General features: G+C 47.1%; 1 protein-coding gene across 1 annotated transcript; it reads left to right on the forward strand.

Moving 5' to 3' along the window:
- Positions 1-741: 741 nt before the first annotated feature.
- Positions 742-54787, forward strand: LOC119405269 (glycine dehydrogenase (decarboxylating), mitochondrial). Its single transcript, XM_037672081.2, has 23 exons — positions 742-1319; positions 12233-12311; positions 13910-14210; positions 14635-14712; positions 15443-15590; positions 16952-17148; positions 18953-19155; positions 22762-22901; positions 25905-25985; positions 27182-27282; positions 27947-28031; positions 28567-28608; positions 29252-29394; positions 31853-31928; positions 33020-33145; positions 34992-35071; positions 37364-37546; positions 38305-38564; positions 39916-40011; positions 40903-41010; positions 43271-43335; positions 50203-50283; positions 54171-54787. Exons 1-23 carry the CDS (start codon positions 1110-1112, stop codon positions 54285-54287), a joined length of 3000 nt encoding a protein of 999 aa, XP_037528009.1. The 5' UTR covers positions 742-1109; the 3' UTR covers positions 54288-54787.
- Positions 54788-72089: the final 17302 nt, after the last annotated feature.

Below are 72089 nucleotides of genomic sequence, written 5' to 3' on the forward strand. Positions count from 1 at the left end.
GTGGTGGATTCTGTGTTTGCGTTGCGCGAAGCCGCGTTACGCTTCACAGCCTATAATCGAGTGGTGGTGACTTCATTTCACAAGAGGCCGTTTTGTATCGTTCTTACTTCGGCGGTCGAACTGTTCCGGCGGTAAGTCTAGAATCGAGTGTGCTGTCCACGTTTTCCGCATATGTTTCTGAGGCTCGCTGAAATCGAAGGAAACGGTGGACCGACGTGACGTGCAGTTATCGCAAAGCCGCGCCACTTCAAAGCTCGAAAGCGCCGCGCGGTCTGTTTCGCCGAAGTCCTTCACTTCCTTCGATAAAGTTGGACCGGGCGTCAGTCTTTGGCATAGCGTGGATATTGTTTCCCACCTGTAATTGGGAATTAGTGACATCATTTTGTCGCTTGCGAAAGCGAGCTTGGCTTGAAACATCGGCAGCTCTTTGCAGGCTTTGTGGGTTACGTAGTGTTAAACCATTTATCGCATCTTTGGCGTCCCATTCAACATCTGTGAGGACACTTTTCTGTTGTCGCAGCCGTATAGTGTGCAGATTTTACCGCTTTGAGGCTAGAACTCCCCGCAAAGCCGAGTTATTCGAGTTTGAATCTCCGCCTAATTTTAGCGCTTCCATAGACTTGCAGTTTATATAACATAACTGATTAGCTTTGCCGGACCTTTGACTCTTCTCTATAGTCCTGTTTTGACTTCCTGGAAGGCACTCCCACTACAACACGTTGTATATCGGTACAGCACCTGGTGTTCACGGCTTGGTGTAGGTCCTGATTGCTCGGCCATTTCTCTATTTCGACGACGTTACGCTAGGAACAAGATAATCCGTCGCTAGAGTTTCCGCGTGCTTCGTATATTCCATGTCTTGCGGTCGTTTCGCACACCGTGCCGCCTCCGTCGCTTCCTGCCCGCATCGTCTGATCCCGGGCGTCGTCTGCTGCTCCCCGACTGCAGTCGCGCGCTGATTAGCGGCCGGTCCATCTTATCGCGAGGGCGCGAGCCTCCGGCGTCCTCCCTTGTTGTCGACACCGCCGCGTCCAGCCGTCGAGCGAAAGACGCCGACGACCTCTCCGCCGCGAAGTCCTTTGCCCCGTGACCGCGGCTACTGGTCGAAGATGCAGCGGTTACCACGGATTTCGGCGTCGTGCGCGCTGAGCCTGCTGGCCCGACGACTCGGCGAGACGAACCGCCGTCTGCTGCAGCGGGCCAAGTCGTCGACACCGGCGCTGGATCGCCTACTGACAAGTCACGACGACTTCTGCAGTCGGCACCTGGGACCCAGGACCAAGGACCAGAAGGCCATGCTGGACTACCTGGGACTCAAGGTTAGACACACGATGAGGCGTGCGTTATTAACGCTCATTAATATTTCACTACAGCCTCGGTAAAAGCTTAGGGCGCATGCGCGGCTCAAGGGGCTTGCGCTTAGGTGCATGTCTCTGCTGCCAGGTGAGCGAGATGGGTGAATATACCGCCCATGCGCGGTTCTTCCGGAGTCAACATGACTCACCGTCTTCAGGTCCATTCCCTGACCGAAAGTCCGTTTGCACATGGTGCTCGAAATCAGTCTTACAAGATTTCTGCAGATCATGCATCGCTTGCCTAAAGCTGTCTAGAAACCCTGTAGCGTTTACAGGAAAGTACATGACAGCCACCTCAAAGTACTTTTCTATATCGTTTACGGGCAATGGTCGAATCATCTGCGCGCACGGCAGTAAGAGTTTAGTCTACACAGTATTGCGTGACGGCACCGCTGCTTAGCCAAGACTAAACGCTACATCACTACATTGCCTAATAACAGCAGATAACAGTGGCCAGTAAAGAAACGTCAGCTTAATCTTAGCCTTAAAAAGGGGGTAAAGGTAAAGCTACGCCCCTCCGATATGCACTTCCAAGAAATTCAGCTACGCAGCGTTGATTTCGACACATTGTCATGCCGATGATATAGCGGCGCTGGAAAATGATACGGTTGCAAAAAGAAGAAAGCCATTATGTCGGGAATGCATTGGTGCAATTGTTTCCTGCCGGTTATCCTAAACCGAAGGTATCGAATGAAGTGATGAGCAGAATAAGCTGCCATAGGCAATCGAACTATCCGCGGCTTCCACACTGCCCGAGGCCACTGCTCTTCTAGGAATGCCTTATAGTTCTCTCGATAAGGCTGTCGCCCAAATCGTCTGATGCTGACAAGAACGCCCTTGGCTCTCAGAGTCGGGCGCCAAACCCACTCTTGCCTAGATATACAGTATCTTCCGTGATTAAAATATGATTTTCCGAGCGCATGACTTCCGGCGATTGTAGCGCCGCCTGTGGTCGCTCGAGACACCGAGGCGATGCACTGTGATACGTGACGAAGTGCGAGGGTGTTTTTGATTCGTGGTGACCGTCCCAACCTCCTTCATGGAGTCAGCCTGTTTAATAATAATGTTTGAGGTTTTACGTCCCAAAACCACGACGTGATTATGAAGTACGCCGTTGTGGAGGGCTCCGGAAATTTCGACCACCTAGGATTCTTTAACGTGCACCTAAGTCGTAGTACACGGGCCTCCAGCATTTTCGCCTTCATCGAAAATGCGGCCGGGATTCGATGCCGCGACTTTTGTGTCAGCAGTCGAGCATCATAACCACCAGACCACCACGGTGGGTGGGGAATCCACCTGGCCTCAGTGATAAGCACAGGCGTGCGCAGGGTTCACTCCTTGTGGGGGTTCAAGTTTCACCGCAGAGCCTCCCCCCCCCCTACCTCGCTCAACTGGTTAGTTGATTTCGAAAAAAAAAAAGCTTACAAGATTTACCCTGACACTTATCCCAATAGCTCTTGCAGGCACTGCAATGACGTCGCTAGCCTAGACCATATGCTCTGGTGTTCCCCGTCGTTACGAGGCACGGGCCAAATCAATCAGGACAACTGGCTGTCTGCTATCGCGACCACCGATGCTGGGGCTCAACTATGGGTGGTCCAGAGGGCCCACGATGCGGCGGTCGGGCTTGGCCTGACTGTCCCAACGTGGAACGGCCCGCTGCGCGCTGAGTCGCCCGCCTCAGGGCTTTCAATGAAACTTTGCATACATCCATCCATCCTCTATGGATGCAACCGTGACAATGGCGTGATGACGTGTTTCTCACAACGGCCTGCCTTTGGTTCCCGACTCTCCGGGGGCACAGGTCGGAAGGAAACAGTTCTTTGAATGCTGCATCAGGAAGAGGGCAGGGGGGGAGCACCCCCTTTCTGCCCCCCGCCTTCCGCCCGCTTATGGTGATAACCTGTAGGATGGTGTCTCGCTGCTAAACTAGAGGACGCGGGTTTGATTCCTGGCCACAGTGACCGCACCTTGACGGGGGCCTAAGTGCTGCGAGGACACCGCGGGCACTTTAACATGTAATTGAATGCTAGCAGCCGCCGAGAACAATTGAAGCTAAGAATTGCCACTCGGAGAGTAAAGCAACAGTAAAAAGAAAGCGCGAATATATTCGTCGCAACGCAACGACGAGGTTTAGGCGAATTCTTTCAGGTATGTTGTCGCGGTGTACTCGATTGACGTATGCTGACGATCAGTCAATGTGACCATCGTTAAACATGACCAGCTATTTAACGAACGCAGCGTCTTTGAAACTGTCATTGAATTCAGGCATGAATTCAATTGCAATTTCAAAGACGTAGCGTTCGTTAAATAGCTTTATAGGGACGATATACGTGGCTCTCATGACGCGTTCACACTTGGCCTTGAAGAGGGCGAAAGCGGCGGAAATCACCGGAAGTTCGCTCGCTTCGCCGCCTAAGCGGCCGGAAAACCACGCGGCGAGTCGGACGCGAGAACTGTGACAAGAATCTCAGCCGATTGAACAGCCGATGCTGAAGGACATTCATTCGGTATTGGTACCTTTCATAATGTGAAACGTATATTTTTTGCAGTCGTGTTCCACATAGAAACTATATAGAGTCGTTTCTCAGTCGCGCGCGATCTGTCGCGATGGTACACTCTATTTGCGCGCTAACGGTGTACGAACGCGTCGGCTTGCTTCCCCCATCACGAAGTGATCGTTTTTTAACGTTTTCTCTTTCAAATCTTTGCTGTGCAGGCTTTGCGATAAGCGCGAGTGTTTAAGAGAGTCTTCGTGCAAACGCTGACTATCTCTTCGAAGTTGTCCGCCGCGGTGGTATAGCGGTTACGGTGCTCGGCTGCTGACCCGAAGGTCGCGGGTTCGATCCCGGCCGCGGCGGTCGCATTTCGATGGAGGCGAAATGGTAGAGGCCCGTGTACTTAGATTTAGGTGCACGTTAAAGAACACCAGATGGTCGAAATTTCCGGAGCCCTCCACTACGGCGTCTCTCATAATCATATCTTGGTTTTGGGACGTAAAACTCCAGATATTATTATTATTTATCTCTTCGAAGTTACAGCGCCCTTTGTCGCCACGTGACGAAGATGATTGATGTTGTCGAGGTGTATAAGTGCGTGTCGAACCGCAAAGTTTACGGTTTCGAACTTTTTTTCTCATCTTTGCTGGGCAGACATTGCGATAAGGGACGAGTGTAGAAAAACAAGCCTTTCGCTCAAACACGGGCTATCTCTACGAAGCGATATGGCGTTCTGGCTCAGCACCATGCTTGAAGCCGCGATGTACGTAGAACTCGAACAGCCTACTCGTTGCTGCCGAAACATTTCTCAAGAAAGAGAAAAAAAATGTAGCCGTTCAAGTTGGCACAGATAAGTGCATTAGCTGAGTTTGCAGCGATTGCTTCTGAGAGAGAAAAGGTGTTGGATGCAACGTGTCTCTGATGCCTGTCCCGACTTGCTTTTACGGCGACAGCAGTTAAATGGCTAGTGAAACATATTTCATAAGTTGCGTAGGAACTAATCTCGAGCCCTAAGACTACGACAGTCAGCTACTGCGATGGTTCGAAAACGCTTGTAGGATATTCCTGAAGCACGCCTTGTAGTAGGGCCTGAAAAGAACTACCCGACGCCTTACGTGGAGGCGCCCTAAATACGCGGGAAATACGTTCCATGTGGTTCACCAAAGTTTCGTCCGGACGAGCATCGTAATCGAAAAATTACTGCTGTAAGGGAAAGAAATGGGACTTTTCGAAGATCATGTCATGTCCTTGGTCACGTGACGCCTTGACCTTATAAGACACGTCAAAGAGTTTCGAGATGTCCCCTTCCGTTGCGGAGCCTCTCACGAGGCTGGTTTTATAAGGCAGTAAAGGCGTTTGAGTGTGACCCGTTCCAAATGTGACCTCCTCCACCAAAGTAAGGATATTGCAACGTTGAGCGCGCACACGCACACGCGCACGCGCGCGCACACACACACATACACACACGCACACACACATACACACACCACAATAGATGGTCGTTTGTCGTACGTGCAAGCGACATAACGCCTGTGGGGTAAAGCTCTTCAGAGTGCCTTTATGCTAAGTGGTATGATATACTCCATCTTATTTACGACACGACTGTAAAGATCTCGTCGCTATCGCTTCAGAGTCTCCGTCTACGAAACACGCTCGCGATTACCCAGCGCCTGATAAGATCCACATGACAATCGTCCCGAGAAATAAAAAATAAAACGAAAAACAAAGGGCTTAGAGCTAAAATTAACATGGTGTCCTTTATGCATCCACCTAATAAGACTCTCCCCCCCCAGCCGCCCCCAGCCGCCCCCCCCACCCCCAATCAGACCTACACGTACAGGGCGGATTGAAAGAAACGCGCAATAAAAATATGCTGGAGTGGTCCTTGACTGTATCATGGATGACTGTATATTGGTTCTTTATTACCATCCAGGCTACAACCGCTTCAAAAGACATGCGAAACAGCAGAGAGTGTAGATGCCGCACTGTTCGCGTTTCTTTCAATCGCGACAGTACAACTCAACAACAAAGATACTCGCACATTTGCGGGCATGAAATGTTTAAGCGCTGTGCACGTCTGTCACTTTGCGTACAATTCTTGGCGGTATCTCATTTCTAATGGGATACCATCACACCTGTGCTCAGGTCAGGTGGTATCTGATTTTTTCAATGATACCACCTTACCTGTTCTCGGGTAAGAATGAGGTTATTTCTCATCGACCACACTATAGCCACTCGATCTTAGCAATGCCATACGGAACAACCATACGGAATACCATACGGAACAAGGATTCCATACGGAAGCCTTGTTCACAAGATTGTGAACAAGGTTTTCCGTATGGAAGCCGAAACGTCGTTTTCTTTTAAGCTTTTATTTGGTCGGTGTACTTAGTTTCCTTCAATGTATAGATGTGCGCTTGCGTTACATTACCGTGGGCTCACTGATAACTGTAGCCCTCCGAATTACTTAGTCAAGCTGTCGCAATTTTTCGGCGGAATTCTGGCAACCTTATCAGCGAAGAGAGCACTCGACAGGGCCGATGATGTCTATACGATGATAGCGTGTACGAAATATTGGCGGCCTTCTCCATCCGGACACCGCGTCGGATGACAAGCGATATCGTACCGTTCACTCGATCGATATGATCTTTCGAGTGGCCGACGTGTACGTGGTCTGAGCGTGCTCCACTATACAATCGGAAGAAATCCGAGAGATAAAAAAATGCCGAGATACTGTCGCCGCGAGTGGCGAAGATTGTGATGTTCGCACTTGGCTTCTCGAGCACTGTCTCTCCGGATATGAGGAAGGGGGAGGGGGTCTCGCGTTAGACTTGGCATATTGCCCCTAATTTTTTTTTCTCTGTATGATAGCGCGGAGTCGCAGACTTTGACTTGGTACGAGCAGACGCTCCTTTTATTAAGGCGAAAGTCTTATACGGCACACCTTACGAAAAATCCGACTTCCGGCGTCGTCGTCCGATGGCGTCGTGGTCACGGATGGTATAAAAAATTCTTATGACGTTAAAGACAGTTACTGCGACGTCAAACAATTATGACCACAAGTTAGTGAACTCAAGGTGAATCAACGTACATTAATGCGAATCAAGGATGAATCTATACAATGAAATAAATCAGTCGAATCAAGAGCGATTCAAGTGAATTAAGAGGGACTCGTAGAGCAAAGGCTATTGCTTGCTATCTTAGCGTTAGTTAAATAGACCCGGTGACTTTTATGGGGGAAAGTGCTGAAAGCTAGTGCGCCGCGTCGTTCGAAAGAGTATATAGTTGTTCTTAAACGTTGAAGGAGTATCACACTGGTTGTCTCTAGGCTTAAGTCGTACACCGATTGCCAGCTGGCAAAAAGAGTGTTCCACACCCGCCGCCATGGCTACGAACCATAGCATTGAATGTGCGTGTAAACCTGACTAACACTGCCAGGTTTACACGCACATAAACACCAGTAAAGTGGACGGGAGGATGACCGCCACCGTAGTTCAATCGGTACGACATTGGGCGTGCTATCCGAACGTCGCAGGTTCGGTCCCTACCAGTAACACGTTGTCTTATCGTCCACTTTAATTTCTTCACATTTATATCAAATCACTACACTAAACGTAAATGGTCATCTGAACCTTTCTTGCCTTCATTGTCCGTTGGTTGCATGAAGTTGTGTTTAACAAAGAAAACGAGCCCTTGATCCATTCCCCTTCTTTCGTTCACTGACACAAACAGCACTTTTCCACAGTCGTCACTGGCGACCCGAACAGAAATACACAATGAGCGACGCTTCGTGAGTTTGTGTTTACCAGAGGATGAAACAACGCGACTAGAACAAGGACACCTGTGGAACGAACACCACAGGACAAGTGCTGTGGTATTCGCTCCTTACGTGTCCTTGATCTAGTCGCGCTGTCTCGTCCTCCGTTCTAAATATCAACCAATTAACCTTCGTCAAATAGTTACTAATGGTACCTTCGGGTGGGCGCCACCGTGCTCTCACTCGCATTGCAACAATGCGCAGCCCGCTCTAGATCCGAGCCAGAGAACGCGTGTCCGAGCCGAACGTGCAGCTACTCGTCAGAGCAATAGGAGGCCGGTAGCGGATACACGTCGCCGCATCTTCTGTTGCAGACAGACATGCAAACGGGCGAGGTGCGGCAGTCACGTGATCAGATCTCAGTCGCGTTCCGAGGTCAAAGCGACAGCGCCTCGGGGCGATCCGAGTTCGAGCGTGGTGCTCATAAAGAACTAGCCGAACGTATTCAGAGCGCTCGGTTTCGACCTGCCGAACGTGACGCGCGTCGCCAGAGTGCTCTGGAGTGCTCCTAAACGACCAGTCGAACGTACCATAATTGTGTTGACCATTTCCTCACGTGTCTCCTATTGCGACCGAAGCAGCGTTTAAACGGGCCATGACACCCAATTTTCTATCATAATACGTGTGTGGCTTAAACCTTGTGCGTTCACAAACGAGCTGGCGAAATTTTAGCGCATTTGGTCGAGCACTATGTTTATGATGATGATGATGATGCAAACTTTATTGGGGTCCAGAGAAGACGCAGGGGAGACCCCGCGCCACCCGGCTAGTCCCACGTAGGGACTAGCCGGGTGAATACTTTTGAATTGAATACTTTTGTAAACACGCGAGCGGCCTGAGAATCGGGCAACGCTGGCACACTCGCGAGTCGTGACGTAACAAGCTGATTGCTTTGCGAGCGTCTGCATTCCAGCCAATGATCTTGTCTCGTGGTCAGCTGCGCCTGCAATGGAGTTACTTCATCTTTCTTCAGCTTGCCATTGAAATTGAACGATTTGCAGCAACTAAAACTTTGGCAGAAGACGACGGCTCCGTTCCATACAGCACAGGACGTCACACACGCCATGGCAAAATGGCGGTTGCCGGCGGTTTGCGGGGTTTATAGCCGGTGACTTCTAGGGCTCATTTTTCAAGGAAATATTCATTTTACGGTCAATTTTGTAGCGTTAGCTACACTGGCCGAGGTGGAGCAATTTCGCGTGGCTTATCGAGAGCCATGCTGCGCATGCGCGAGGAGCAGTGACGTCACATGGCGCACAGCTGGCGCACCGGAGCCGCCGCCGCCGCCACAGCGCTCCTCGCCGATCTGCGCATTCCAGAAGAGCGGCGTCATTGCCGCGGCAGACGCACTGGCGCCGGCGCTTGCCCAGCTGCGCGCCTCCGTTGCGCAGTAGCCAAGTCTCACGCTGCGCCGTGCGTTGGGGCCATAGAGACGGCAGCACGTTACTACATTGACCACCGAGCCGTCTTTTTGGCAATAGAGAAATGACGTTGAGCAAGTAATAAATATACGTGTGTCACATAATGCGTATACCGTGTGTGTGTCATTGAAGCAGCAGTAAGCATGATAATCAAGCTAAGACTAGACAACCAGGAGAGCTAAGAATAATCAGCTGAACCTTAGCTCACGCTAGGCATATCCTGGCATAGCCGAGCTAAGCCACTACAATTTTTTTTTCATATGTGCACAGGTATGATAGACCCTCTACTTCTATTTTTCACTGAAAACAGCAATATGTTGGGTGACCTTGTCATGGCCCCTTTAACAAAGCTCACCGCCAATTGCCCGAGAACTCCTATCTGGACTGAATCCTATCTGAAGTCCTGTCTGGACCTATCTTCGCAAGCCCTTCGAAGCACGTGGATACTCCATGTTACGAAGCTCACCTCTTCGGTTCTGAAGGTGATATAGCCTACCAACACGCCCATTAAACCAGTTTGATGTAACGTGGCTCGCACGCAGTGGGCGTGCCTTTTACCATATCTTCGCTCGCCGTGGGTTACATGCCGCATACGTATCCGAGTACATAGTGAAATTTACAGCGCGAAAAACGAGAGACAAAAGAAGAAATACTACACAGGACAAGCGCTATGAACGCTTACCAACTTGCCCGGCTTAGCACTCTTTGGGTATCCGAGTACCTATCGTGTTCCACGCAGTGGGTCATAGCGCAGCATACTGGCAACCACCCTGAGCGTTCGTTTTCTTTTGCAGTAAAGAAAAATGATGTTTGACGTGCCGAAACTACGATATGCTTAGAGGCACGCTGCACCGAGGGACGCCGAAATAATTTTGACCTCTTGGGGTTCTTTGAACGTGTGCCCAAATATAAGTAACACCGGCGTTTTTGCATTTCGACTCGACCGAAATGCGGCTTCCGGGACTGGATTTTGAGCCTGCAGCCTGTCCAATAAGCTACTACAACGAGCATTCCTTTTGGAAAGACGCGGAAAAGACCATACAAACGTGTGCATTAACTTTGCGTCCTTGTACCGTCATTGCAGTGGCGTATGCGTCTTCGACCGCGCGTGATCTTTAAAGATATATCCCTGTAAACCACCGGCATAGTGTATTTGCTATAGTCGTACAAATAGCTGCGTAGGAACAATAACCGACTGTAAGAACGAGACAGTGAGACCGCTCGCATATTCTGGGCAGTCCGCTAGTACAGTAGGGTCCACTGTTAAAGGGAACACTCCAATGAGCACCTTTCATTTTGCTGGCCCTCTAACAGCAAGTGGACAGGAAAACATTGTTCATGCACTGCACGAGTCTGTTAAAAAGAGGCAGAACTGTCTATCACCAATAGTTTTATGCAAATCTAAGTCACCCAGCGAAAGGTGTAACAGTTAGCTTTAAGACCGACCACCCAACAACATCAACGGCTGCTGAACTGACAGCTCTTCGCGCTGCACTTTGTGTTATCAATCGCGAACAACCGCAGCGATGGTCAATTTTTAGTGACTCCAAAGCAGCCCTACAATCTCTCTTGTCAGCCCTGCGGCGTGGACCATATGAACAACTGGTATTCGAGATAAGGCACCTCATTCATACGTCATTCGAGAAGGGACACCAAGTGACATTTCAATGGTTTCCAAGTCACTGCGGTGTGCTTGGCAACGAACATGCCGATAATGCTGCTCGGTCAGCTTTGCAAGGAGACAAGGAAGAGGCTATACCGCTTTCAAGGTCTGATGCTGCTGCCATGCTTCAAAGGATGGCAAAGAATATTTCGCACTCAATACTGAATGCCTCAAGAAGCCAAAACTATCGGCAACACCACCTCAACGAGTTGTGGCGACTTCAACTACCATCTGGACTCCGCCGAAGAGAGGCCACTCTGCTATGCCGCTTGTGGCTAAGAGTGGCTTTCACGAAGTCATATTCGTTTCGAATAGGGATGGCCGACAACGCTCTTTGCGACGCCTGCGGCACCGAGGAGACCTTGCAGCATATCTTCTGCGACTGCCCTCGCTACGATGCGCAGAGACGATCCCTCATATTCGCTCTCGCTCGTCTTCACAGCAGACCGTTGACACTAGAAACAGTTCTACAATGTCATCCTGATAAGTCATCGACAATTCAAGCAACCAAGGCATTGCTCAAATTCCTAAGGACAACAGGCTTACACGAGCGGCTGTAGACTTTTTAATGATGCCGCATGCCGCACAAGACTGCCGCTCTGCGCTGTGAAGTTATGTGTGTGCGTGTGTGTTCCCCTCTCTTTCTCTCTTTCTTTACTCTTCTTTCAATCTCCCCCATCCCTTCCCCTTGTACAGGGTAGCATACCGGTTATGCCAAACTGGTTAACATCCCTGTCTTTCCTCTCTCTCGTTTTCCTTCCTTCCTAAGTCACTGGCACTCTGGACGGCCAGGGTTTGGTCACCAAGCTCGGCTTGGCGGTCCCTACGTGGGACTAGCCGGGTGGCGCGGGGTCTCCCCTGCGTCTTCTCTGGACCCCAATAAAGTTTGCATCATCATCATCATCATCATCTAAGTCACTATGTTTTTGCAAGAGAGCGAAATCCAAACGTGCCCTGCACGCAAGTGTTCCCTTTAACAGTGGACCCGTCTTACACGACGATTTGTGGAAGCCCTCACGAGGACGGAATGTTCATGAAAGGAAAAAAAAAATTGTCACGCACCTGTTTCGTACAACAAAGCTACGAGTTTCGCAGAAGTGAAAGCTTGACAGTTGAAGAAAAGCTCGCCTTGTCTTGGGCTTCGAACCAGGAACCAACGTCTTTCTGGGATGTTGTACCCACGTGGTACACAGCGAGGCACCACATAGCACAAAAGCGATTTGGATTTCAAGGGCAGGTGCTTCTGCGTTTCACTCAAGCTTACGACCATTCGCAAAGCCATTAGCACTGGACGTCGCGTCTGACCTTTAAAGTGACCTTTCCTAACATTGTGGAAAGGACATACCTAAACATATGGGCCGACACCATTTTATTTGGACGGCTATTTTTATTTTAATCCCGTGTTTTCATCTCTATTAAAGCACCACGGCCATCATAACTACGATATGCCTGTAACCTCGCCCTTGTAATTTTCGCAGAACATCGGAGAGCTGGTCGACAAGACGGTGCCTTCCGGCATCCGACTTAACAGGGACATGAAAATGGATCCACCACTAAGTAAGTACCGAGCTTACTTTTTTTGTTTACGCTTGGGTTTTTCAGCAGCGTAATATATAAAAAAACTCAAGTGCACCATTAGTTCCCCTTCCGTGAGTGGCCTCTCTTTACATGGGCTGACCCAGAAGCCAGTCGTTCCTTGTTCCGACTTGCATTTGGAGCGCATACAAGATTTGCCGAGACTCAAGGCGTCAGGACGCCCTTACAGGTGCGTCCCCCGCGGCTCGCGTTATCGCTCGTCCCACCGCGGAGGCGGTTGACCCCCTTCTAGCCGAGTCGTGGGCCAGATAACATTCGTATAACAGCTCCCAGGGGGACGTCTTGCTATCGGAGCTCCGAGCTGACTAGGCGCAAGGGCGCGACGATGCGTCTTGTCACGCGGAAGCCACGAGGCCTTCCCCTGCCCCCTTTCAAGCCAGGCTGAAGTCGAGCTGCGCGATAAGCGGCTTTACAAACGCATCGCCCGAAGCTGTGCACTGTACGATGGCTGTTTAGAGAGAGAGATTATCGTCGTCGTGTTGCTCAACACGTTGTAGACGTACTGTCGTGCCTGAAAGGCTATAATGGGGACACTGATACGCCCGCACGCGCTTCCAAATATGGACACCAACCAACCGCACAAGCGAAGGTTCTCTCGCAAATGCGGTCGAGGGTGTCTAATCGAGGCTGACTGCTGCGGGCTCGAACCTTATCGGCATATAAGCGAAGTGGTGTGTTCGGTCGTTCTCTGCGAGCACGTGTTTGCCTCTGCTGGCTGAAAACCTGCTCAAAATGGGAGCGTTAGTAGTGCTTGCATAGCACTGGCCTAGCCATGGGAAAAGGGTTCAACCCCCCCCTCCTCCCGCTCTCTTCAAAACTTTTCAATTTTCCATGTTATATGTCCAAACACACATACAAACACACGCACGAACATACATAAAGTTCAGTAGACCCCCCCCTCCCCGAAAAGAATTTTCTGGCTACGCCGCTGTTGCATAGCGTACTACGTTCAGAGGCTTCATTTCCGGGGAAACGGGAGAAAGTGACATGGCTGTCCTCATCCTCCTCGCCCCGAGCTTGTTCACGATCCCTTCCTTTGTTTATTACACGCTTGCAGAACTTTGTTGCAGAACGTGTAAATATCATGAGACTGGGAATAAATTGCAGATGTTCTCTGCCACATGGCACGGTGATACACAAACTACTGGAAAACATCGCGAGCACGGCAACCGTCTGAAGACCTCTGAAGACCTAGCTGTAGCAATGCACAGTGATGATTTCTTTGTGTATATTACTGACACCTGTAGCGCTACCAGACGCGTGTTAGGTCCTGGCCGAAACGGTCGCATTTTGATGTAAGCGAAATGCTAGAAGCCCGTGTACTGTGCCATCTTAGTGCACGTTAAAGAACTCCAGGCAGTAGAAATGACCCGGAGCCCTCTACTACGGCGTCTCTCATAGCTCGAGTCGCTTTGGGACGTTAAACCCCACAAACCAGCTAGCACTACGCTTCGTAATGCCTACAGACTTTAACAATTTATGAAACATTGTCACAGTTGCCTCCGTTTCAGTTGTGTAGTGAGTATTTGAGCACTGCTTCATCCGCTTTCTCTGTTTAGGCGAGGAGGAACTCTTGGAAAGGGCACGCGAGCTGGCCTCCGAGAATGCCCTGTGGCGTTCGTACATCGGCATGGGCTACTACGGTTGCCTGCCGCCGGCCACCATCGTGCGCAACGTGTTCGAGAACCCCGGCTGGACGACGCAGTACACCCCGTACCAGGCCGAGATCGCGCAGGGTCGCCTCGAGAACCTGCTCAACTACCAGACCATGGTGGCCGACCTCACCGGCCTGGACCTGGCCAACGCCTCGCTGCTCGACGAAGGCACCGCCGCTGCCGAAGCCATGGGAGTGTGCACCAGGTACTGGAAGATATCTTAAGACGCACGCCTTAGATGCCTCATCTAACGCGAAGATTGACCGTCGGCGGCGGCAGCGTCAACACGAGTGATGAGAAAAAGAATCAAGCGATGACGCCACTATATGACGTCATCATAACGTCACATGGTGACGTCATGATGACATTGTGACGTACCTGCCGTGCTCCTTTCGAGCTGTTGCAGTCACGTCCTCGTAGACCGACTTGCCCGAGAAGACGCTGGACCAAGCCTTATCTTCAGATCGGCGGCTGAAGTGTGTACGCTCGGCACTGAAATACGAGTACTAATTGCTCTGACCGAAGACAAATAAAATGACTGCAGCGGGCGTTTATTGCAGAAAACAACCCGCTTTGAGTAAGATCGCAGCGATTCAAAAAATTTTTTTTACCTCTCTCCCTTTCTGCAGGTTCACGAAGAAGAAGACCATGCTCGTCTCGGACAAGGTGCACCCTCAGACCCTCGCTGTGGTTCAGACACGTGCCGAGTGAGTCCGAATCCGAGACCTGTACTTAAGGAAACAGTGTTTGTCGGAAGTTTCGAAGCCAAGTAACAAACCTTTGCCTCCTTAGCTCGAAATCCATCGGTCTAGAAATGATGTTCTATGTACGGCCGAAGCTCGTTGTAAAGAAATAGCATCGGGGCCTTAATTTATCTCGTTATATTCGATATTCGTTTTAACAGTATATGTATAAATCGGCTCTGACAAATCTGACATCTGGCTCGGGCAAAAATTCGACATACAAAACACATTATTCTAAGTTTCAAGCCCATTATAAACAAGGTAATTCTTGTGTGTCTCCTTGTAACATTTTGAACTTCTATGATACGGTGGTGCAACCTATCAACCGCGTTTTTTTTTCTCGCGGCCGAAATTTCCGCAACGTTTTATTGAAACGATTAGAAGGTTGTGAATTGTCTTTTAATATTTATTTACCTTTATTTATTTATTTTTTTTTTTGCTGCTTTTCGAGTTTCGAGCCTAGCGCGAGCCAAACACCTCTTAGCCGATATCGCGGCGGCTCTCGCGTTTTGTGGTTTCGTTATAAAAAGAATGATTGTCACTGGCATTAAACGTGCCCAACCAAAATTCATACTTAGTTCGCTATAAGCGATAATTTGCTATATCATTCTTCGTTAACACGTGATTGAACTGTAATATTAAATTTTACGGGAAATACACCGTTTGTCCCATGAGTCTCTTTCTCTTCCTGCAGCGCCCTGGATATCAACGTGGTCGTGTCCGACTGCGCGAGCATGGATTTTTCCCGGGGCGACGTGTGCGGTGTCCTGTACCAGTACCCGGACACCGAAGGGTCCGTCGAGAACTTCGACGCCCTAATCAAGGCCTGCCACGAAGCCAAGGTAAGAAGAGCGAGCTGGTGGCCGCATTCGGAGAGGCGATTACGGTACTTAAGAATCCCCGTGCTGGCCTTAAAAGGCCGCCAACTGGGAAACAAAAATCATTACCGTATTCAGATAGTAGAGCGTTTTTGTCGCAAGCTGTGTTTATTCACTCGTTTGGCCGAAGAAAGAAGGCTTATTGCAAACGGAGAAAATGAATGCGGATCGTAACTCTGCGCTTAGCGCGAGCACTGCGAGCACTACGCAGCGTTCCCCTAATTCCTGGAAGTTCCATGACAGCATGAATGAAGGAAGGAAAACAGGGAAGAGAAGAAAGACATGGATGTTGACCAGTTCATAGCAACTGGTATGCTGCCCTACACTGAGGGAAAGAATTGCGGAGTTTGAAAGATAGAAATACAAAGAGTGAGCACGAACACAAACATCGTCGCAGTCCATCAGCCTTATGTGGTATACGGCATCACTACCAGTCTACAGCCCCTCGTCCAAGTCTGTTGTGTTTAATGTGTTTAAAAATGCCCTCGTTGCCTTCGTCCTCGATGACTTTTCAGAATGACATTCCAGGATGGTTTCTAGGGACATTAGTCTGTGATCAAGGCGAGCTAGAGCGATCGCGATTGATCGTCTCAGCAGAGCTAGCTAGGACAAACGCAGAAGATGAGCTGCAAACACTGGCGTAGCCAGGAGGGAATGGGGAGGGAGGGTCGAAGCCCCCGAACTTTTTTCAATTTTGCATGTGTATATATAAGCGCACACGTCAGGCCCGTAGCCAGGAATCTTTTTCGGGGGGTGGGGGGGGGGGGGGGTCACTTGCTGAAAACCTTGACTTTTTGAGAAAAACACCCATTTTTATTATTCATTTTTGGTAAAAACACATAATTCACCGAAATTTCGGGGGGGGGGGCCCTGCCCCCCCCCCCCCTGGATACGGGCCCGGCACACGTACAAACGCACGAACGTGCATACATAACGTCTGATTAAACCCACCCCCCCCCTCTGGAAAAAATATCCGCCTACGCTACAGAATGCAAATTCTCCTCGATACCACAGTCGCCACAAAGAACGCTGTCGGTCATTCCTATACGAAAAGGAATTGACTGCGTGAAAGCCGCTCTTAAAACCGGCATAGCATAGTGGCCTCTCTGATTCGTTTACAGCGGGGTCCACACTGAACTTTGTGCGCCTTGTGTCTCTTTCCGTACGTGTTATGGCACCGTGATGCACAAACTGTCAGGGTGTCATAACACGTAAGGGTACAGACACAAGGCGCACACAGTTCCCTGCGAAGCCCTCTGTAGACAAAGCAATGTCGTTTAAGGTGCTTTGTATATGCAAGCGTCTCAGACATCGCGTGGTCGCAGGCGCTGGTGGTGTGCGCCACGGACCTTCTGGCGCTGACGGTGATGCGTCCTCCCGGAGAACTGGGCGCCGACATTGCCATCGGCACCAGCCAGCGCCTCGGGGTTCCCCTCAACTACGGAGGTCCGCACGCCGGGTTCTTTGCGGTGCGCAGCTCACTTACCAGGCTCATGCCCGGCAGGGTCGTCGGCGTCACCAGGCGAGTAGATTCGGTCATAAAACTTTAATATCGGCACTGGGAGGGATGGGTCCTGCGACCCCACCCGAGGCCCTGAGTTGGTGCTGAAGGCGACCTCTCGAGCTCTTGCTGTGACCCGGACTTTGTACGTCCCGAGCAGGGCTGGCCAGCAGGATCTTCCACTTTTGCGAGCCTACAAGCTGTTCCTTGGGTGGTGGTGGTGAAAAACATTTATTTGCACTATTTACTAGAGGGGTTGGGGCGGCCTTAAGGAGCGGCCCTGTACAAACTCTAGGAGGGTCCCTAGACCGGGACCCCTGTTCTTCCGAGGTGGCGCGAGCCCTGGCCACGAGGGCTCTTTGGCCTTCCGAGGCCGAGCAGCCGAGCAGGGCAGCCTCCCAGCTCTCTCGGGTAGAGAGGGAAGAGAAGGTGATTGGGGGGATCGCCGGGTTGGATGGACATGCCCACGCCATGTGGAGGGTCTGCAGGGCAGTCCCAAAAGATGTGCTGCATTGTACCTTTCTGTTCACATTCTGAGCAATCCGGGTTTGAATTCTTCGGGGTTCATGTAGTGCATTCTGACCGGATTTGGGAGAGCATTAGGGGCAAAGTAAACATACTTCGTCACGGCAAATTGGGTGAGTTAACATTTTTGGGTGTGATGTGTAGCGTAACACAGACGAGGGACAAACAGGTGGACGACATGAGCGCTGACTGACAACTAGATCAACTATCGATTATATTGTAACTGAAAATTTATTGCATTAACACATCATAATAAGCATTTAATTCACGTGGCGCGTACCAGATGTGCGAGAGTATCGGGGAATCGGACCATTGAAAACTTCAGTTTGTTTTGGATGTTGTTATATAGATGTCTGGTCACACACACGAGGTGGCATTTACGTGCACGTGATCCGTTTTTTTTTTTTTTTGAAGCATCGAAGCATCTATTTCACTCGAGAAGAAACGGAATTTTCAAATGGCCTGATTCCCCAATACTTTTGCATATCTGGTACGCACCACGTGATCTAAGTGTTTATTACGACGTGTCATTGCAATAAACTTTCACTCGTCAGTGAGCGCTCGTGTTTTCCATTTGTCGATCTTCTGTGTTACGCGGCACATATTCGCCAAAAACGCATTTCACTTATACATGAATGCTCAGAGGCTTTGTTCACACTTGGGAAGCAAAAAGAGAGAAAGAGAGCGGAAAGACAAAACGGAGGGGGGTGCACTTGTTTTATCGCGCTCGTCCAGGACGTTCACATTTGTTTTTGCCGCCGCTTGTGCCGCAGTCCACGTTTTGGCGCTCGTCCGTACGCTATTTGGATTAGTACGTTTATTTACTGATCGTTCCGTTCATCAAAGGTAGTGATTTCGCACCATTTGTTGCGTCTCGTCTGCTTTTCTTTTTTCTTCAGCTCTAACAGCCTGTAATCGGGATAAGAATGAAATATCCAATTCTCTTTTACAGCTGGCTGGACACGTGGCCTCGAATTCAAAGTTTTTGGTGACGTGCTCGGTGATTCGTTAAGTTAGAAGCGTAAGTGCCTTAGGAGAACGGAAATTCGCCTTTTGTCGTCCAGTGAAATAGTCTATTAATATCTTCTTTATGTCAACACGCCGAGAGAGTGCTCTCTGCAGCATCCTTCGTAATATGTGGGTCCCACTTTTCGGACGCTGGCCCCCGCACTTATTACTGATTCCTTCACTCTCATTAATGATGCCTTATTTGGTTCACGGGTCTGTCGAGAAAGCTATCAAAGAGTATGTGCTGGACTATGAAGCGTTGTCCATGGTGGTATTTATTAACATCTCGCAGGGACGCGACGGGTGGCCGCGCTTACCGACTGGCCTTGCAGACTCGTGAGCAGCACATCCGCCGCGACAAGGCGACCAGCAACATCTGCACGGCGCAGGCGCTGCTCGCCAACATGTCCGCCCTGTACGCCATCTACCACGGACCGCAGGGACTGCGGGACATCGCCACCAGGGTGCACAACGCCACGCTGCTCCTCGCCAGAGGTAACGACATCCCCGTAGAAAGAAGGCAGCCGTCTACTAGGCTGTGAAGTGGGGCGTAAAACTGGAGCGGCAGTACAACGCTGCGACGCGATACCGCGTTGGGCAATTAAGACTTTCAAAAAGCTCCAACCAAAAAAATGGGTTTTAGTTCCCGACGTTTCGGAATCAACTCGATTCCTTCCTCAGGGGGAGTGACAACGGCGGTGTCGAGGTGCAACTCTTAACTTCTCTTTCGAACCAGCTGGGGAGAAGGAGGGAAGGCGCGTCTTCTTTGGTGGTGAGAGCGTTGAGGGGGTTGCGGTTGCGGCGGTTGCTGCGGACGTGTGGGATTGATGGGCGGGGCCCGGCCGGGGACGGATGCGCTCACTCGCGACTTTGTTTGCATTGGTTTTCTTGCTGTGGTTAGACCGTGAATGTATACTGACGGCAGGTTCCCCTTGCATCGGTTCAAGTTGCCTTCGGTGTTCTGGATGAACCACGATTCCAGTAATAGCCGCTTTTGTTGGTTAGTTTCTGTTGCTAGGATTTCGGTTTTTTGAAAGTCAATCTTATGGTCGGCATCTTCTGAGTGTTCTGCAAGGGGGTTCCGTTGTCTTGAGAACGTCCTGACGTCGTTTTTGTGCTGTTTAATTCTTTCGGTCAAGTTTTTTGTTTCGCCAATGTATGCGGCCTGGCAGTCGGAACACTTGATTTTGTAGACGACGCCTTGCGCTCTCTCTCTTGGTGGAAGGTCCCTGGGTTTCGGTAGAAGAAGATTTATTGTATTGGTTGGCTTGTGTGCGACCGTTATGCCTTCCTTCTTTAGAAGTCTGCTTATGGCTTCACTGGTGCCTTTTACGTAGGGGAGAGAGATTCGCTTCTGGGAAGGCGGCGACGCTGGGGCATTCGTTGGACGTACTTTTCTTTTTTGCTGCCGGATTGCTTTCCGAATGAAATGGGGCGGGTAGCCGTTTTTTTGTAGTTCGTTGAACACGGTGTTTCTCTCTTTCCTCCTGTCTGATTCTAATGTGCAATGCGTTTCCGTTCTTCTTATCAAAGTGTTGACTACTGATGTTTTGTGGCTTGCAGGGTGATTTGAATTAAAGTGCAGGTAGCGGCCTGTGTGCGTGGGTTTGCGGTAGACTGAGAAATTGAGGGAATCTCCCACTCGCTTGATTAATAAATCAAGGAATGGAAGGGATCCGTCTGTTTCGCGCTCACAAGTGAACTGAATGTCCGGTTCTATGGAGTTTAGATGGCTGAGTAGGTTGGTGACTTGTGATGCCTTTATAATACAGAAACAATCGTCCACGTACCAAGCAAGCATTGGTACGTACCAAGCGTACCAAGCAAGCATTGGATACATTCATCCCGTGCCGGGGATACACGTCCTGTTGGAACCTCCGATGTAAATTTAATCTCGCTATTGAAAAAGCCCACTTCCTGTTGGCGCTAGTTGTCTAAATCATTCATTCATTCATTCATTCATTCATTCATTCATTCATTCATTCATTCATTCATTCATTCATTCATTCATTCATTCATTGTCCGCGGTAACGTTTTTTTACGTAAGAAGCGTACAGGCAAGATATACTGCAGCAGCGTAGACCGAACTTATGCACTTGCCCTTGTCTCTTTTGTTATTTTCGGTGTCATTTAGTACTACCCTACCAAGGCATCAGAATGCAGGCTAAGGGTTGGCCGCAGGTTAAAGGGACACTAAAGAGCAAAACAACTTTTCTCGCAATAGTAAAGTAGTCTTCCACGATAACAAAAACACCACGCTTTCTGCGCGAAGACGCTTAATAAGCGACAAAATGCGCAAAAAGAAAATACAGGTGGCGACGCCACCTTGGAATTCCCGCACCATTTGCCGTGACGTCACACATTTCTGACGGCGCCTGCTTAGGCCTACATAGTTCCTAATCGGTTAAATCGAAGTACATTGTCCTCTGAGGGGGCCAGAGACTTGACATAGCGAGTTTGTGGAAATTTTGTCGAGCCAGTGGCGCTAAAATACGTTAAATGCTCTTTGAAGTCTTTTACGTCACGAATGACAAAGTTCGGCGCGAAATTTAAAAATGAAACTTTGAACTTAGTTTTCTCCTCTAATAATAAACCTACGGTGGTGAAATAAACTACACGAGAGTTCTCCGAGCACACTTTATCAATCTAAACCAATTCATTGTTTCTCTTTAGTGTCCCTTCAAGTCCGCTTACAGCCACCATCATTTAAGAGCGGAGCTCCTTAAGCTTTTAGTTGCGCCGGGTAGTGCGAACAGTAATTATCATCATCATGAGCCGGTACACGCTCGCTTCGTGCTCTTCAACTTATGCTTCGCTCCCAGAACACGTGCGCCGATTTGTTGCTGCGTGGCCTGTAATAACCCTGATGGGTGAGAGAGCGAGTACAGAGAGAGAGAGAGAGAGACAGAGAGAAAGATCTGAAGAAGGAGAAAGAGAAAAATTATTGCAGAAAAAAAAAGGTTATTCGCGAGGCGGGACTCGAACCCGCGTATCCTCGACCCGAAGGCGAGCGTTCTAACCACTCGGCTATCCAGGCACGCTAGCGGAGCGTAGCATAGCATTGTGTAGTACAGTGTGGCAAGGGGGTGGGAAAGGGAAGTGAACGTGAGGAGGAGAGATGAGATGGTGAGGAGGAGGAGGAAGGAAAGGAGGAGGGGAGAGAGTAAAGCGTAGCAGCACAGAAAGAATGAGATGGAGAGAGAAAGAAATAGAGTGAGAGAGAGAGAGATAGAAATAAACGGAGAAAGAAGGCATAGGAGAAACAGAGAGAAGGGAGAAGAACAATGAAATACAGGAAGAAAGAAAGAAAATCTGCAAAACTTAAGAAAACAGCAAGAGCCAGGGCTACATAGGTGCCCGTCGGCTCCGCAGTCCCTGCCGGTCATTGCGCCTTTAACGCAAGCTGCGCCAATTTTATTTCTCTCCTGTGAAGCTGGTTTCACGTTATAAAGGGCCTTATATTGGAGAAGCATACCTCAGCGATGCGACGCAAGCGTTGAATGAAGGGTGTAGGCACAGCGCGGTCTTGAGGCACGCCACGACCGCTTCGAGTTCTAGATGCCTGCTGAAAAAAACGACCGCCACAAAAGCGCTTTGCAGTTTTACGGCTGTTTCTGTTTCGACGGGAAAACTCTCGAGGCCAGGTTTTCTTTTCTGCCATATTCACAAAAACGAGGCGGAAACATAGAAAAAGATTAAAAAAAAAGAAACTTAGTATAAAGTTCACCACTACAAGCCTGCAGGAATTATCTTTCAATAACTACAGTGCGAATTTTTCTCTGCTCTGAACACCTCCTGAACTTGCACTGTTGTTCAACGTTGCGGTACGCCATTCATGTTTGCTCCTATTTGCTTAGAGAGCAATGCCGTGAACTCACCGATACGCTCACAGGAGCAAACGCGACAAACAGTAATATTTTAATAAAATCACGTTGCTCATTACACTACGCGTGTTCAGGACGATGGTGATAGAAGGCGACCCAAAATTGCACGTCTCACAAGTTCGCATGGTTCGATCTATCGCCATCTCAAGTCATCTTTTCTACGCATAGGGATACTGATACTGCACTTCTCGGTCGTTCATGCGTCGTCCTCTCGTAGGAGCGGCCACTGCCGGTCATCACGTGACCCACCCGAGGTTCTTCGACACCCTGAAGATTAAGCCGGCCAACTCCCAGGAGGACATCAAAAAACGAGCGACCGAGAAGGAAGTCAACTTCCGGTACTTCGCTGATGGCACGGTACGCTTTAGCCGCTCACTAAACGTATACGTCAGGGGTCTCAGACTCACTCCATCCAGCGGGCCGCAGTCACTAAATGCACTCCCGCAAGAGCCGGGGCACTGAAGAAGGTTGGAGTGGAGAGGGAAATGAGGGTTTGGGTGGAGGAGGGGTTTGAACAAGATGTCAGCTAACGTTGCCATATGAAAGAAGACCTTCCCTTTCACTCATATATGAGTGATTTCTGAAAGGGTTATGTTCCAACACATGGTGACTGCATGGGTTGCCTCACGAAAAGAACGCTTGAGACCATTCATGTCTGTGTAGCTCATGAGCATACTTAAGATAATAAAAATAACTATGGGACGAAGGCATTCGTGTGCCGGCCGGGCCGCTAGCGAAAGGCCCGCGGCTCGCATGCGTCCCGCGGGTCGCGTGTTTGGGACCCCTGGTGTACGTTCCCTCTGTGGTCGCGATATTCTTTTGTTGCAATAGAAATTACACTGACAACGCAGCTGAATCCTAGCCATCTCGTTGTAGTGTGGTAGCTCTGTAACTTGTATTCGAAAATAGATCACAAAACTATCGAAGTAAGTGATTCAGATAACCATCTAATAATAATATTTCATGTTCTGTGCGACATACAGAGTATTCTGATGGTCATTGTATATATAGTGATTTTGATATTTCCTTTGTATTAGGCTGTTTGTTTTGCTTACAAGTGTACATCTGTGGGAAATCCACTGCATGGGCTGCCCTCTGTAGGCCCCCAGGCCCCGTCAAGCTGTTTTGCATAGCTTTTTGCCCCCAACAAGTGTGTTGGAAATAAAATGGATTCTGACTCGTTCCACAATTCGGCGATTAAGGCTATAACCCAAACCACAAAGGTTAGACAAAACGTCGAACCTAGGTCAAAAGTGTGCGGCTTATCGTGGCACGCGCATGGTTTCCAAAGAGACCTTTTTTTTTTTTAGCGCTGTGCTGTAACACTGCATTTCCACTGTTCACTCATGATCATTCATGAGGGGGCAATCGCTTGCGTAGGGTTACACGTGGCTGAGCACTGTTGTGCTTAGAGGTGCGCGTTGTTTTGGGCACGGGTAGGCAGTTATCGGCGAACGGGTTTACTTCGTCGCAATCGACTTTCTAATCACTTGGGACAACCTGGCCAAAGATTGGAGCACACACTACTGACTGCGCGCTCGACGGCAGAACGGCATAACCGCTCTGTAAACCATTTTAACGGCGGCGCTGTTTAAGCTCGGAGTAAGGCTGGTGTCGTGGACGGAAGACTCGGCGGGTATGCACCACAGAAAGCAGGTATGGGCCAAGCAGCACCTAGCACAGCATAGCCGTGCATAGTACTGCTTAGAAAGGAGATGGGAAAGGGATGTGAGGGTGAGGAGAGCTGATGTTAGGGTGAGCAGGAGGGAAAAGGAGAGGCGAGAGGGTAAACCATAGAATAACCACGAACAGTATAGCGTATCAAGGGGTGGGAAAGAGAAGTTAGGGTAAGGGCGAGTGATGTGAGGGTTAAGAGGAGGGAAAGAAGGACAGAGGGCAATGTAGAGAGAGATGAAGAATTATGAAATAATGAAGGAGAAGAATATAAAGAAAGAACTCAATCTGCGTTCGCCAGGTGGTAACGCTTGCTTGCAAACTCCGATGTTTACTCAGATTTCACAGGCGTGGAACTCGCTTTAATATTTTTTTCTATAAAGTGTTTTCTGTGCCGATAATGATTAAATGAGTGGCCGTTTAATTAGGACATGAGAATTAGGCATTGGGACATGGAGTCTCAAGCTCAAGCGGGCCGCAGTCGCGAAAATTTGCACCCGCAAGGGCCAGGACAGTGAAAAAGGTAGGAGCGGTGGGGCAGAGGGTATATTGTACAGAATGTCTGCTAATGTTGCCATTTGAAGAATACCTTTCCTGCATCTCGTATAAGGGGATTTGGCGCTAGGATTCTCATAACATATCAATACCGATCTCCAAGGAGACTAAAATACGAACGCCGATACTGAAATACAGAGTTTTGTTTCACGGTTATGTGTGAACGCATGCTGACCGCAGGGGGCACCTCCCAAAAAAAAAAAAAAAATGCTTGAGGCTGGTATAGCTCATGAACTTATTTATTGAGGAAATTTAAAAAATAAAGTATGGGTCGAAGACAGTCATGTCCGGGCCGGGCCGCTAGTTTGATACCCCTGCTGCCCTGCATTAGGATATTCAAGATACAACTGCTGCTGTGAAGTTTTGTTTTTCTGCGTGTTCAACTGAATGCCCTCTTCCCCCCCCCCCCCCCCCCCCCCCCCCCCCCACTTAATAGTAGCGCCGTATGTACCGCCCCCAAGGTCTCCTCGGTGTTGCCTGTGACAGCTTGGAGATCGGCCGTCGACTTATGCGCTTGATATTATATGACCCACGGGATTACAGCTGGTACGTGATCAACTAAGAGCACTTGCGTAGTATAGTGCCGCCGGTCAAACACGTCAACTGTCACGATGAAGGCGAACTTTCTTACAATATTGGCGTTACTTTGAAACGTATATTATGTATTGCAGTTTCGCGTGCGGATTTTGCACGCAGTTGTTAGTTTGACCGCTGAATAAGACCGCGGTTATGTCACGTTGTGCGCGCGTATAATAGCTCCAAAAATGTATCTGTCGATAACCGTTGCCACGTGCCTCTGTTTTCATTATTGCGTTTAGTTAAGAGGAGGAGCACTAGATTAAAAAAAACGGATATTAGCCGGTGAACACAGATAGTATCGCTTATCGCAGCTTGGCGTTTCGCTGGTCTATCGCTTATCGATCAAATGACCAACGTATTCAGACAGAAGTTATTAACTGGGCCGAAAAGGTCGTGGCGAGCTACTTGCCACCACCATTCGAACCACCGGCAAGCTAAATTTAACGACCTCGCTGTGCCGTCATTAAAGTTGTTTCTTCCCCGATGGAGTATCGTTTATCACGGGCTCGTGTTTCGTTGGTACATGACTTCTCGATGTACTGCTTATCGCAGGTTGGCGTTTCGTTGGACGAGACCGTGACAGAGCAGGATCTGGACGACCTGCTCTGGATCTTCGATAGTAAAAAGACGGCGGTGAGTTGGAATGGCTTGTCTCAGATGTATCAATATTAGCATGACAATATCTTTGTGGTTGTTGTTGTTGTTTTCGCCCTTTGCTGTCGTGAATTTCGGCAGAAAAGAATTTTGCCAGAAAACAAAGGCCGACTCGCGCACGCGACTTATCAAGGCTAAGGCGTCGTGCACTGAGAGCCAATATAGCGCACGAACTTTTTTTTTTGCGAGGTGGTCTATACTAAGCGACCGTGAAAGAGCCTATTAAAAAAAGCTGGCCATGATAAGGAAGTATTGTCATTCGTCCTTCTATAAGGGCGCTGCGACAAGGGAAACCGATACGGTTTCTCGCAGAAAGGACGCTTCGCGATGGAGTGACTATTTGTCCTGGTCCGCGGTTCGAACCTCACACTATCATTTTCCATATCCTTTCGAGAGCCTTCGCCCAACCATACGTGTTAACCGGAAGGCTTTACGGCTTTACTACGGTACACCTGCCGTGGTAGCCTAGCGGTTAAGGCGTCGCGCTGTTATGCACGCGGGTTTGATTCCAGGCCACGGCGGCCGTATTAGGGTGGGAACGAAATGCAAAGAACATCCGCGTACTTCGATTTATGTGCACGTTATAAAAGCCCAGGTGGCGGAAATCAATCCGCAGTCCTCCACTACGGCGTCTTTCCCAATCACATCCTATTTTTGGCCCGAATAACCCCAAGAAATAATTCATTTACCGAATCACGGCGCTAAAGCTGTACGATCGACAAATCGGAGTAAAGAGACAATTTAATATGGCAAACCGGTACTGGTCAAATCGAACATGTTTTCCTGTGGTTACTTTGTGACCAACAGTCCAATGTAATGTGTCCTACGATGGGTTAAAAGTGTCGCGAAATGCTCAATCTCTCGCCTCCCGCATTTTTTTTTTTTGTCTTGCAGGCTCACATAGGTGGGCAAAAAAAAAAGTTGGAGCTCATTAAGACTCCAATAAAGTTCTTGTGATGTCATGTCTCACTAAGGCTCACCGAAGAAATATATCTTGTGCTTAGGGCTCACTCGGACTCAGACTCAGCAAATTTTTCCTCAACCGGACTCACTCGGACTCATACTCACTAAAATTTGTCTCAACCGAACTCACTCAGACTCAGACTCACGGCTCGATCTGAGTCTGAGTGAGTCTGAGTGATTCGACTCATGAGTGAGTTTGCCGATCTATGCAGGCTCAACTGGCCAGCGATATGCCCGAACAGCCGCCGGACAGCTTGCTGCACAGCGAGCACAAGAGGACCACCGAGTTCCTCACGCACCCGGTCTTCAACACGTGAGCAAGAAAAGAAGCTTATTCATTTTAACGTAATTTCGCACAAAGTAATGTTGATTAAGGGCGGTGAAATTTTGGGCATTTTGGTTCACTGTCATCCTGTCGTAGTGTTCAGGTGTGAATGAGGACAAAAAGGACAAAGCACGCAAAGCTCGAACTGCATTCAGAAGTTTACCTGTGCAGGGCACATTTTCCATGCGTCTAGAAATGTTTCCTGCAAAAAAATAAATAAAATAAACCTCCGATGGTAGTTCGAGCATTGTGTGGCAGCGATAGCTGTGTTTCAGCGATTGCTTCGGAATAGTGTGTTTGCATTTGAAGAAAAGAAAAAACAAAAAGGATAGCCGGCACTGCTTCCATATAAATCCCAATCATGAAATTATTTTGTAAGTGACAGTATGTAGAATGAATGAGTTAGGAAAGAATCGAATGCGATCATTATGCTCTACAGTGCACTTTTATAAAAGGCATTACAAGAAGGCGATCAACCATTTTTACTTCTCGTTATGTGCGTCTGAGCTTAACAACGTGTTATTAGCATTAACGAACCTTTTTTTTTCCCTTAGCCCAACTATCGAAATATATGGCCGTGGATATCGTCAAACGCCGCCAGTGGCGTCTCAGTGCAAGTGTATCATGCATGCTGCCCTATCGTTTTTTGCAGGTACCACTCCGAGACGCAGATCGTTAGGTTTATGAAGCAACTTGAGAATAAGGACATCTCGCTCGTCCACTCCATGATACCTCTGGTGAGCTTACTCATTGATTAATTAATTGATTGATTGATTGATTGATTGATTGATTGATTGATTGATTGATTGATTGATTGATTGATTGATTGATTGACTGATTGATTGATTGATTGATTGACTGATTGATTGATTGATTACTTCCTGTCAAGAATATAGCGTGTGCAGCTGAAGCACACGTTTCATCGCTCACTCGAGGCTCTCGACTGCCAGTCGCGAGCTATTCTTTTTACTGCAATTATCTCATTCGTTCTCTATAGCTTATCGGGCAGTGAATTCCCACGGAAGTGAACTGTCACTTCCGGGGGCTGCTATCTTGACTGATAACGTGTGATTAGCAACGTCTTGATTAACATGACACGCTACAATAAGTCTAATGGACCACGCTCCAAACTTGACAAGCGACGGTGAAATCATTGAAATCATTGAAATCAAAGACATTGAAATCAAGTGTTTGAAACCATCAAAACTCCTTCAAGATTTTGAGAGCGTTGTGCATAATAAAATGATTGGCCGTTACATTTCTTTCCCGCAGGGATCTTGTACCATGAAGCTCAACAGTACGGTAGAAATGATGGTGAGTGTTGTTTTCGCACTGCTCTCATTATGGGATATTAGGTATTCGTAGGTTATACTACTAATAATGAAACGGGCAGCAACTCATGCCTTTGTAGGTGCTCATGCCTCATGCCGCTGTACGGCTCATGCCTTTGTAGGTGCTGCGATCTCACCGCTTGCTTCGCGTTGAGAGGCGACAGTCAGCACGAAAACTACTTCGCTTCCTGGAGCGACCGTGTTCCATTATGGCAGCGTTTTCTATAGTTACGCTGAAGATCGGGTCATGAAGGAGTTAGCTGCTAGTCTTACTTCGTATAACATTCTAATCTGTTGCGAATTGTCTGGTCCTTGCGGCGTAACTGTGACTTTTTTTTAAAGTGGAGACGATGTAATTTATTATGAAGTAATTTGTAATTTGGGTGTCATTTTTTTTCCACGGCTTCCTGATGACTGTGGGGTTGTACAATGAGCCAAATAATCTTTCAGCACCAAATAATGCATGTTATCCTCATCAATGAAAACTGTTTACGTATCCGCTCCGGCTTGGTCTGCCGTAAGTTCGTATAAAACGTTAATATACTCGACCAACAGTGCGCGATGCTTTTGTTTCAGGAGCGTGGTAGAGTGTATTGCATTACCGTTCTCTTTCTTGCGCTGTGCAGCCGTGCTCGATGCCGGGCTTCGCCAATATTCACCCATTCGTGCCACTGGAGCAAGCCAAGGGCTACCAACGGCTGTTCGAGGAGCTCGAGCACGACTTGTGCGAGATCACCGGCTACGACAAGGTGTCCCTGCAGCCAAACAGGTCTGTGCGCGACAACGTGCTACTGGGAACTGACCACTGAAAAGTGGCTGAAAGCGTGTGGCGGGGGCGTTGTGCCGTGAAAGACGAGGTCAAGAGTTCGATTACCGATAGTACACAGCGTGCGTAACTTTGTGTCTATAGCACTGCAAACGCGTGTCGAAAACTCGGAGCTTCCTTCTGTACTGCAGAGATGTAGGTTTGGGCAGGCAATGCCGTGGCTGAAAAATATTTTATAATCCACTTTTGCTCTATAAAATCTGCAAAAGCTGGGATGACTTGTAGTAAGTGCCTTCCAAGGAGGTTATATACTATTTCTTCTGGAGTGGAGGTGGCGCCCCCGTAAGTGAAGCCGGTCGCCGCCATATTGCAAAAGGAAAAACTCGGAAGCAGACGACGGAGTGCGCTCCGTTGCCCCGCCGTCGCAGTTGTCTTTGGGGACGGTGGCATGCTTTTGTAAAGCAGTTAAACATTTTACGAGGCCATGGCGACTTCGTGCGTCGCTTATGGCTGCACAAATCGCAATAAGAAGACGCCTGGGATCACTTTTCACGTGTAAGTGTCCTCACTTAGTTCGCTGACGATTGTCTGTTTTTCGTGCATGCTGTTAAACTGGAAACAATTTGAAAGGTGCGCATACATGTAATACATGCGTGCAGTTGTAGCGACGAAAATTTTACGCTTTAAATGTTCGCTGACACGACGTTGTACGTGATTTTTAAGTGTGTACACGAAGTGGGTGCAGTCTAGCTGGACGTACCGAGCAATATTGGTACGAGTAGGAAGTCAGAACGCCCTTAGAATTCCGAGCTTTCTGGTGTTTTCTTGCAAGTCAAGACTGACGGCGTGCATGCATATTTATCCGGTGCATGGATATCGAATTTGATGGATGTTTATCGAGGAATTGGCAAACGCAACATTCCATGACGTGATTATCCGTGTTACATGTTTCCAAAAGACTGCGCGCAGCGTTCTACCTGGGAACGTGCCGGTCGAAGAAGTGGTTAGAGAGCTAAGGACGGTTACCAGCTCGACCAGCTCTGACCACCTCTGCTCCATGTAAAACAATTTTATCTCTAAAATAAGGTGCCGCCCGTTTCATGGCCGATACCCCGCGGTGGGTTGCGCCAGGTTGCCAAGGAACAACCAACCAACCAACCAACCAACCACCTCTGCTCTATTCACTTCGCAGAATGCTGCTTCGACAGAACGGGGCAGACGGCCTGGCACCTACAATTTGTACCTACAATTTTTCCTGCTTTCCCAGTGCATCTACAAAAGCCTGTTAGTTTCTACCTCCTTGACGTAGCTTCAACACAAATAGTTACGAAAAGAAAAAATTGCGGCAAAAGCAAGATGTAACTCTTTTGAAATCCGACCAAACTGAAACCGAAACACCGAAGGACGCGGCTGCTTTACTTTTTTATGCGTCTAGTCTGAGAGGGCGAGAGCTACCTCGTTTCGAGGCTGTGCGCGCTGCGATTGCCGTGATGGCACACGTCGCCCACGTAGGTTAATGCTTGCGAATCCTGCTTCTGGCCAAATGTTCGCGTGATTGATGTGTGCTTATGTAAAGAGAATAAGTGCGTTCCACGTTAGCTTGTGGTTACCCCTTGAACACTGACGCCGTTACAACACAAAAACCCAGTTCCTAGTAACACATATGTAATTACAGCGCGCTCGATATACGAAGCACCCCTTCGACAACAGATTAGTCTGCAGCTGACATAATAGTATGACATAATTTGTTTCATAAACGAGAAGAGGCAACTGTTCGTGGGTTTAAAGCAGTTTCCATCTCATTTTTTGATTGTGGGACTGCAAACCAACGCGCGCGCCGCGCGTATTCCATTGCCGTCTATGGCGGTCGCGCCGTGTTTTTCCTCTAGCTACATGGCCGCCGGCGGCTTCACTTGCTCCCGTTGGCGGCGGCCGGGACTGCCACTCCAGAGGTTCTATAGAACCTCCTTGGTGCCTTCATCCATCGGCTGGTTGATTTGTGGGGCTTAATTTTTACTCGTCTTGTACGCCTGACTGGGAGCTCGGCGCAGCTGTGTGTGTGTGTGTGTGTGTGTGTGTGTGTGTGTGTGTGTGTGTGTGTGTGTGTGTGTGTGTGTGTGTGTGTGTGTGTGTGTGTGTGTGTGTGTGTGTGTGTGTGTGTGTGTGTGTGTGTGTGTGTGTGTACCACATTCCTTTCTGACCCGCCCAGCAATAATTGATATCGTATTTTTTAAAGAGTACGTATTACGATTGCAAAGTGAAAAAAAACAGTTGGTAGTGGTCCATATTTTCACTACTTCCTACAACGACGAGCGAATGACACTAAGTGAAGCGCGTGTCCTGCGTATTTCATCGAGGCACTTGCTAGCAAGAAGGCGTAAAGTTTGTGGCGTGCTCTTTCCGCGCCTTCTTCGCCTGGTATCCCACATATGACGTCATCTTTTTAATACTTTTTTTACAGCGGTGCGCAGGGCGAGTACGCCGGCCTGAGGGCGATCTCCTCGTACTTCGCCTCCAAAGGGGAGAAGCAGAGGAAGGTCAGGATGAAAGACGACTTTTTCGCGTGATCGTTTACTCTTAAAAATGTTTCTTAGTTATGTAACAATAATGCAATCCCTGCATTTAAACTAATTTCGCTTATTTATTATAACTGCAGATTTCTGTAGTTCATACTTTCCTTTGCTCCCGATTCCTGGTCAGTCCCCCACTTTGCACGTACAGACTGGTCCACTGTTAAATGGAACACTTGCGTGCGAGGCATGTACGGACGGATTTCGCTCTCTTTCAAAAGCATAGTGGCTTAGATTTGCATTACACTACTGGTGGTTGACACTTCTGACTCCTTTTGACAGACTAGTGCCGTGCATTACGTTTCCACGCCCAGTTGCAATTAGGGGGCCCGCGATATGAAACGTGCTAATTCGCGTGTTCTCATTAACAGGCCGGACTGTAGACGACGGGGCACGTAGCCTCCTAAAGTCTATCCCTGAAATCAACCAATACCGGTCTAGCCCGTTAGCTGCGTAGCTGGAATGACATTTCCAAGGAAAGAGAAAGAAAGAAAGGAAGCGGCTATTCGCTCCTTTTTCGACATGGTATTGTTATGTCATATATAATGTCATATCTGGCTCAAATATTCACTGGAACAGGGGCTAGACCAGCACCGTTTTCTGTTTTTTCTTTAAAAATTTCCTCTTACGTGCGGCAGAGCTACAACCCTCGTAGATGCGCTCCATTCATAAATGCCTGTCTTTTTTTTTATTTATTTCTTGCAAGTTTGGGAGTCTGTCGAGGTACACTTTGGTGATTTTTTTAGCCTTTCCGGCAACTTCATTTACGCGTGCGGAGTACGACGAAATGACGAAAATGATCTCAGTCACTCTAACGTGTAGTAATGCTTGCACTTAGTACTACTTGTACGGCATTACCAGTCATTGTTGAATGCTGGAGCGTTCACACGCCATTTTGGTTATTGATACAAATTGCTGCATGAACTTTTCTTAGCTATGTAATAAAGTTTTTATTTATTTATTTATTTATTTATTTATTTATTTATTTATTTATTTATTTATTTATTTATTTATTTATTTATTTATTTATTTGCCTGCCTGCCCTCGGTTCGGTGCAGGTGTGCCTGATCCCGATGTCTGCGCACGGCACTAATCCTGCGAGCGCGCACATGGCCGGCATGGCAGTCGAACCGGTGAACATCAAGAAGGACGGCAGCGTTGACGTCGCCCACCTCAAGGCCAAGGTGCGTGTAACCTCTGTGACCTTGCTTGTATTCCTGGGGTGGTGTTCATTCCTTCTCGCGTTGATGCGCACGGCGTATGACCTCTGTGACCTTCTAGTGTAGCGTGTCTCACTCGGTCGCGTTCATCCCTAATGCGAGGACTCGAACACTGTAAGGTCGAATGAAAGCGAATTCCGCGAGAAATACATTATCAGCAATGCAGAATTTCAGGGGAAGGTGGAAGGCCGAAGACATGAAAAATTCTTAAACACGGGTTGTCGCTGGAGCGAACGTTTCGACTATGTGGTTTTGTATTCGTCTGCCTTGAAGGAGACAAGGCCACTTGTCGAAACGTTCGCTCCAGTGACAACCCGTGTTCAAGTAGTTAGTCTAAATACTTCTGAGCAACTTTCTTAAATGGACAGGCGACCGCTCAGAACTCGAATTCAGATGACCCCACTAATGGAAAGATTGTATAGAGTATTGTCTAAAAGGAGGCCTGTTTTTCTCATTAGAAGCGGATTTATATTTTTTATTTCTTCACTAGAGTCACTTTTGGCGCTTCAAGCGACAAAAAAGTGAGGATGCTTATGATGGCGATCATGTGACCTTTTACTGATGCACGCGGCTAATGGTCTCTATATCAGCGTGTTGCAATACAGCACAATTTTTTCATTGTAATCTTTTGTAACCTAAAATGTGCCCATACACATTCGTTTGTAGTGAGCAGAACAGTAGCGCCGCCTCCGCTTGACGTATGATCCGATGCTCATGAACGGCAGCGCGTGGCCTCCGCGATTAGCTCCGGCAACGCGCCGTTGCCGGGGCTAATCGCGCAGGCCATGGGAAGCATGAACATTGGCTCAGGGACTAGAGGTACCTGCAGACAAGTTGAAGAAGTAACGCGAGCACCTCGCGTTCGAGCCGGTAAAGAGAGTTCACGTGGTGACGAGAGTTCGGGAAACTCATTCTACCGGCTTTTTATAATAAGAAAAAAAAACGGTTAAAATGGCAAAATGCAGGTGTTTAACCACCGCTGCACTCACTACTGTGAAAGTAGAGCGTTGGGCGTAATGAACAGTTTGCGAGGAGGGCCATTGGAATTGCTATCGCTTCTCAGCGTTGCTGGAGGAGGCACTCGTGCTTTCTAGTGGCTTCACAGATCGAGAAATTCTTCTTACAAAATATCCACGCGCTTTTGGACTCAACCGCTGCAGACTTAACCACTACTGAGGGGGAGCTTTTCGTTGCGCCGTAAAAAAACTGGGCCGAGAAAAATCAGTTGTCAGTCCCTTTAAGTACAATCTGATTCATAAACAACGTATATAAGGGGGGGGGGGAATAAACGACCCCCTTGTGTTGATGTGGGCTTCTTCAATCTTCAGGATGATTATATATAATGTAGCGCTTCAATTGACTCTCGGTTTCTTTTAGTGGAATGCCTGTGGAGATGCACTTGACCATCGTGCATTATTTTTTTGAAGGTTGAAATACGATATAATGCTTACGTGTAATGTAAAATTTTTTTACCATAATTACCTCAATAGCTGTGGAGCTCTTTTTCTTTAATTTCATTTTTCTCACTCTCTTTCGTACTTTACTCGAATGTTCAGCGAACAGCTCGCACTGACGTTCAGCGCAACCGATTACACGGTGCGCTTCGGACCTCTGATGGCATCGAGATTGCCGTTTTGTTGATCGGTGGCATGTATACGTTACTGCGGTAGTAATTGTACGAATCAAACTCTCCAAGTGATTCACGCTGTCAGCCGCCTCCGCCGGTCGAAATAACTGACAGACTGTTTCCTGAAATAGTGTCTAACGTTGTACGCCATTATTGGTCTTCCATTTTCTGCCCCGTTCGTAGCTCGACCAACACGGTGACAAGGTTGCCTGCATCATGATCACCTACCCTTCCACCAACGGTATCTACGAGGAGACCATCTGGTGAGTAGCCTCCGAAGTGGAGAAGCCTCTTTATGCGAATAACTTATAGCGTGTTGAATGAAGGAAAGAAGTGGAAATTTTAAGGGCTCGTTTTTCTTTGTTATACACAATAATAATGAGAACTAACAGACAATAATGCCAAGGAAAGTATAGGGGACTTTATTAGTAGTAAATGTTATGTAAATGTGAAGAAAGAAAAGTGGACGAAAAGATAGCTTGCCGCTGGCAGGGACCGAACCTGCGTCCCCTATACTTTCCTTGGCATTATTGTCTGTTAGTGTTCATTAATATTGTGTATAACAAATAAAAACGAGCCCTTAAAATTTCCACTTCTTTCCTTCATTCATAGCGAGGGTCTCGTTCTGGCAGATTTGATGCTTTCAGGTAGTATACGAGGGATAATTGGTCAGCTGCCAGCTCGTAATAAGTTCAAGTGCTACGTGACGCCAACAGGCAGAAAAAGAGTGTTCCACACTCGCCGCCATGGCTACTGGCGGCGCTGACTGACGCTCCCACGTTTAAATACACATATATACCCCAAAAAGTGGACGGGGGGATGGCCGCCGCGGTAGCTCTGTTGGTAGAGCATCGGAAGCGTTATTCGAAGGTCGCAGGTTCGGTCCCTGCCCGCGGCAAGCTATCTTTTCGTCCGCTTTTCTTTCTTCACATTTACATTACATTTACTTCTAATAACGTCCCCTATACTTTCCTTGGCATTATTGTCTGTTAGTGCTGATTAATATTATAGCGTGTTATCATTTGCCTTTAATTACAGGTGTTGTAGGATACACTTCACGCGCTGGATCATTAATTTGGCTCAACAGCATTGGATTATTGCTACGTGCTCATTTTGCATTTTACCACAGTTATTTCTTGAACTCATCATCGCGTCGGCTAATGGCTCAACATCGTCCTTCTTGAGAAAATAAAGTAAACAAAAAAAGTGGGCGTTCAACAGTCAGAGGCCCTACTTTTTTATTTCTAACACTCCTGCTTATGAAGGAGCTGGTTTTCTGGCACTGTAGGTCATTGTGCATTATCCTACTTCGTGAATAATTATTATGCTATATGTTTACAAATTCTAAAATCTCATATAAATGCAAAAAAAAATCTGTAAATCTATATACAGTAAGATGACTTTCAATTGAGCTGTGCCCTTTCGCCGCAGTAATTGTTCGCGTTCAAAATTTCTGGCAACGCGATTTTCTTTTAGTCAGCTCGTTCCTTGTGCAAGATCTGGAGACGGATTCACAGATCCTTTCGTTAGGAAGTCCCCCTTGTCATTTGCTGAATGGCTTCACTAATGATATGTCCAGCGACAGGACTGGCTAAAACTTTTTCTCTTACGAGAAGTTCTAGAGGTGAGTTCTAGTGGAGTTTCGAAATTGTTTTGTTGTGTCCTTGTACAAGAAATAAAACGATGTTGGACTAAAGGCATAGTTCCTGGCAGAGGATCCAACACCATTGTACACAGTTGCCACAGCACTCATATTTGTACCATGTTATATCAGTCAATATTCATTTAAAAAAAAACACAGCTTTCAAGGCATCCAGTCCAACATGCACAAAAACAAGCAATACAGAAAATAACTGAAATAAATGTTTGACATTACATTAAATCAGGCTTTGACTATACAATTAGGCTTGTACATGAGATACTGATATAACCATCAGTCTGGCAAAAAAGTAGAGTAGAACAACATGAAACATGTGAAACATTCCATTATTATGGTTCATGGAACACATGCAATACAAATTTCCATCGCCCGACTACTATCGTTACTTACAGGAGTATCCTTTACGTTCCCTCAAAGCGCACATTTTCTTGCATTATGTTTTTTTAAAACTTATAGCTTGAAAGCTTTTTAGTTTCATTTGTTTAATATATAAGTTGTTTGGTAGGTAAAATTATGTTTTTAACCTTCTGTTCGGGTTCGTTGCGAGCAGCGTAAGTTTTGGCAGGTAGGATAATGGTGCTGTCTAGTTCCTTCATTTTGCTCAAGCAGTTTTTTGCTATATATGATTTGTAAGAGTTTCATGTAAATATATTTGATCAGCACGAGGCGTATGGTATTTTTCAAATAAAGATGCTATCCTCAGATTTACGTAATTTCCTTGGTGGTTGCAGTAGAATCGGATGACCCTTCGCTGCAGCTATAGCGATCCTGTTAATTCAGGCTGTATAATCGTCGCGTCTTATTAATCGCGGCTGCGATTTTACTGAAAAAAAAAGAGCTTGCACTCCCGTTTGTATACGAAGTGGTCCGATGCCGCATGCCTCGCCTTTTGCAGCGAGGTGTGCGACCTGGTGCACGCGACCGGCGCCCAGGTTTACCTGGACGGCGCCAACATGAACGCCCAGGTGGGCATCTGCCGACCGGGAGACTACGGCTCGGACGTGTCCCACCTGAACCTGCACAAGACGTTCTGCATTCCTCACGGCGGAGGGGGACCCGGCATGGGACCCATCGGAGTGTGAGTTTTCGCGAGCGTCAGGCTCGTTCGGTTCTCAAAGCGCCGATAATACAGCAAAAAAAAAAAAGGAAAACAAGAATCTACTGTCCATCTGTTCCGTAAAGATGGCCGTGAAGTGGAGTTGCGCGATGATCCCCCATGCGGCTATCATTGCACAGGTTTGCCGTGGGCCTTGCTGGCCCCAGTAACGGTGGCAACCTTTCGTTGTCCGCTTGCCTCGGCTTCGCGAGCTCGCAGTTCAGAGTCATCGAAGCGGCGACGCCTGCACGCGCGAGTGTATACGATTGGCTAACGAGAACACATGTGGTTAGGAAAGCGCGCGGGTCTATATGATTGGCTAGCGAGATCACGTGATATGAAACAGCCGCTAGTTTCGAAATGCGCGCGTTTACGTCTCATTGGTCGGAGCCAGATCACGTGGCCTGCCTGCCGGCTCAGCCAATAGCACGTTTTCTGCGGACGCCAACGACTACTACTACTACGGCACAGCGTAGCCAAGGGAGCTTTGGTGTAGAAACCTTGTTTTGAATGTGTGTCGTTTTTCACAGGAAATTACTGAAAGTACAGCGCTGGTGCACCATGGTTCTAATGAAAACAAAGCAGCGTCTTCTTTTTCTTTCATTAGTTATTATCACGCATTGACGCTAATCTCAAAGTCGGTGTGCCAAAATTGTCGTTATTAGCCTTTCTACGACACATTTGTCCAAAACACCAGCATCTGCTTGAATCACCGTCTACGTTCACATTACACCGCGCAGGAAGGCCCACCTGGCACCATTCCTGCCCTCTCATCCCGTCGTCGACCCGTGGTCTCTGGGCGGAGGTGGCCAGAGCTCGTTCGGCGCCGTGTGTGCCGCCCCGTGGGGATCGTCGGCCATCCTGCCCATCTCGTGGGCCTACATCAAGATGATGGGCTCCCAGGGACTGAGGAAGGCCACCGAGGTGGCCATGCTCAACGCCAACTACATGCGAAAGCGGCTTGAGCAGCACTACAAGGTGCTGTACATCGGAAACAACGGTACGATTGCCCCGTCAACACGGAACCAGTGGTGCTGTTAGGAAAAACTGCGTAGTACTTAATTACAGTAATGACAGTAGTAATAATCGCAGCAGTCAGGTGTTTAGTAACGGGCTGGAATCAGTGGCTTAGCCGGGGGAGGGGGGGGCTGCTCCTCCCACCCTGGAAATTTTTCCCTCATAGGATACAGAGCGCAAAATGGCACTAGACCCCACTTATCTGCCCAGACTCAATGTCGGATGAAGGAGGTGCCCCCCCCCCCCCCCCCGCCAGGAAAAAGTTTCTGCCTAGGCCACTGGCTGGAATCAAGTGATAAATTAGTAAGGACGCCACACTTAAACGTTCTTGTTGCAACAAACAGACGCGTTCAACTACTGCAGAATTACTCCTGCGTTCTGCTATACATTGACAATCATTCGCCGGTAGGTTACTGTGCTACCGTTCTTGTTCTAGATGGTGTCGTTTTAATTAAGATTCTAGTCGAATTGTAATGTTTGATATGCAACTGCGTTAACTCCAGAAGGCTAATGACGGTATGTGATCAGAATGAATAAGAATGCAAATGAATAAGAATATAACTAGAATAGAATGAAACAGAATGTGAATGAAATAGAATGGAATGGGAACGTTAATGAATTAGAATGCAAAAATGTCATCTATTGGCTTACGAAGTATGACCCCATAGGTATCTACGCTTCCAGCCAAAACTGACACGAAACTATGAAAATAAAGATCCACAAATTTCGGTTGGCTGCCGAGGATGAGGCATTGCGTAATGAGATGCGTAAGCTGCCAATAAGGAAGTTTTACACTGTTAACCCTGATCCTCTCCAGGTGACTGAAATTCGTTCACGGGAACGTGTCGTTTGAAACGCATGTCTGATTTGGCTAATGACCTTAAAGACCTAGAGCCTTATTGTTCATTTACATGTTCTTTTTTTTTGTCAGTTAACTCTGTGTGCATTAGTGATGTACAGTCGCGCTCAATATGACTTGCAACACGGGAGCGCGTGGCCTCACGAGTGCATAGACTGCCTATGGCTTCCACTAGCCCTTATTTCCGTAACTAAACGCTGTTCTCGCAATCGGGGATGATTCTAAATAAGAAAATATCATTTATTTGTTGAAATGAAAGCAATTTGAAGCCATGCGCAATCTTTGAACTCGTGAGGCCACGCGCTTCCGTGTTGCAAGTCACATTGAGCGCGACTGTACAGGGCTGTTGAAATGCTCCCGGGTCGCCCTGCCATAGGATTCCAAGGTATAGCGGCCTGGGAATCTTTGACTACCTCTGTACATCGATATTTATGACAGCCGTTCGTTATATGGCTTTTCTTTTACCTCTGTCCAGGGTTTGTCGCGCACGAGTTCATCCTGGACATGCGGGATTTCAAGAAGACCACCGGCGTCGAAGCCATGGACATTGCCAAAAGGCTACAGGACTACGGTTCGTGCAGCCTATGTATAATCTATTCGGCCGGGAGGGAGAAACTTGGAGAGCCCCACTAGGGCTTCGGATCATTAATTACGGTCAAATTTATGAATTTGAAAATTTATGAACGTTTTATTCAATCCAGTCCGGGCCAGTGTTGCATGGTGCGGAACTTTTGCCAAAAAGAGCGAAAACATAGGGTTCTCAATTAGGGGGGCAATGTTTTCCCCCAATTAATCGAGTCGGAAGGAAAAAAACAAGGAGTGCAACATCAGGTGTCCTTGGCCGCCATTTTTGTCAAAAACCTGCATGGCCGTAACACTATGCTCAAAGAAATTATTGCTCAGGCCCGGCGGAGTAAAGATATGAGGCAGAGTTGGCGCTCTCCACAAATGACAAGAGGGGGTGGCCAACCTCCCCCCCCCCCCTTCCGCTCCGCCCTCTGTGCGCACGCCTATTGGCAAAAATATATTCTAGTATTACTTCAATCCAAAAGTTTATTCCAGCTGAGAAGCACTTTAACATACACGCTGTTCTGCACAAAAAGTAGCATGAATATGTAACGCATGCGCGATCATGCCATTCCTACAAACTCTCCTAATTTTCAGTTCGTGATTGTTCAAGATTGTGTAAAATCTCATTATTACGGGTCTTTCTCTTCCCTTTTCTTTTTTTTTTCTTTTTCACGACGGAGCGGTGCAGCTGCCGTCTATAAGGATCGATGTAATCACGTGGTTAATTTTGCCACCTCAAGCATGGTCTCCATTTCTTTCACTTCTGGATTGAATTTTATTTTCTATCTCGTGCCAGCACTCGTGCATGTGAGTGCACATCTTGCCTATTGTGCCACAGAATTGTTCTTTTTTTTAATGCTGCTTGGCCTTTCCCATTCCTGTTCGACCGCAGGTTTCCACGCTCCGACGGTGTCGTTTCCAGTGAGTGGCTGTCTGATGGTGGAACCGACCGAATCCGAAGACAAACAGGAGCTCGACCGCTTCTGCGACGCCATGATCTGTGAGACATGGGCCTCTTTTATTTCCTCTGCATACTTGCTTGGTTGTCCCGACTTTCATTCTGATAACAACGCTCATTATCCTAAAAAAATTACGTCGTGTGCTTTCATTATGCACAGGTCGCTTACGGAGCACTTATGCAAATTCTCTATAGGAGGCACAGAGATGGCGTTGGTCGGCGCTGACATTTTTTTCTAAGGTTGTAGCCGAGTATAGCTTGTTTTTAGCTTAATTACCATCCATCACAGAAACACGGGTATCATCAAATGCGTTATCCCAATCCATCGTACACAATGTGTTGGGCGATCGCGTTAACGAACACCTCTCAGGTGTCAACGAAATAAGTAGCTTTGATTTAGCCGCACAGTCGCTTCAGATTCAGTCGCTCAGCTGCTTCAGATTGTCGTTCGATCGCTTCAGATCCAGTAACACAGTCGCTTCAAATTCAGTGGCTCAGTTGCTTCAGATTAAGTCGCATAGTCGCTTCAAGTTCAGTCACGCAGTCGCTTAACCCTTTGAGGATTTTCGCCGTACAAGTACGGCATCGCCTAAGAGGCACCAAAGGGTTTTCGTCGTACATGTACGGCATAGCCTTTATGTTTAAACCGCGCGCCTTTTTCGATCATTTCTCTTGCTTGGAATGTGCTGCCACGCTTCGGGAATACGTGGAATTTTTTTCCTGCGCCCATGTCTTTCCGTTTTTTTTTTTTGCTTTCCGAAGCGGCGCGGCGGCCTTTACTTGTGCATCAGAACGCGCGCGTGCGCGCGGTGCGACTGGTTTCGGTTTTGTCCTACGGGTGGTTATCGCTTCTCGCGCCCGCAAAGCTGATGGCTGTCTGGTTTCTGATCTCTCAAAGGGTGACCGCATATGAGTCTCTCGTTTATTGCTCCACGGGGAGCGATTACATCTGTTTCCGTTAGCACTAAATTACACAAGCGCCGCCGTGGTTGCGTTTCCTGTTTTGGGGAGCACGAACGTTTTTTACCGGAAAAGTACTCTGGTACGCTTATTTTTGTATGTTTGTGAGCTACGTTTAATACAATGCATAATTTTTTGTGAAAAATCGTATGAGTGTTTTTTTTTTAAGATTTTGCTTGATGTTAGTACGAATAAGCCTTGTGTATGTAACAACAAAAATTATTTTTTTGTCACTTTACGTTCACGGAAAAAATTTGAACAAATGTTTTAAATAGAACCGTCTGAAAAATTTTTTCAGCAATAAAAACTTACACATTTTTGAACTGCATTTCGCGAAAAAAAATCGACCCTCAAAGAGATAAATTCTGGCTGTAACGGGACTTAAAGGGGCCATGACACGGTCACCCATCAATTTGTGGTTCTCAGCGAAAACTAAAAGTAGAGGGTCTATTATGCCTATACAGATAGGAAAAATGGGCCGTAAAAGATTATTTCAGTGCGAAACGAGTCATAAAAGTCAGCAGCTGTAAACCCCGCCCACCGCCGGCGACCGCCATTTTGCCATGGCGCGTGTGCCGTCATGTGCAGCAAGTAGCGGAACCGTCGTCTTCTACCAAAGTTTCAGCCGCTGCAAATCGTTCAGTTTCAGTGTCGAAGTGAAGAAAGCTAAAATATCTCGATTTCACGCGCAGCTGACCACGGAACGTTGTCATTCGCCGGAATGCGGACGCTCGCACAGCTAGCTGCTTGTCACGTCACGGCTTGCGAGTGCGCCATTGTTGCCCGACTCGTAGGCCGCTCGCGTGTTTATCAAAATAGTCCTTTATAAATTAGGTGCTCGACCAAATGCGCTAAAATTTCGTCACCTTCTTTGTGAATGCGCAAGGATTAACCCACATAACACAAATTATAATCGAAAACTGGGCGTCATGGCCCCTTTAAGCATGGCATTGAATATGTAAGAAAGAAATTGTGCATTTGAAACTGGTAGTCATTAGCAATCGCTAGAAGCTTATAAGAACCGCCTACGCGTGAGCGCCTTGCTGGTGGGGATGTTACTGCCATCGATTCTGTTACTGAAGCTATTCCAGCTGCTGCCGACGCCGTTGGTCTTGTCGTTCTTGCTGTTGTTACTATCATTCCCGCAATTACAGCTGTTACTGCTCCTTTTTCTTGCTGCTGTTATTGTCACTTAATTATTGGAAATTATTGCAGCTCTTGCTGCTGATGTTATCATAAGTTGTAGCTGTTGTCGTCATAGACAGAGAGGTTTGAGTTACTGCGCGCAACTCCGCGTCCAACTGACCTCTCTTTGTTGTTTTTCTTTACTTTTTCTATGCAGCAATTCGGCAAGAAATCCAGGACATCGAGAATGGCAAGTTTAACGTGAAGGCCAACCCTCTGAAGGTGCGTGCGTGATCCGCACCCTTTCTTTTTCGAATGAATACACAATTCCCCTCTAACCATTTTTGTCGTTGTTCCCTCTGACCGATATCAGGTAACCTCAAACAGCACGTGTTGAGGTCACTTGTGTTAGACCGCCGTTAACCTGCTAAGTCACCAATGACAACGTCCCACGTGATACAGCCGAGGCGCAATAGTCTATAAGGCCCACATCACTTTCCGCGAGAATGTTTTGCAGCAGAGAATTGCCCTTCTTGTCACTAATTATGATCGACTGCCAATTGGCTGAAGGATCGATTTACAGTTTTCGATGATAAAATACTTAATAATTAATAGTGGAACCGGCTATGGGCAACCCGTCGAACTTGCAGTCTTGCCTGATAACGCCTCGCTTAAAGCAACGAAGATCATTTCCCGCGTCAAAGTGTCTTGTTCTGGTAACACATTCAGCGCAATTTCTTTTTCTTTCATCGCTTTCCTCGCAGCCAGTAAGAACTATTGTGCGTATAGGTTTGGTGTTGCAGTTTAAGCCGGAGTGTTGCGGGAATGCCAGCACTTACCAAACAACCTCATGGGGCCCATTACTCGTTACTATGTTCAGCGACTCAAAGGCGGCACTCCAGTCTCTACGGTCACCTTACGCTGCATGCAGCGTGAGCACAATGGGCTTAGACATAATTCTTCATCGTAATCAGCCACAGCATCAACAAAATGCTTCCAACTCATTACAGAGGGCTCAGCCATCGTCATGAGACACAGCACAAAGTGCACATAATGCATTACAGATGTGTAGCGGGTACCGTGCTTCGCCGCAGAATGACGAATAGTGGCAAAGTGGACGCTTCCCTACTTCACAAAAATGACGATTTATGGCGTAGTGGGTACCTTGCATGTGTACTTGTATCAGTCGCCCCGAGAGAGTCTACAACGCGGTCTAGAAAGGCCGCTCTTCCAGCTTTCGCTGTGACGGTGCTGAGTGTTCCGCGCAGGCCTGGTGTTTTTTAGTGGCACGAACAAAGTGACACTCTTGGGTGATTCCACGAGAGATCGAACATGCCTGTCCGGTCGCAATTTTTGTTTTGCCTGGGTTTTTTATATGTTATGTGGGCACATTCAAAGTGCACGGAACTGAAAATTTTATTTCCAAGAAACGCTCCTAGCGCGCCAAAAAAATATTTGAAGGTGGCGGCCCGTGCCTCCTGTTTTTGCTCACTGCAACGTTTTCAGATTTCACGGCCGAATTTAGCGCGAACTATAAACGATGTGTCGAAAATTTCTTTTGCTGGTTTTAATACGCATTGCTGTGAATTACATCCATGCTTTTTTCCAAGTATTTCAAGGAGCCTTTGCAACATTTATGCGGAAGATCGTTTTCCTACAGGCAGCGCAAAATAAGAAGAAAATAGTTAAAGAAGCGAGTTCTTTTCAAAAAAGTACATTTTCAAAAAATAAAAACACTCAGGCCTCAATTTTGACGACATTTTTTCGTCGAAGAGCGCTTATGTCAGTGAAAACACCGTGTTAATATGAATGTTCTCATTTGCTTTGTTCACGAGATTTAACGGGCCAAAATTAATCTTGCTGTGTGTGCTCACTTCAGTGAGATTGATAGTTATCAGCTTGCATTGCACTTAAATCTAGTTTTAATTATTTTCCTGCAGTAAAACCTTGCTCTGGTGTCTTGTCAAGAAAAATGTATTCTCAAATTTTAATTGTGTCTAGCGTGTGTGGGGGTGGGCTGCTGCCGCTCTCTAAAGGCCGAACGCGTACGCAGTTTGCAGCTTACAACCTCAACTTAAACCGCCAGTATTCGCTAATCAGAAGCACGCGAGACACCGCGAACACATGGTTTAGGTCACTTTGTCAAAACTCTCCTTGCACACAGAATAAAGCATCTGTATGCAGCGAAGTCCAACTTAATCTGTAACTAAATGCCACAATCAGCAGGCGCGCTGTTATGCAGTTGTTTTCTCACTGCCTGCTTGCTTCCCTTCCATTACATGCATTGTACGCTCTAACCATCTTCCCCATTCGACGCACACTGTGCCTAAACAACATTTGTAAAAAAGTTAGCTCAATGATTTCCGAGCCATTTATTTCACTTCCCGCTATCACATGTTTTCGGCGTCGCAGATAACGTCTTCCTGTATCATCTCGACCTTTACGTCAGCGTTTCAGCAGCCAGAAAACGTGCGGTGCGGCATGATTAAGCCATGAGTGGCCGAAGCTGCCCAATTTATGATGCTTTGTTGCCACTTTACTAAAGTGCTTTCCCACGTCGAGGACAGCAGAGGTCATTGGTGGCACCAGACGGACATTACCCTTAGTTTTGACAATGAGTGCTGCCTACAAATTAAATATTACAGCCCAAAGCGCTTACACACCCTTAGTCATAAAATGTTAAACCGTAAGCAGTTCTGGAAAGGCATTCATGACAGCTGCGCAGATGTGAGATAATCTGTGCGGCGCCGTTCAGTATAAACGTTTCGGCTTGCTCTAGGTCTAGCTGTTCACTACACGCGATGTGCGCGGCCCATGGCTACGTCCGATTGTTCTGTGCCGATTATTTACGCGTTCACAAAAAAAAGATTGCTGAGGAAAACGTTTTCGTTGCGCAATTTTTTTTCTTTGCTCTTTTTGTTGTTGCCTACCTCCAGAAGCTACTGTCATAGGCTGAGGATCTTCGCGACACCTGCGAGGTCTGCTTGCATTGCTTTAGGTTCCTCAAGGAAAACCTGTCTACATCTAACCGCGATGAGGTAGACCAGGCATTCCTTCAGGAAGAAGAAGCGGTCGATATCTTGAACAGGCGCGCCCATCTTTCCTCTGATGATTGTAGGCGAGGTTGTAGGCTGCAAACTGTTTACACGTGAGCCACTTAGAGGGCGGCAGCAGCCCACTTTCGCACACGGTAGAACCAAATAAAATCTGAGAACACATTTTTCTTGACGAAAAGCCACCAGAGCAAGGTTTTGCTGCAGCAGAATAATTAAAACTGCGATTTACGCACAATACAAGCTATTAACAACCATCAGTCGCACTGAAGTGAGCACTCACAGCAAGGGTCACTTTGGCCAGTTATATCTCGTAAACAAAGCAAGTGAGGACATATGATATTAAAACCGTGTGTTCATTGACATAAGCGCTCTTCATTAAAAAATTGCCGTCAAAATTGAGACCGAAGTTTTTTTATTTTATTTTTTGAAAATGTACTTTTTTGAAAAAACGCGCTTCTTTAACTATTTTTTTTTCTTTTTTTGCGCTGCGCGTAGAAAAATGATCTTCCGTATAAATGTTGCAAAGGCTCTTTTCTGTAGTTGACACTGTTTTCAAGTTTCTGTTTGAAATAGTAAAGGCGCAAGGCGCCTCAAACTTGGGACCTTTTTTTGATTTCGGCCGTGTTTGCAATTTTTTCACATTTTCTTCTTTTCGAGGACGGCATAAAAAAAGCATGGATGTAATTCACAGCAATGCGTATTAAAACCAGCAAAAGAAATTTTCGACACATCATTTATAGTTCGCGCTAAATTCGGCCGTGAAATCTGAAAACGTTGCAGTGAGCAAAAACAGGAGGCACGGGCCGCCACCTTCAAATATTTTTTTGGCGCGCTAGGAGCGTTTCTTGGAAATAAAATTTTCAGTTCCGTGCACTTTGAATGTGCCCACATAACATATAAAAAACCCAGGCAAAACAAAAATTGCGACCGGACAGGCATGTTCGATCTCTCGTGGAATCACCCTCTTGTTTCTCTTCAAGAACTTCTGGTCAAGCACCTACTTCCGGCTTTCCAAATATTCAGGAAATTGGTTTTGAATAATGAAACTGGTACGAAATCGATGGTTGTGGCTCTAGTCATATTGGATACCAACAATATCGCAGCATAATATAAGCTTACTTATGGGCCAACTGTCTGTCAGGATAATTAATGAAAGTCAGTTGAGTTCATTGAAAGAGCTGACCGTTTTCTTGTGAGCAGCTGCGATTTTTCCGTCACCTGGTGGAGTAGATCTCAACGACGGGCGTCTACATGGCCTCTGAGATCCGCTTCGGCAGTGTGTAACGAAACGCTAGGTTAACCCAAGGAATACACCAGAACACATGAACGCCGACGTGCGAGTGCCACTACCAGACGTTCAAGTCAAGAATTACCTCCAGCTTTCTTTCCTTTTAACACGAAAGTGCTTTATGCCGGGGTCCACCACGGCTTCACTGACGTATTTCCGTCACGGATATGACGTCGTAAAATATAAAGACTAACAGTTCGCAAAGAAAAAAAAGCAGAAGAAAAATTTCCGTCACCGGGAGTCGAACTTACGAGCCCTCGCTCCGCAGCCCGGGGCGCGAAACGATTCGGCCACAGACAGCACATTCCTTGCCATGCTTACGGCGAGCTATTTATATGCACCATTTGCCGGTGGCGGTACTCAGAGATCGGTGGTACATCAGCGTATTTTTGTTATCACTAGAGAGATGGCGCGAAGGGCTCGAAGAGCGCGCTTTAAAGGTCGTCGCCCCACGCGGATGAGCGCGCGCCTATACAGGGCGTGGTCTCTCGTGCGCGGGCTTATCTCGATGGTGGTAGTGTGTACGTCTTGCGCTCTCACCGCAAGTTTGCCTTGAGAGCACGAAGGTCACTTCGCTCACTGCAGCGGCCGCTTTTGCGAAAGGAAATGAGCGCGCTGCTCACACAGAAGTAAGTTACAACTGCGACAGTTAGTTCGCGCTCATCCTGTGTATGTTCGTTCCGTGCGTCCTTTCTGCTTGAGCAGCGCGTTGCAAGTTTCGAGCTGCTTGCCGTTCTTCGCGTGACATTACAATTTGTAGCTATAGCACTGACAATTGGGCGAGTTGGTACAGATGCATGGCTTCAGAACGGCGCAACAAGGAAGACGAAAATACGAAAGATCACACGAACACAAGCGCCGACTCACAACTAAAGTTTATTCCATATCACAGAGCAGATATATACACACACGTGGCCACACACAACGTCAAAAAACAAAAAAAACAACCAAAACCCAAAGCACGTTAACCATTCAGGTACAAGATTTCTTTATCCTGTAGCGCAATCGAGGGACAGCTGACACAAGACTGTTTTTTATTTTGAATGTTCCATGCCTCGATTACTTCCCGAGTCGTCTTATCATGATGCCTTGAAATGATGCTAGTGAGGCTAAACTGAGGCGCGCAGCCGCACTTCTGACAATGCTGAGAAATGTGCGAAAAACTATCACAACGTAGATTGGCCGCATGTTCCCTTAATCTCACGTTAACACATCGGCCCGTCTGGCCTACATAAGCAGAGCCGCAAGACAACGGCAGACTGTAAACCACATTCGTGGCACAACTGATAGCCGGATTTTTGTGCTTAACACCACAACCTTCTCTCTTTTCTTTTTCTTTTTTGGCCTCTGCCTGTCTCTCTACACGTTCGCAAATAGCCCCTAATTTGTTTGGTACCGGGTCGAGGATTGCCCCGGTTCTGAGCAATATATTTTTGGGTTGCGTTGATGAAGATATTGAACAGGAACTTGGTGGGTGTGGTGTAAAAATTTTTAGGTATGTTGATGACTATCTTGTAATCGTAGATGAAAGTAAAAGCTCCAGAACTTTGGGTGACGTACTTGACGTTTTCAAGAGGGTTGGCAAGGGTCTAAAATTCACGTATGAGGCTCCTCAGCAGAACGAGCTGCGGTTTCTTGATTTGATGTTGTCCGCCTCTCATGATCACATTTGTTGGGAGTTTTGGCCACGTTCTAAAAAAGAAATTTTGAGCTATTCGTCTGGCCATTCAAAAATTGTGAAAGATGGCATTGCTGGCTCTGTTCTACGGTCAGCTATTAATAAGACGTGCCTTCATAAAATAAATGACAGTGTGTCAAGACAGGTCGGTAGGTTAAAAAGTGCGGGGTTCCCGGATCATGTTTTGACACGTACTTGTGAAAAGTTAATTCGAGCAGTAAAACAAGGGGAGGGCAAGGAAGCAAAGAAAGAACAAATCGATGAGAAAAAGAAGAAATGTGTGGCCGTTGTACCGTATGTTCATGCTTTGTCCCATGGTTTGAAAAATGTCGCACGTAGATATGGGGTGGAAGTGGTTTTTTCGGTACCAAACAAATTAGGGGCTATTTGCGAACGTGTAGAGAGACAGGCAGAGGCCAAAAAAGAAAAAGAAAAGAGAGAAGGTTGTGGTGTTAAGCACAAAAATCCGGCTATCAGTTGTGCCACGAATGTGGTTTACAGTCTGCCGTTGTCTTGCGGCTCTGCTTATGTAGGCCAGACGGGCCGATGTGTTAACGTGAGATTAAGGGAACATGCGGCCAATCTACGTTGTGATAGTTTTTCGCACATTTCTCAGCATTGTCAGAAGTGCGGCTGCGCGCCTCAGTTTAGCCTCACTAGCATCATTTCAAGGCATCATGATAAGACGACTCGGGAAGTAATCGAGGCATGGAACATTCAAAATAAAAAACAGTCTTGTGTCAGCTGTCCCTCGATTGCGCTACAGGATAAAGAAATCTTGTACCTGAATGGTTAACGTGCTTTGGGTTTTGGTTGTTTTTTTGTTTTTTGAAGTTGTGTGTGGCCACGTGTGTGTATATATCTGCTCTGTGATATGGAATAAACTTTAGTTGTGAGTCGGCGCTTGTGTTCGTGTGATCTTTCGTATTTTCGTCTTCCTTGTTGCGCCGTTCTGAAGGTTGTAGCTATAGCACTCATTCCTTCGCCCTTGAGGCGAAATAAACCAAAACAAACGCTCAACTACGTCTGTGAATATACGTTTCACTTTCGTGTTATACCGATTCCTATGACAAAGGGATCATCTATGTTTTTTTCTCTTTCTCTTTTATTTTTATTGATATCCATAGAATGCGCCACATCCCCAGAAGGTTGTCATCAGCTCTACGTGGGACCTGCCGTACACCAGGGAGCAGGCGGCATTCCCAGCGGTAAGATCTTTGTTTTGTTTGGTGTTGTTACCCTACACCAGCTGTTATCTCAACATGGAACTGGTCGCATTTACCAGTTGGTGCTACATGCCCGTACTGTTCTGTTCCGGTGATGCAAGCAGATGCATACCACCTTATATGGACATGCCAAGGATTACAGTCGGAACGCTCCCGTCATCTCCTGCAAGCTGGCCTTCGCTACAGTGACACAAAAAGTTATGACCGATGGATACATGACAACCAGGGCTGGGCAAAGATACTTTGAAATTGTATCGCGATACGATACAAGATACTCAGGCGAGAAGTATTTGAGATACAGATACAAGATACCACAATACTGATTGTATCCGATACGATACATTCCAATTGTATCTTAAAATACTTCGATACATTCGCAAATTTGTTATTATATATCTATATAATATCGCACTAAACGCCTATGCACCAAAATATTCGCTTGAAACTTTACTAACTGCGGCCAATTTCGTAGTTTTGTTTGAATAAAATGCCTGTTAGTATCTCTAAAGCTATGTATTTCTTGGTCAAGATATATTATTTTCATTCCAAAACAACTTATTTGCGTTGTTTTAGCTGCTTAGCATGACAACTCTTTATACACTTCGCTGATTGGGGTTTTTGCTTGTAGCTTTTGTAATTGTTGGCACTCGCTGCTCTGCTTGCCGATGAGCTTGCGGGTTGCCATCTACTCACAAGAACTTCAAAAAGAAGCCTCCGCACGATGGTGAAAATAGCACTGGGAGTTCTACCTTGCCCGTAAACGTATTACGGTTTTCGCTGTACCGGATCACGAGGCAGGTGTACAGCAGCAAGAACGCTGGCAGCTACATTTTTTCCTACGCATCGTGTTAACGTAGAGGACATAAAACTGCAATGACTTTTACATTCTGTTTACCTTCTGGCGTAAAGCGTTCGTTAGCGACGCACTCAGCAATGCGCAAGATTTTTTCTTCTACGACAGAACACGTGCAGACCAGAAACGTCTCAGACATACTGTATAGTTGCACAAAGTGCTTCAGGAAACCGCCGCTATTCCCACTATATTGTCACTTTTATATCTCTAATTACCTGGTGATTAGTAAGAGTAAATGCATTTAAGAAGCCTAAGAAAGGAAATTAAATGTGTCTAAATAAATTAGAAACGCGGTTCCGTATAAACACAGTGAATAACTATAGCAAAGAATACAGGAGGCACCCCCAAGAGCTAATAATAATTGTTGCGTTTTGCGTCCCAAAACCACAATTTAATTATGAGAGATGTCGTAGTGGAGGGCTCCGGCAAGTTTGACAACCTGGGGTTCTAAAACCTAAATATAAGCATACGGGGCCTCTAGCATTTTGCCTCCATGGAAATGCGGCCGCCGCGACCTTCGGATCAGCAGTTAAGCCTCACAACCACAAGACCACCGCGGCGGGTAACCCCTAATAGGGGTGGCAATTAAGCGTTCAAGGTAAGACCACAGAACGTTCAGTGCCTATGGAAGATAGCGCAAAACCACTCGTTGGGATGCTCATGAGAAAAACGGAGCATTTGGTAGAACAATGTTTCTCCAGTCCCTTTGCCAACATCTGGAAGATGGCTCCTAGTAATTTACGTTATTATAATGCAAACTCAACTTCACTGTTTTACCATGTAGTACGCAGAACTTTTGTCACTATATATCCAGGCACACGCAGATTATTATATATTTGTCCTCAACATCGCCTTGACATAACAGTAAACTCAAGTGGAATATATGTATGCAAACAGTAGCAGAAATGACGCAGACAGTTAAGAGTAAGAATAAAGCAGAGAGCTTATCTTATCAGCACGTTAAAGATATATTGCAGTAGCAGACCGAAAAAAAAAACAATACAGACACATAGGTAATGTACGGAATGGAAAAGAAGGACAGCTTAAAAAGAGCTTGCGCTAGTAATCAAATTATGATTTTATTAACTCATTGAATGAAAGAGAGGTACGCCAAGATAGCTTTTCTTAGCTGAATGTTTGTTCTGTTAGATGTAGCATCTGTACCTGTAGTTCTATAGATGTTAGAATCTTATTTCAATATAAGTCTAACGTACATCCACGCAGTTCTTCTAGTCGCCTATGTGTGACATCCATGAGACGCAAAGCAACCTCATTCTTACATTGTTGTGATTTCGTAACAAACCACAACGCAAGAGAAACTTCGTTAACGACACTAAAGTGGCATCGGAATTTGTGCGAAAAAAAACCGCCCGCATTGTAGTGCGTGGCACAGCACAGTGGCTAAGAGCCAGGTGTCATGACACTGACACCACTAAAAAGAAAAGGAAAAACGAGAAAACGAAAGGTCGGCTGGGCGTTGACGTTCGCGCGCTCGTCTGTCGAGACGACAGGAGTGCTATCATTTGAATCAATAGGGACTCTCAGAGTTCATCGCCTGCCCTCGCTTCAAAACTCTGGTGGAAAGACAAAGTAATGTCACTGCCTTTAGTTTAATTCTGGTGGTTTAGTGACAGCAGTAGCAGATTGAGAAGCGGAGTTCAGTCAGCGTTTATTGTTTTGCACGGTGGTGTTGCGATCGCAGTATCTTGTATCTTGAGATACACGATACATTCTTCAATGTATCGGAAATACAGATACTGATACACGTCTTGCGAGACGTATCGCAATACAGATACAAGATACACAAAAGGTATCTAAGATAGTATCTAAGATACATGTATCTTCGATACTGCCCAGCACTGAATTGACAACACATTCCACAAGACACTTCTTCACTTTATACGCAACACCGGCCTAACGGCGCACATTTAACACAAATATACACAACAAATATTATGCCTTAAGGGCAAGCCTATGTCGCAAATAAAAAAAAAGAATCTCAGGCGACGAGCCGGGCTAACATCTCTTGTATTATCTCTAAAAACTTTATCTATCTATCTATCTATCTATCTATCTATCTATCTATCTATCTATCTATCTATCTATCTATCTATCTATCTATCTATCTATCTATCTCTCTCTCTCTCTCTCTCTCTCTATCTATCTATCTATCTATCTATCTATCTATCTATCTATCTATCTATCTATCTATCTATCTATCTATCTATCTATCTATCTATCTATCTATCTATCTATCTGTCTATCTGTCTGTCTGTCTGTCTGTCTGTCTGTCTGTCTGTCTGTCTGTCTGTCTGTCTATCTGTCTATCTATCTATCTATCTATCTATCTATCTATCTATCTATCTATCTATCTATCTATCTATCTATCTATCTATCTATCTATCTATCTATCTATCTATCTATCTATCTATCTATCTATCTATCTATCTATCTATCTATCTATCTATCTATCTATCTATCTATCTGTCTGTCTGTCTGTCTGTCTGTCTGTCTGTCTGTCTGTCTGTCTGTCTATCTATCTATCTATCTATCTATCTATCTATCTATCTATCTATCTATCTATCTATCTATCTATCTATCTATCTATCTATCTATCTATCTATCTATCTATCTATCTATCTATCTATCTATCTATCTATCTATCTATCTATCTATCTATCTGTCTGTCTGTCTGTCTGTCTGTCTGTCTGTCTGTCTGTCTGTCTGTCTGTCTGTCTGTCTGTCTGTCTGTCTGTCTGTCTGTCTGTCTACTTAAATAACTAACTCTATCTCTCTACGCATTTCCTATATTTCGACGTCGTCGTTGTTGTGGCTAACAGATAAGTACCACTGTCTATTCTCCTTGCAGGAGAATAAGGATTGATTGACTGACTGGTTGATTGATTGATTGATTATTGATTGATTGATTTGAACTATAGGTTAAATATGATTGACCTAACGGTTCCCACGTAATGAGCTGTTTTTGCGATGTGCCGTTTTGCGTCCCCATCAACAGAAGTTCGTGACGCCCGAGACGAAAATATGGCCGACGGTGGGGCGCATCGACGACATCTACGGGGACACCAACCTGATGTGCAGCTGCCCGCCCATGGAGACGTACGAGTCGCTATAAGTCCAATGCCAGACAAGTTCGCGTACTTCTCGCCTTCTTCGCTGCGCTTCTGGTGCGTAGAGACGTCACACGCGACGTCATCATGTGTGACGTCAACATGCGTCACCGAAATACGTTTTTTCAACGTCTGGTGTGAACCATGTGGACCGCAAGGCCGTGGGCCCGCCCCCACAATGAGCGTGGGCGGGCCCACGCGACATCTCTCTGCAGTGCGCTGTGCCCACACAGGAAGTTCTTCGAACATTTCAATGTTGCGTGTATCGAACAAAGAGGTTGACTATACCTGACCACCACGGTGTGTTTGCGCGCAGGGACTCTGAGGAGACTGACATTCAGTTGTCGTTAACTTTTTTGTTTTCACCCAGTGGCCTTTCTGTGTCTCTCTCTCTCTCTATCTCTCTTTCTTGTTTTTTAGTGCAGAAGGTGCAACCGCGCACCTTCGCCTTTCTGTGTGCTGGCTCTGCGCGAAAGACTGTACTGTTGTTCTGAACGTTGTAATTTAATTATCCCGGCGCACATTAATTGTCAGATTCGGTCGTGTTCGGTCGTGTTGACGTTTCGAACCGATCAGAGACGGCTTAGTCGCTACTGCGAGAAAATCTTGACGTTGTGCCGGAATTTCGGTGCGTGTCGCGGACAGGCAGCTCCGTGACATGGGTTGTGATGATCGCACTTCTAACTATGGTGCGATGATCACAGCCGCCGGAATGTTTTATAGATCACCACCTCCGCGATGTTTCACGTTCTCTGAGCATTGTTAAAGTCCTTTTTTCTTTTTTTTTTGCGCGCGGATTGACATTTGTTCGCCGCAAGCCGAATCAAGTCAATCCACCCACCTACTCACCCGTCTTTTGGGTACTTCTTCGATAGGACTTCCACGTCGTGATGTGCGGACATAGTTGTAAATTATGTTGTTGTATAAATGAAGTGTCTCAAAAGGACGTCAAACTTGTTGCTCTTTTGGACTTTCCTCATTGCGTCTGACACTTTGATTTCAAAGAACCAACCATTAGGAAAAACAAAAAGAAAGTACTTAAAAAGTTTTTTTTTCTAACATTGCTATATAGTACCTTGTTGAGCGAGCATCAACCTGCTCATCATCACTGTGTTAAAACAACCAGTACTCAAAATATGACCTGTTTTAGTGTAAAATGTCGGTTCAACGGCGTCTTATAGTTAAAATCGCACACGCTGAAAGAAAATTCAATCGTGACGAATGTCAATGGGCAAAGGCGGCCTTTAACGTCACGAAGAAACAGCTCAGGCACGGGCGACATGTAACGTATCACATACGTGTGAAAATGTGTGGAAGTAGTGCATAGGCCTGCCCACGAACGGCGTGCAGACAAAACAACAAAACAAAGCGTTTTAGAATGAGAAACATGATGCTGGCGCTCTTATAAAGATTGTCGCCCGTACTCGCAAGCCAACCTTATCCTTATCGCTTGGTTTACTTATCGTTTCTGTTCCCTTAACGTGCTTCATAAACAAGTATGAAGGCAACATTCACAAACAAACTTCACTTATTCTTTTGCCCTGCTTGCTGTTTTCATGCACTTGACGCGCATTAAGGTCACCAGAACGATAAGGAGAATGAGAGATAAGGATAAGGTTGGTTAGTGTCACAAAAGGGAATTCAAGCGCCGTCGCCTGTATTTTGTGGCTTCTTTCCGAGGACATCTGACAAGAGATCAGGGGTCTGACTCACCTCAGCTAGCGGGCTGCAGTCACAAAATGTTGCCCCGCACGGGACGGGACAGTGAAGAAGATAGAAGAGGGAGAGGGGGGGAAGACAGTGACTAAAATGTCACCTAACGCTGCCATTTGAAACAACACATTTCAAATATCTCATACTCGTATATGGATAATATTGCTAGCTTGCACGTGACATCACGGACGCAGGTTCTTAACGTCCTGGTACTCCAACATGGCTGCTTTGATGACGTCAGAGCATCATAATCACGTGGCGGTTAACCTGCTTAAAAGTGATAACGACGTGGCCAGAACGTTATTGCCTCTGTGCATGAATAAGGAAAGAACTTGCATGCGATATACACGATAATAGTAACCTGTCATCACAAATATCGCGTCCCATCATGTAGATACTCCAACATGGCGGTTTCGGTGACGTCAGTGCAAGCAACTGTATGAATCAATGGTATTTGGCGTCAGAATTCGAGAAACACATCCGTACTGCTCTCCAGATTGACTCAATTGTGGACGACAATTCTGAAACACAGAGATTTTGTTCCGCGGTTATGTTTCAATACATGGTGACCGCGTGGGGTGCCTCAAGAAAACATGCTCGAGTCCAGTCCCGTCCCTGCAGCTTACCCGAACAAAGCGTTTTTAATCGCAATAGGCGCGTAAATAATGCGAGTACCATTTAACGAAATCACATACATTTTATTCCGTGTGAAGCCGCGAGCCGCTAGCGAAGTTTACCCTTACAAAAATAGATTTAGACAGTCTGTAGACTGTGTACACCCATTTTTAGACAGTCTATAGACTGTGTACATACATTTTTGTAAAGGTCGTCCGCGGGCCGTGTGATTGAGACCCCTGGGCTAGATTACTATTTCTGCGGGCGTTTGGTTTTCAACGTTAAATGCTCTCAGCTCCGGTTGTCAGCGGCCTTCAACTGACCTTGAGACAAAAGCGAAATAACTTCTCCGGGCCCTGGAACGAGATCATCCGAGCACTCGAACGACATCATCCGGGCACACAAATGAGACATCCGGGCATCGTTACGAGATCATCCGGGCAATCAGCCAAACGTTTTACAAAAGGCGGTCTCTGGCTGTTAGCCCTTTGTACAGGACCGCATTACATACGCTAATTAAGGCCCGAACAAATTGGAAACGATATTGCTTCCGCGTTCTTAGTGTCACACTATGACTGAAGCTGAAACTTGTACGCTTAAGTTTTTTAACAGTAGTTACACACATGTCACGAACATCACGTTCGGAGACGTATGAAAAAACTGGGGCAGCTACGTACTCGTGGTGCGAAGACTGTGGAAACAGCGAAGCCGGTGCCCTTTCCCTCCTCCTCACCCTCACTTCCCTTTCCCATCCATTTGCTGTACTGTACTGTACATGGCTATGCTATAATTTCTTTCTTTCTCCCTGTTTCTTTCTCTCTCTCTTTTTCTCGTTCTCTCGCCCGTAGCAACGCAATCATACGGGTTCCATAAATGCTTGTTCTGCTAGCGTGCCTGGGAAACCGAGTGGCTCCGACGCTTGCCCTCGGCCCGTGGGTACCCGGGTTTGAATCCCGCCTCGCGAAGTAATTTTATTTTAGATGCGAAGCAGCTCTTTGACTAGCCTGTGTAACGCGGTCCCTCCGTCCGCACAAACGCGAGGCAACGCGCTTCCCTCGGCGCAGGTGTTGGAGCGGTGCCAAGTAGGTCACGCCGCAGCTGGGCGTTGACGTCACGCTCCCCTCGCACGCTTCCCTCGCAGGTGCGCGCGTACGTCACTCTCTCCCTCACCCGCCGGAGCGCTCGCAGCTGCCGGCTCCAACGCCCGCTCGCCTCCCGTGTCTGCGTTTCAAACAAACGTTTGCACCAGTAAACGCTACACTGAGTTTCGCTTCAAACGAATCTTCCAGCGCTCACCGCAGCACCCGCGTTAGCGCCGTTCAACCCGTGATGCCACCCGTGCGCAACGCTTCTGCTTCGCATCCCATCAGGGTTCTCGTCGGGGAGATGGTCCAATTCTTTTATTTATTTATTTATTTATTTATTTATTTATTTATTTATTTATTTATTCATTCTCCCCCTCTTCACCAATCGTTCACTTCACGTAGCCAGGATGGCACTTCGCCGAGCAATATAGTTCTGCGCTCCATATAGCCTGCCTTGCAATGTCTAGCCAAACCCACAGAGTTTCCTAAAATTAACTAGAGGGGACTCTGGCGCTGCGATCGTTCAGCTACCATGGGAATGGTGGGGTAGTACACAAATTTGCCTATTCTTCGTGCTTGCGGCTTCAAACGTACTTGTGGCTTTGTTTATTGCTGTGTTTTGGCGTTCGTTTCGGATAAAGGGATAGACCTTTGTGAACTTCGTGAACTTCGGTTTGATTTGATGAGCCCAAAAAAAAGTTAAAGTGGTGAAGTGGAACTGCTGACTTTTGTTGAACTTTGTTTTGCGACAAAGCGGATGCAGGCGACGCGGAGCCAAACGGAGCCGAAAGAACGAAGTTTAGACAAATTCGTGCACTACCCATCATTCCCATGCTGGCTGAAGCGTCATGCGTTGCAGCTCCCATAGACACTAGCGCCAGAGTTCCCTCTAGCAAGTATTGTAGGAAACTCTATGGCCAAACCTAGCAACGACTTGGTCGAGCTTGTAGAAGCCGACAGAAGCTAGGTCGGCCACAAGCTCCGCCGTTAGTCCCGCCTTGCACCACCTATGCATGCAGCCCACATAATTTTTTTCGGATTTGTCTTCGCTCACTTGTTGCGACGGCTGGCCGACGCTGGAGATAACGGCGGTGGGCGAGCGAAGCAGAAGACCAATCGAAATCGGAGAGGAGGAATATGGTGAACAAGAACAATGAGTGCAAGGGCGAGTGGGGCGTCTATCTGCCGCACAACACTGATCGTCATCGGGCTTGCTTGCGTTTCTTCCCTCAGAAACCGTGAGCTCGCAACCTTCCTATCAAGATTGCTATGTCATGCTGATAACAGCGCGCCATTCGTGGCCACCAAGTACCTGGCGCGTTACGATAACGCTAGGCGAGATTGATGGCGATTGCCGCTGCGTGGCAGGAAGACGCCCCGAACAACCCCCTCCCGCCCTCTTTTTTTAGTGTACAAAGTAAAGCCCGAACTCTTTCGTCCCACGTTGCCGCTTCCTTCCGTAAGCGCAAGGAGCGCAGCCGGGAGCGACCATAATCGGCCACGACGAAATGCTCGCATCGAGCAAGTTCCGATAGTACTTATTGTCTCGTGCCTATAGGCCATCATCGAAACAAAGAAACAGCGATCACCTTACCTCGCAAGCGGACAGCTAAACCTAAGGTAAGATACTGCTTTTGTCCACATCACGTACGAAGTATCGTGAAGCAGTTTGGTTGACATAAGTACACTTAGTTGTCGCAAGCTCCCTTCTTAAACTGTACTTAAAGGGGCCCTGCAACACTTTTTGTCCATTGTCAGAAAACGCTGCCGGTCGGTAGTCGAGGCTCCTGAGTACATGTGAGCCAAACATTATAGCGCAGCATGCGGCCTGGAATATACATTTAATTCTCAAAGTCAGCTAGAAATCGCTCGATCTTCTCTCGACAAATTATGCCATGAACCCGAATGACCGCGCCACAAACCCACAGTCCACGGCCCCTGGATGATTTGAGCATCGTGAGCTGCATAGTTACTGCGTCTGCCTCGGGATGGCGTGACGTGCCGGCGCGCTTGCTCGCGATCACACTGACAGTAAGCCGCGCATTCGAAGAAAAAAAAAGTGCTCGTGGTCATGGCGCGCGCGTGACGTAACTTCTTTCCTCCGTGCCACCCCCCCCCCCCTTCATAGCTTTCAGTGCGTTCGCTGGTACGAAAGGAGAGAGAAAGCGCTTAAAGCGTGCGGAAATTCTCTTAACTCCACTCGCATTTGACGGATTCTAAAAAAACTTACAGCAGTGGATTCGTGAGGCAATACACTCATTTAATGGAGCCATTCGATGATTGCTTGGAGTAGTGTTGCAGGGCCCCTTTAATATAGGTATGTTACAGTCAACGTTGTTACAGTTGATCTGAGCGAGGAGATGATGGCCGCCGAGGCATCTTTGCCGCAGTCACGACAGGCCGCTTCCGGAAAGACGTGTTGTGTCTTCAGTTTTGGGTGTGACGTCATTCACGTTCGCGCTGTTAGCGTCCGCAATTTTCTTGAATGACATTGCTTTCCGGCGCAGCGCCGCGTCCACGCCGTTTTGACGTGCGCCACCAGACCTAAAAAATCAAGCACAAAAAAAAAAGAACTAGGCCTACGCCCTCGCTATTCGGCAAGGCCTAGTACACTTATGTAGGCCATCGCGTGCGCTCGAATTGCTTGGCCATCGCCAGCCCGCCGTTAATGGACAGGCACTGTGAAGAGCCGTAGCTCTCTTTGTGCGTTAGTTTTGGGTGTGCAAGCGTGTGTGCATATGGTTATGTGTATGCTTGTGCGTTTGTTACGGAGCACGTGCGTTTGTTTGTGTGTGTTCGATGTCGAAATCTGTACGGAGGCCACGCAAAATGCGCAAAGGCTCGCGTTTCTCTGTAGCTCCTCGCGACGGCACGCAAATACGTTTGATAGGCGATACAACCTAATCGTTCGCGATAGAAGCCCACGAATCCGTTAATGGGGACGCGTTGTGCGCAATCAAGGCGCACCCGTGGTAGTCGCATTCCGGATGTGCTGGCTCCTGCAAACGTGCACTGTGCGCCTTCTACGGGCTTCCGAACGATCGACTTGAAGGGCGTCGCCGTTGTTTGCGTCCTGGGCGTACCGTGCTTTCCGTTCCGTGCATACGGGGCCATTCTTCTCACCTCGTCCCCAACTCTGTGCGTCTATACGTTGCAGGAACGGATTTTAGGGAGTGCTTTAATCCTGCAATGCCCACAGACAGTTCTGCCTGAAGAAAAGTCGTAACAAAATGCTGACCCTTTTTTTTTTCTGTTCCCGCTCCGCGCTGGTGTAGCGGTTACGGTGCTGGGCTGCTGACCCGGAAGCCACGGGTCTGATCCCGGCCGCGGCGGTCGCATTTCGATGGTGGCGAAATGCTAGAGGCTCGTGTACTGTGTGATGTCAGTGCACGTTAAAGAACACCAGATGGTCGAAATTTCCGGAGCACCTCCACTACGACGTGCGTAGTGATCATGACGCGGTTTGGACACGTAAAGCCCCACAAATTATTATTGGGGTATGTAACGGGTGCAACTGGTGTCACGTTACAGACGGACGGATGCACGGTTTCCTTTCGGTAATATCCATGAAATGCTTGTACATTACAAACGGTATACAGAGCCTGGTGATGAGCTTTCTTTCAAAGCGACCACGTTCAAACGTATGGGGTGAAGCTGCAGTCAAGGTTGAATGAATACTATTCGCGTCACAGAATGCCGCTAACACCAGCTTGCGCAGGTCGTGAGAACATTTTTTTTTGTATGATTGTTAATGGGTTTCCTTCGCGATAATGCCATGCTGTATGCTTATCCCGGTACAGATGTGTTTTGAAAAATTCTGGCAGATCCGACGCATTGCGAGAATCGATGTCATGCGACGCAGCCAGTGAGTAGCTGCGCACGCGGCATTTCTTGGCTTTGAGCCAAGTCTCACGAGGTGGATCGAAGTCTTTGTGTAAGTTCAGTAGCTGTAAGCATATCGAGGGCTTAGCAGGCATGTCGACTACACGGGCGCGTAAAAGGCAGCATGTGGTCCGACGCAACGTCGGCACTCACGTCACTGCACAGACGTCACGTTTGCCGCAACGAGGTTTGTAAGCAGCGTTCGTTGGCGTATTCATGCAGGGACGAGCAACGCTAGACTATAGCTTGCCGAGACGTGGGAGTACATATGTTAATGTTCATTACATTATTATAAAGCGGATAGCCTACACTGCAACCACAGTTGACATTGAAAAGCGCCACCACCACGACTGGTGTTAGGTATAACCCTTGAGGTAACCCTCGGTCCCTGCCGGCGGCAAGTTATCTTTTCGTCCACTTTATTTTCTTCATATTTATATCCTAATTCTTACAAATAACATCTCCTATATTTTCATTGGCATTATTGTCGGTTAGCTCTCATTAATATTGTGCCTAACAAAGAAAAACGAGCCCTTAAAGGTAATCCTCTTTCCTTGATATAATAAAATCATATACGATCTGTGCCTCGTGGTTGCTGGCTGAGGGTCGTTGCAGCGCATTTGTCAGCGTTTGTCTGCTACATTACGATCGTCAACCATAACACACGGTAGGCCTTTCTCTTGTTTAATCCCCGCAATGTGTCTTGTAAAATTTGCGATGTCTATTCTCGGCGTTCCTTGATTGATACTGCCACGCCCACTTGTTTTATTTTGTTTTTTGGGTTTGACCAGCAAGGACGGTTATCAACGTTCGAGGCTGTCCGCGAAGCAGTGTTCGAGAAGCTTCTCTATTGTAGTAGATCGTTTCGTTAAGATTTCGCGCCGCACGCGAATGTTCCAGCTTTATCGAGAGATAACGCCGCCACCAGCGATATCGCTGGAAAGTTCGATAGCGCCTGTATAAAAGCCGACGCACTTGACCGCTCGTCAGTGGAACGACGGTCGACGCTCTGTTCGACGCTATCAGTGTATTGCTGTAGTTTGACTTTCAGTTTCCTGGCCACAAGTTCGGCCAAATAAACGGTTGCATCTCGGACGTGCTGACTGCTGTCTTCGTCGACGTCACGACCACGTGACAATATAGACTGTGAATCACGTTTGGCGAATACCCGCGTACCAAGGGCCGTGGTATATGGGTATGCGCCGTTTGTGATTGCGGAAAAAGGTTTCATAACATACGCGACAGCAAACTTACGTTATTAGATAGATAGATAGATAGATAGATAGATAGATAGATAGATAGATAGATAGATAGATAGATAGATAGATAGATAGATAGATAGATAGATAGATAGATAGATAGATAGATAGATAGATAGATAGATAGATAGATAGATAGATAGATAGATAGATAGATAGATAGATAGATAGATAGATAGATAGATAGATAGATAGATAGATAGATAGATAGATAGATAGCCATTGTGCCTTTGGTTCGCAAAGAAATGCTGACAACCAGGGCTGGGCAAAGATACTTTGAAATTGTATCGCGATACGATACAAGATACTGAGGCAAGAAGTATTTGAGATACAGATACAAGATACTATCGCGATAATTGTATCCGATACGATATTGCCAATTGTATCTTAAGATACTTCGATACATTCGCAAGTTAGTTATTATATATCCATATGACGCAGTAGAAAACGCCAATGCACAAAAATGTCTGCTTGAATCCCGTTAACTCTGACCAATTTTTTTTTTTCATTTGAATGAAATGTCTTTAGTATCTTAAAAGTTTTGTCTGTCTTGCTCAAAGTACATTAGTTCAATTCCGAAACAACTTACCGGGAAGAACTTCAATAAGAAGCCTTCGCACGATGGTGCAAATACCAGCGTGGAGTTTACCCTTGTCTGTAAACCACCACTACGCAATACCAGATCACCGGACAGGTGTACAGCAGCAACTAAGTTGGAAGCGAGTTTTGTAACGAATGGTGTATGCGGGACATAAAACCGCAATGGCTGTTCATATTCTACGTATCTGCTGATGTAAAGCGCTCGTTATCGATATACTCACTAACGTGCGATCTTTGAACAATTTTTCTTAAACAAAAGAACATCTGCAACCCGGAAACGTCGCAGACGTATTGTATTGTCACTTGGTATAGCGGCGACTAATATGGCGGCAGTCAAATTGTATAAATGAAACTCTTTACTGAACTAACTTAAGGTAAGACAATAGAAAATTCATTGCCCATGGAAAATTGCCTGAAACGGCTCGTTGGGACGCTCATGAGAAAAACGGAGCATTTGGTAAATATATTTCTCGAATCCCTCATCTAAAATCTTCTCGAGGGCCCCCAAGCAACGTCTTTAAAATGGCTCCTAATAATATCTATTATTATAACGCAAACTCAACTTCGCTGCTTTATTAAGCGGTAAGCAGAATGTTTGGTACTGTATACTCAAGACCCGCCACGGTGGTCTACTGGTTATGGTCAGTCAGTCAGTCAGTCAGTCAGTCAGTCAGTCAGTCAGTCAGTCAATGAACTTTATTTATAAATTGTCCTGAGGAGCCAATTTCCCTCAAGAGGGAGGGTCGGCTGCGGGCCGCACCCACGTGGGGACAGGAAGAGCGAGCCTCTCCGCCAAATTGCGGGCCCTCTGGACAGCCCGGATTTGGACCTCCCGGTCCGAGCTGGTGATCGCCGTCCTCCAGGCGTCCTCTGTGCTGAGATTCTCGCAATCGCGCAGCGCCGTGCATTGCCAGAGCATGTGGGCTAACGTGCATCGTCTCGTCACAATGAGGGAAGTGCGGCTTTATGCTGTCAATAAATTTGCTATACACTAAAGGCGACGGGTAAATACCCGTTTGCAGCATTCTTAAAGTGACTGACTGGGTCCTCGAGAGTTGCGGGTGCGGGAGTGGAAAGCTACGCCTGGCCAATTGATAATGTTTGCAGATCTCATTAAAGGTGAGGAGAGAATCAAGCTGCCGGATGCCATCCCCAAAATTAGATGCCGATTGCCCGTCACGGTGGGACAGTTCGCGTGCGCGGGCATGGGCAAGCTCATTGGCATTGGGGATAACAGGGTGGACATCCTTGCCCATGTGGGCAGGAAACCAGGTGATGTTGCCGTCGATTTCTGTGCAATTTGGTCTTTTGGTAAGAATATGGGCCGCCTGCTCACAGATTGACCCGGTCATGAACGCTCGTGCAGCAGCCCGAGAATCAGTGAAAATGCGCGTGCGCATGGGTATCGCCACGCCCAGTGCTATAGCAGCCTGCTCTGCCCTGGCCGGCGTGGTATCTCGAAGAGATGCTGCTGTGAGGAGTTTACGGTGCTCAACTGCTGACCCGAAAGTCACGGGATCGAGTCCCGGCTGCGGCTGCCGCATTTTCCATGGAGGCAAAAATGCTTGAGGCCCGTGTACTTAGATTTAGGTGCACGTTAAAGAACCTCAGGTGGTCGAAATTTCCGGAGCCCTCCACGGCGTCTCTCATAATCATAACTTTGTTTTGGGACGTTAAATCTTAAATAATAATTTTACTGTATAGTACCAAAGGCACGCTCATATAATTATATATTTGTTTTCAAAATCACCTTGGCAGAACAGTAAACTCAAGTGAAGTATAAATGTGCAAACAGTAGGAGAAATAACGCAGACATTTAAAAGTTACAATAAAACAGAGAGCTTATTTTGGCAGCACGTTACAAAAGCGATATTGCAGCGACCACACTGGAAAAAACAATAAAGAGACCTAGGTACGGAATGCAACGGAACAGGTAAGAAAGCATTAGTGCTAATAATCAAATTATGATTTCAAAAATTCTTTGAATATATAATTAGCACGAAAAGAAATAATATGGCACACAGAGATATCTTTTGTTAGGTAAAGGCTTGTTCTATTAGCTCGAGCATCGGTATCGGTGGATGTATTGTCCTTGGAACGTTATTTACATTTAGGTTAATGTCATCGCATGTAAGGCAAACGTACATCCACGAGATGCTTCAAATCGCTGATGTGTGAAAGCCATGAGACGCAAGGCAACTTCGTTCTTGCATACTTCAGATTTCGTTACGAAGCACCACGCAAGAGAATCTTCAATTACGGCACGAAAGCGGCATAATAATTTGCGTAATAGGCGCTGCACTCATACGCGATGCAGGGCCGTGGCTAAGAGCGTCATGGAACTGACACAACTAAAAAGAACAAAAAATCGAGAAAACAAAAGCTACGTGGGCTGGACGTAGACGTTCGCGCGCTTGTTTGTGTGGAGACTGCGCGAGCTGCCACTTGACTCTACTCCACCAATAGGGACGTGCAGACCTCGTCGCCTGCCCTCAGTAGAAGACTCCGGCAGAAAAATAAAATTATGTTGCCGCCCTTAGTTTTATTCAGGTGGCTCAGTGGCGCCAGTACCAGCTTGAGAAGCAGAGTTCAACCAGCGATAATTGCTTCGCATAGTGGTGTTGCGATAGCGGTATCTTGTATCTTAAGATACACGATACATTATTGAATGTATTGGAAATACAGATACAGATATTCATTTTGCGAGACGTATCGCGATACAGATACAAGATACCCGATAAGTATCTAAGATAGTATCTAAGATACATGTATCTTCGATACTGCCCAGCACTGCTGACAACGATTCCGAGTGCTCTGTAGCCTCCATGTTAGAGCTGTATCTAGCCGTTCATAGAACGTCACAGCCCGTGTACCGATCTGCGGCTGGCATTGATTTCCATAGTGTTTTGAAAAAACAAACGTTTCACGATTGAGAGTATCATGCACACTACCACAGAAGAGCAGTAGGCTGTCCCCAACAAATATCAGAAAGAGCTAGGATATGTGTTTAAAAAAACTTTTATTCCATCATACGAACCTTAATTCAGTGGGGTTAGCGATCCGGATTGACGTGACTGGTGCGTCATAATGGCGTCACAATGAGGTCACACAACGAGACGTCACATAATTACGTTATTTCACGACTTCGTCGCTTCGTAAAAGGTGCGCCGATCCCGGAGGCAGTGCAAGAACAGGTGAGGCGCCTGGTTTTGCACTGCCTCACCTGGTTTTGCAATTCCTCCGGGATCGGCGCAGAAAGCTTGCAATACCTCCGATCCGGGACGCTGTGCAAGGCTACGTTAGGAGCAGAATGCTTTCGGAAGCGGGGTTAGGATTAGAACATCAACTTAGAAGAAAAAAAGAGAAGATGGCTTTCACCCTCGAAGCGTTTTAGGCATACGGGATCATGCTTTTTTTGTCACTCTAGCATTAATAACGTAGCAAAGGTTTGTCTGGAACTTCAGCGCTCGCTAGAGTTTAATCTTTCCTGAGCCCCGCGTTACTTCCTACATGCGTTGAAGAGACAAAAAACATCTAATACGGCATCTTGCAGATACCGCTTGCCCTCGACGACACGGCGATTCCACCAGCTCGTTTGTCAAGGAAGCGTGCCGACAAGATGCGAGCGGGCCTCCTGGCGACGACGGGCGTAACAAGAAGAAACATCTCGCTTACAACGACTCCCGCGTCATCGCTGTCATCATCATCACTGTAATCAGCCGAGTAAGCTGCGCCTCTCTCGTGAAGCGCGCCGGGCCGCTCCATATCACCGATCCTCGCTCAGAGAGCCGTTTAAAAGGACGCCTCGCCTACCGCCGCTGTACATGAGCGACTCCCGGAAAAACAGCGGCAGATGACGCTTTGAGACACGCGACACGCGTCTCCTATGGCCGTAGGCGGAAGCGGCGACCTCCAAAGCGTTCAAGTCCCGCAGACTCGTTCGTCTCAAGGGCTCGCAACGCGTGCGTGTCGCGTGCGCGGCCGTGACAGTGAACCCGGCAGCCGTTCGCACTGCAGTGCTTGGCTCGTGTCTAGCTGTACTGAGAACGGCGGCGGTTTCTGCTTTAAAGGCCGTCCCCGCGAGCTGTTGGACCAACGGGGGGTTTTCGAAGGGTTTCTGGACGTTCGTACCGTTCGTGTTCATTCATTCATTCATTCATTCATTCATTCATTCATTCATTCATTCATTCATTCATTTCTGAAAGTGCCAATTAATAGCTCTAGGCCTTAGTGCCTAGAGTGCCTTAGTACATTCTAGGCCTTAGTGCACTCTAGGCCTTAGTGCCTTTAGTGCCATTCATTCATTCATTCGTTTCTTAAAGTGCAATTAATTGCTCTAGGCCTTAGAACAGAAAAAAAAGGAAAACAAGACAAGAACCTGTAGAAACAGTAGCACCGGAATACAGCTGAGCATTACCCCTATTATTCTACTCTAATTCTACTGACGCTACATGAGCCAGCCTATTAAGGCGAAAGAATTAAGTGCCTCGCAGCGCGGCCCCTTGAGCGAAATACGGCAGGCGAGTGAAGGGGTACAGGAACCGCCGCGACCTACATCACTGATTACGTCATCACGTGGCGTCATAATTACGTGTATATACGAGACGTCATCATGGCGTCATCGTGACGTCACATGACGACATCATCGAATGGCGTCGCCGCTTGGTCAAAGGTGCGCCGATCCCCGAGCTCGTGCAAAACCATGCGAGGTGCAGAAAACTTCAGGTGGAGAGGTTTAAAACATGCGGTGTCTAAAACATGGTCACCATGACGTACTTTCGACTCCCAACATTGGAACCGGTACTTTCAATGCACAAAGGCATATGGCCTTTGAAATTCCCAGCTGGGACTCGAGAAACAACGGTCGCCTTGGTTTGCACACCACCCACTCGTAGACAATTCGGTCATTGCATTGCGAATGAACGAATGAAACGTTGCTGTTTAAGATCGGATAGCCACTAATAGCCGGCATAAGCCAGCAGTAGGCCAACGTTATCGGGGGCTGGTGGTAATTCAATGTATATGGTAGCTGTAGCTACACAAGACAAGGCGAATTCGGTCATAAATTATCGTCGTCATCGAGGACGCACAATACACCGTTACTGCAGGGACAAAACGTCTGTGGAGACATTGCATTCAACATAGCGAAGGGGTGAGTCGAGATAGCTGGTACGCCATTTTGGAAACAAAAGAATGTACTACTCGGAAACATGACCGATTCAGGTGACCTAAACGTGCTACTTTGGCTACCCAAAGTCAATCACTTCAGTCGAAATATCCGTGTCTAACCGTGAACAGGGTGAAAACAAGACGCGCGTCCGATTTCCTACTCTACACTAAAGGCAAGGGGTTATTAAAGAAGTTCACAGGGTCCCTCATGCACTCGCCTAAGACGGCTCGAAGGCGACAGCCATCTTCCTTTTCTTCTCACTCGATGTATTTAGGGTGCATCCATGCTGCTCCACCACCGCCGCTCCGTGGAGGGTGGCGACATCTGCGCCATGTCTGTGCCCACTCCTCTGCAGCTCGCCTCTGGCGCGCGGTTCTGAAAAGCTTTCATGCACTGGCGCACGCAACATCGAGGCATGTTTTTTCGGAGTGCAGAGACCAAGCCACTATGCGAGTCTGCTTTGGCACGCGCGTGAGACGTGAGCGAAGGGGTGGGCGCTTCAATGGCTGCCGCACCAACACTGGGCGTCGCCATCCTCCACGGAGCGGCGGGGGAGGAGGAGCGTCCAGGCATCCTAGATGTGTTGATCCATCCCGCCACCCACCGAAAGCATTCCGCACCTAACGTGGTTTTGCACTGCCTCCGTGATCGGCTCACATTGACCAAACGATCATGTCATGTGACGACGACATCATGTGAGGTCACAGTGACGTCATCATGGCGTCATCACGTGATGACGATTTTTGCATCATTTGTGTTGACGCCGCCGACATGGGGCGCCGGTCAATTTTCGCGTTTGATAAGGCTTTTGCCTACATAATCTGGCAGTCTGAAGTGAACTGCTGCTGTTACGAGTTTGCTGGTGGTGCATGGCGATCATGCCAGTGGTGTATGATGGTGCCTGGTGCATGGTGATCTGTATCTTCGTGAGTGCGTTGTTTAAGATACAAGTGCATTTGCATTATCTTTATTTTCCTAGCTTTGTTTCGTTCTGAAAGTTGCATGAAACACGTTATTTTGGATTCGCGTTAATTATTTTTACCCTCGTTTTTAAATGCACGTGGTTTTATTTCTCTGTACGTGCACTTGTTCATGCATGGTGTTATTGCTTTTGCCAGTTTGCCGTCTGCAGCCAGTAAGGGACACTACTCAAGCCACTAAGTGGCTTTTGTCTGCGTCCCTGTTATCGGTACCTTGTATAGGTGCAAAATAAAGTTCAAGTTCAGTAGCACAGCTACAGAAAAGCGCCCTGAAAATAATTAGTAATCCAAACAACAGTGATACACCTCATGACATTTTCCAAACACAGCACGCGTTATCGGTTAAGGCGCTATGTAATCATAAGTTACCAATTTCAGTTAATAACATTATGTGCACCAACTTTCGTATTCCTCGTAACGTCGTTTCTCTTCTAACCGCAGAACAAATTGAGTAAAAGGCAACCTCAACTTACCAAAATGTTATGATGCATACGGCGAAAGACTAATTGAATTGAGTGGTACAAACATCTGGAATGTATTACCGTACGTAATTTCAAGCAATGTAGCAAATACTTTTTTCTTGAGAACCAGAATCTCTAACTTACGCACGTTGAATAATTTAGTGTATTTCGTGAAGACTTCTGTTTATTATAAATCATGAAATGTACTAGAATACCGGGCTGTTGTTGTTTTTTGTTTTTTTTCCCTCTGGACGTGGCTACCGTGCTGTTAAATTCTACACCTGATCTGACTGTTTTATTTTTAACGCTGAACCGGAACCAAGCCTTCCTTGGCTATCGGTCCAGATATCTGTATATCTATGCTTATGTAAAGAAAAAAAATTCGCGGGGTAGCTTATGCATTTACCGGAGACGACTTGAAGGCGTAGAGCCATCTTCTTTTTCTTCTCAGTCATTATACTGGACCTGCCCCGGCATTATAGACGTGCGCACGAGGTGAGCAGGGGGGTTATTAAGTACCCCCCGCCCCCAGTCACATAAAAGGGTGGGGGGGGGGCGAAATCGGCCCCATACATTGACTTAGTTTCGGGAAGGGGGAGGGGGTTGTCCCCCTAATCATATGACGAGGGGCGCCAATGATACTCCATACCTTTACACAGGCGGACCTTTCAGGCCATTTTTTTGATGCGCAGGGTTATGGCTACGCACCCCCTTGGACGACAACAGGGACCGAGGAACCCTGATGGCGCGTTCAAAGCACTGTTCAAGTTAAACACGGCCGTGCGGAGGGAAGGAAGTGCGGAGTTGGGCGGCCTACTTTATTTCTCTTTCTTTTTCTCTTTCTTTCTTCCTTCCTCTCTTTCTTTTTCTCACTTGTCTCAGTTTATGTATGTCTTTTTGTGTGTGTTTATGTGTGTGTCTCTATCTGTATTTCTCGCTTGCTTCCTTTCTTTCTTTCTATTTCTCTATCTATCCATTGTTTTCTCTTTCTTTGATCCTTTCTCTCTTTCTTTCCCTTTCGGCCTTTCTTTGTCTCTATTTATCTCTCTTTCTTTCTATGCTACGCTTTACTCTCTCCCCTCCTCCTTTCCCTCTTCCTCACGCTCATTTCCCTTTCCCACCTCCTTGGTATGCTATACTATACCAGGCTATCTTATGCTCTGCTACCGTGCCTGGATAGCCGAGTGGTTACGATGCCCGCCTTCGGATCGTGGGTACGCGGGTTCGAATCTCGCCACGTCAAGAAATTTTTGTCGCCGAGAATGTTTCTCTCTTTCTTTCGATCTCGTTCTTCGATCTTCGATCTCGTTCTTTCTCTCTCTCTCTCTACGGTCAGAGCTATTCCATCCCACGCCGGACAAATCGGCGGACGTGTTCTGAGGGCGAAGCCGAAGGTAAAGAAGAGGACGAAGAGGAAGAAGAGGACGAGGTTAGCGCGCACCCATTCATGATGATGATAGTTTTCTGTTGACGGATTACAACCGACGGCTGGCATAAACCAACCAACGGCTGTTAAAATTATTAGCGGTTGATGTATCTGTTAAATCGATTTGACCCACATACGAATTTCTGTACAGCACGGCGCGTATTACCATCCGAGTGTCCCAGCACCGAAGCCCCAAATGGCAACAGTACAGTCGAAGTAACTGGCAGGCCACGCTGCCGCTTTACAATTTCAATAATTTTTTTTTCTGACTGAAGAGAAACGTCGGCAGTCCAGCAAGAAGTGTTCGATTGTTTCTACCTCACTACGAAAGAAACACAAGGGAGAGATCGCCAGGCGGATTCCAATATTGTTTTTTCCGCGTTCTGTCAGGGAGTGGAAGTGTCTAGATCCCTCGGTTACTAACGCGAATTCGTTATCTGACTTTGTCTTACAAATAGAAAGTATCGTCTGATTAATAAAATACCGCTACCAGCCCCAGATCATTCCTTTCGTCAACATTGAAAGCATATCAGCGGCCAAGTGCTCAGTACTGAGTGTTTTCTGGTTTGCTGTAACTTGCCTGCATAGCACTTCATTTCATGTATACTTTCTGTAA

The sequence above is a fragment of the Rhipicephalus sanguineus genome, chromosome 9, assembly GCF_013339695.2.
Source record: "Rhipicephalus sanguineus isolate Rsan-2018 chromosome 9, BIME_Rsan_1.4, whole genome shotgun sequence".
Taxonomy (NCBI): Eukaryota; Metazoa; Arthropoda; class Arachnida; order Ixodida; family Ixodidae; genus Rhipicephalus; species Rhipicephalus sanguineus.

Excerpts from the sequence above, each read along its gene's own strand:
- LOC119405269 (XM_037672081.2), top strand. The coding sequence starts at position 1,110 with ATGCAGCGGTTACCACGGATTTCGGCGTCGTGCGCGCTGAGCCTGCTG. Across the intron at positions 1,320-12,232 it reads TGGACTACCTGGGACTCAAG|AACATCGGAGAGCTGGTCGA; the intron begins GTTAGACACACG and ends TAATTTTCGCAG. Across the intron at positions 29,395-31,852 it reads GTGTCCCTGCAGCCAAACAG|CGGTGCGCAGGGCGAGTACG; the intron begins GTCTGTGCGCGA and ends CTTTTTTTACAG.